Source organism: Silurus aristotelis (genome assembly GCF_946808225.1).
Source record: "Silurus aristotelis genome assembly, chromosome: 9".
In the NCBI taxonomy this organism is placed as follows: domain Eukaryota; kingdom Metazoa; phylum Chordata; class Actinopteri; order Siluriformes; family Siluridae; genus Silurus; species Silurus aristotelis.
This window is the reverse complement of record NC_139582.1, coordinates 25,084,535-25,156,623: the sequence shown is the minus strand read 5'-3', so window position 1 is coordinate 25,156,623 and position 72,089 is coordinate 25,084,535. Positions and strand designations below refer to the sequence as shown.

The 72,089-nt window shown below is 37.3% G+C and overlaps 3 protein-coding genes and 2 long non-coding RNA genes across 8 annotated transcripts in view; 2 read left to right on the top strand and 3 right to left on the bottom strand.

Moving 5' to 3' along the window:
• The window catches only part of coch (coagulation factor C homolog, cochlin (Limulus polyphemus)), a 6,037-nt gene extending 4,962 nt beyond the window's left edge, over positions 1 to 1,075 (bottom strand). Inside the window, exons 1-3 of the mRNA XM_083550700.1 lie at positions 758 to 1,075; positions 388 to 436; positions 135 to 176 (exon numbers count right to left, since the gene is read on the bottom strand). Of these exons, the coding sequence (XP_083406826.1) occupies positions 135 to 176; positions 388 to 436 (91 nt within the window). The 5' untranslated portion in view covers positions 758 to 1,075. The remainder of the gene's footprint in view (positions 1 to 134; positions 177 to 387; positions 437 to 757) is intronic.
• Positions 1,076 to 14,062: 12,987 nt separating this feature from the next.
• scfd1 (sec1 family domain containing 1) lies at positions 14,063 to 48,163 on the bottom strand. Its single transcript, XM_083550698.1, has 25 exons — positions 48,061 to 48,163; positions 46,875 to 46,945; positions 46,684 to 46,772; positions 46,484 to 46,574; positions 46,172 to 46,294; positions 41,879 to 41,966; positions 40,341 to 40,430; positions 39,062 to 39,117; positions 38,843 to 38,928; positions 38,295 to 38,394; positions 34,065 to 34,204; positions 33,638 to 33,728; positions 33,468 to 33,541; positions 33,188 to 33,269; positions 28,476 to 28,572; positions 28,012 to 28,082; positions 26,925 to 27,004; positions 26,758 to 26,820; positions 26,563 to 26,638; positions 23,340 to 23,393; positions 21,360 to 21,412; positions 21,069 to 21,102; positions 19,072 to 19,137; positions 14,689 to 14,757; positions 14,063 to 14,270 (listed from the first exon to the last, which is right to left on the bottom strand). The coding sequence occupies exons 1-25, from the start codon at positions 48,089 to 48,091 to the stop codon at positions 14,247 to 14,249; spliced, it is 1,899 nt and encodes a 632-aa protein (XP_083406824.1). The 5' UTR covers positions 48,092 to 48,163; the 3' UTR covers positions 14,063 to 14,246.
• Positions 47,004 to 57,852, top strand: LOC310731237. The gene is made up of 3 exons (XR_014535112.1): positions 47,004 to 47,762; positions 48,077 to 48,175; positions 57,717 to 57,852. It is a non-coding gene; the product is annotated as an uncharacterized lncRNA (long non-coding RNA).
• Positions 57,196 to 66,655, bottom strand: g2e3 (G2/M-phase specific E3 ubiquitin protein ligase). 4 transcript variants are annotated; one of them, XM_083550693.1, is made up of 15 exons: positions 66,387 to 66,655; positions 66,120 to 66,220; positions 65,650 to 65,747; positions 65,247 to 65,348; positions 64,986 to 65,110; positions 64,022 to 64,184; positions 63,820 to 63,926; positions 63,594 to 63,710; positions 63,267 to 63,391; positions 63,000 to 63,108; positions 62,565 to 62,863; positions 62,079 to 62,260; positions 61,818 to 61,990; positions 57,642 to 57,853; positions 57,196 to 57,451 (listed from the first exon to the last, which is right to left on the bottom strand). In XM_083550693.1, the coding sequence occupies exons 2-15, from the start codon at positions 66,172 to 66,174 to the stop codon at positions 57,204 to 57,206; spliced, it is 2,115 nt and encodes a 704-aa protein (XP_083406819.1). In that variant the 5' UTR covers positions 66,175 to 66,220; positions 66,387 to 66,655; the 3' UTR covers positions 57,196 to 57,203. The 4 variants fall into 4 exon arrangements, 3 of the variants coding, with proteins under 3 accessions (XP_083406819.1, XP_083406821.1, XP_083406820.1); XM_083550695.1 differs by having other exon boundaries at positions 63,000 to 63,072; positions 66,387 to 66,645; XM_083550694.1 differs by lacking the exon at positions 66,387 to 66,655 and having other exon boundaries at positions 66,120 to 66,368.
• A 94-nt stretch (positions 66,656 to 66,749) lies between these two features.
• LOC310731271 lies at positions 66,750 to 68,235 on the top strand. The gene is made up of 3 exons (XR_014535140.1): positions 66,750 to 66,870; positions 67,262 to 67,540; positions 67,641 to 68,235. It is a non-coding gene; the product is annotated as an uncharacterized lncRNA (long non-coding RNA).
• The last annotated feature ends 3,854 nt before the right edge of the window (positions 68,236 to 72,089 follow it).

Genomic DNA, 72,089 nt, shown 5'->3' with positions numbered 1-72,089 from the left:
ATGTAAAAACCACAATTAAAATACACGGAATTAAGTCATGATAGATGTGTTGTATTGTTTATATATATATATATATATATATATATATATTCAATTTGGATTTTAAACAATTAATGATCATACAAAGATTTCACCTAAGTCAACTCCGAAGGTGATTGGGGTCAGACACAGAATGCCTGTGACAAATAAATAAAAATGTACCACATAAAATAAAATAAAAAATCTTAAAAAGTACACACAAATAATTATATATCAGCATGCATAGAAATAACAGTATAAACACAGTTACAAAAAGACGTTACACAAGACATTACTTGAATAACACTGATACAAAGTATTTTGTATTATAAACACAATCATAATAATTATAATCAATACTTAGCCTACCTAAGACATGAAGAAATGCAAACCTAACTGACATAATTACCGAAGACATCTGCAGAGACAAAAACAGCAAGAGATTATTCACACAAGCTCTTATTACATTGCAGTGTATCAGATCAAATTAATTTAACAACATAGTCACGTTGAAAATCTTAAAGAAATATACCGCAAAGTAAATTTATAATTAAACTGTAATATTTGAAATAACATCGGGATTAGATATTACAGGAGAATCGTCATTACCAGACACATCAATTACTACCGACTTGTTCGAAATATGCTCGTAATCCCCCAGTAGACACAGAGAAGAAGAAGAGAACACATATTGTGATATAAATGATCTCTGCTGCTAAAGTGAATGGATTAGACAAACCTTAGGTTAAGACAGCTCAGGTGTGTAGGGTGCTGTTTCTTTGGGCTTCCCGTCTTAGAAGCTTCAGTAAGAAGCAAAAAAAATGTAATCCTTTTTTAGGTGATATTCCCGCAGTGTTTGAAATTTTAGGGTCGCTTAAATCCCTTAAATAATCTCACTGAAAGCCTTGGTATATTCTTGGTGATGTCACGAGAGGCGGACCATTCAGCTCCAGTGTACAGTTAATCAATATACCGAATCCCGGGCCTTTTCCACACAAGTAAATACAGCGTTAAGGCCGGTATGATCGCAGCGAACTTGAGCTGCGTCTTCGTATGAGAAGTGAGAAAACAAATAGAAACTCAATGAAGGACCATTTTAGGTATTACAGTTTTTCTCAGTTGCTTTGGAGCATTTCTCGAATCATCCTTAAGATTTGCAAATCAGTAAGTGCATTCTCAAAACAATGTGAACAAACAGCACAATACATTGGATTTCTTGCAAAAGCCTGTTTTTTGCGCAAAATTCTTAGTACTTCACTCAAACGCAAGTATTTGTGTCAATAACATATTACCATCAAAATAACAAGTCCTTTTATCATTGTTTATGAACAAGATAGTCCAAATGTTTAGTCATTTTTTCGATATGAAAATGCTTTATTTTAGTATTTCCTGATGTAAACAATGTTTTGGATTACAAGTATTGAAAATGCACAAGGCTGAATTGGCAACTATGAATGAACAAATTTACACATTACTGTATGTGGGATATTGATTGTAAGAGACTGGACAGGATTTACACTTTTTTTATTTTTTTTTTACTAGTATTTTTTAATCAGTCTCTACCCCCTGGCGAATGCAATGAACTGGTGCCTAAATGTTTTGGGGGTTAAGACCATTTAGGTGAAACTAGTATAATACATCTTGATCAACATGACATAAACAACTGATAATGTAGGAAACAACAGACACTTGTACACAATCGATTAAATGATGTACAAAAGCATTCGCAATTTGATCAAAGCAACAAGAAATGTTCGTATGATGAGCACAAATGACTAAATGATGTGACGGTTGAACAAGTAGTTTTGAGAATTTCATTTCTGATCTGAAAAATGCTCCAAAACGACTGAGAAAAACTGTAATCGGTATTTATTACAGAATAACTCTAGGATTTTTTGCCCTGTTTGTGTTTTAGTAATTGCTTTATTAATTTTTAGGAAGTAGGTTTTTTAAACTCTCAAGAATTGTGTAATGTTTCCTTGATTGAATGTTTCCTTGTTTGAACTATTCTGTTATTAAATGCAAAAGTCAATATTAGTATAATTTATAATAGAGAAAAAAAAATAGAGAAACCCTGTGTAAAAAAACTAAGTACACCCTAAATGCTTGTCAATTGGTAATAGTTCATGACAGTACAATTAGAAAAACACTGAAAAATTATAGTTTATAACTATAAACTATAAGTTTGGAAGTAAAAGCCTTTTCACTCTAATAAAAACATTGCAGCACAGACTAAGTTTGCAAGGTTGTATCTGAACAAATCACAAGACTTATGGAACAATGTCCTTTGGACATAATTTTGCCAGAATTGGCAAAAAACAAACATGGCATATTAGCAAAACACCTCATACAAACTATCATGCACAGTGTTGGAGGGGTGATGATTTGGGCTTGATTTGAAGCTGCAAGTACTTATTGAGTCGGTCATGAATTCTGTGTACCAAAGTATTCTAGATTCATATGTGAGGCCATCTGACTGACAGCTAAATGATGCAAACCAGCAAATCTACAACAATGAAAAAGAACAGAATGAAGGTGTTTCAATGGCCTAGTTATAGTCCAGACCTCAGCTCAACCGAAGAGAGCTGTTCATAAACAAATGCCCGCAAACTCAATGAACTGGCCAATATTCCTCCACAGTGATATTAGAGATTGATGAAGTCATATAACACAGTGGTGGACAAAGTACACAAACCATGTAGTTGAGTTAAAGTAGAGATAAAAAATTTATCCAATATTTCTCCAGTAACAGTGCAAGAGCTCCCTTTAAACTTTCACTAGAGTAAAAGTGCAAAAGTATTTGCTTTCAAATTTTCTTTAGAATCTAAATTACTATTACTTATTATGGCTATAATGTGAGAAAGCTACTTAAGTACAGTAACAAATTACTTTTACTTCATTCTGTCCACTACTGATATAGAACATGATTACTTAAAGTTATTGTTTCTATAGGTGGTTCTACAAGTTTTTCACACATAGCTTCTAAATTTTGCGATTATCTTTGTAAAATAAATAATAAGTATTATGTCATTAATTGTCTATCTAAGGTTGTATTTACTTGAATCTAAGACATACTAAGAACCAAATCGTTTTTATTATGTCCTGATATGTAAAACCATAAAATTCAAACAGGATGTGCATTCTTTTTTACATGACTTTATAATTGAAAGGACAGTCCAGACAATTTGATTAACTGCTCTACAAAGTTTGGGATAAAGAAAGTAGGCTGCTGTTTACCATGGCATCAACTTGCTGGCATGCACTGATTAAGTACAGAGGAAATTTGTATGGGATTGTGGTGTGTGACACAGTGCTTATTCACAGAGATAGATGAAAAACCTCTCAAAGAAAGATACTCGATCCATTAGTTGTGGTCTGAATAGAACAACTGCTTATTGTGATGACTGGGAACTCTCCCACTTTCCAAATTAATGAATATTTAGAATATTGGAAAAGAAACTCTCAGACTGAAGTGGTCCTCAACAACAAAAGTATTGTGTTGGCTGGTCTGCAGATTGCTCAGCCCTTTTAACTGTGTGGTAGACTGGGATTGCATTAAAACTCAGGTAAATTATTATTTTTAACACCTTTAACAGTTTTAATTAACATTAACCATTATTAGCCATAATGATTCAAAATATTGAACATTTATTTAGATATTCCATTTTAATTTGAATCCATTTAATATTCATTAAAAGTTTAAGAAACAGACAAATACCCATCAGGGTAGTGAATATCATAATTAAATTGCAAGTAGGGCATAATTAAAGGTAATCCATATTTAGTGTTAACATAGTATGACATAGTATGGATAAACTCCATTCAAGTTGAAGGAACTTAAAGACTTTGAGCAAATGAGAGTATAAGTTTAAGGTGATACATGACACATCTGCTTCTGAATTAGCAAAAGTCACACAATGTGTTACACAATGTGAGGTTTTGTGGCTAAGCCACTGCTTACTACTATGGAATTCATGAACAATTCATTTATTTCATATAAATGCATCAGCTGTCCAACACTTTAATGGATGTTCCTTTTAGGTAACCATCTTCACCTATGCAAATATTAGCTCTGGCTATCAAATACACTTTGGAACCCACATATGTCTGTACAAATTAAAAAATAAAAAAACTAATACCAGAGTACTGTTGAATTCTTTTAAAATTGGTTTGGACAGAACCTATTAATGACGATTTTATAATAGCATGGTTTAGACAGTAGGTCTGGCTACAGAGCAAATCATAGGGTTATATTAATGAACTTATGTTTGGGCTCTTTCTTCTGACTCTTGCCTTGTAAAGCTGCATCTTCAGCATTTTAAAAAGATGCAGGGATTGGCTTCACATGTCTCAGTAGAAGCATGTGCCTGCCAGTATAGATTAAGGAGTAGAGAGCTGGCTAGTGGGTGAGAAGTGGCATGCTCAAATTTGGGAGAAACAGCTACATGAACAAAAACTGGTCCAAGAAATACATATTAATGACCATAGTTACACACTATCCAAAACACCAACATCTAAGGTGTTAGTATTAAAAAGTACAATAGACATTTCATGTTCAATGTATAATATTTTATTTGTTGGTTTTTATTACAATTTTAATGCTAATGTTGAATTTGATCATTAATTTTGATTGTGTAACTGCTGAGTTTCAAACCTCTCAGCAGTCACATGACTATAAATAAAATCATCACACCATTGTCTGCACAAGTTGCTTCTGCCTTTATGTTAAATTACAGTTTTTCTCAAATGCTAAAACCCAAAATCCAATCCTCTAAACCAAATGACCAGTTGTCTAAACACATTTACTAAATCTAGCCATCATTTTCCAATATCATAAACACATTTCACATGAAGACACAATTCACAAAACACAATTCTCCGTTCTCATAAATCTTAACACATTTCTTTTTGCTAAAACACAAGTTGCAAAAGAACTCTGCTCATATTCTCAAATGAAAGCTCATGCGATGCAAAATGCTTGCCACAGTCAGCAATATTTGAACACAATGAACACACCTGGCGTCATTCATTACACACAACGACTCAAAATTGAAGACACTTGTTGCTAATGCTGTGACCACATGTACAAAAGCAAGTTCAGAGTGCACAGTTTGCTGAAGATTCCAAACAAACACAATGGATGAAGGCAGAGTCAGGGGAAGAGGAATTCGAGTCAGAGGAGGGAGAAGAGCTGGCCATGGAAGAAGAGGAGCAGGCCAACGAGGAAGAGGAGTTCAAATCAGTGGAGGAAGAGGAGCAGGCCAACGAGGTAGAGGAGTTCAAATCAGAGGAGGAAGAGGAGCAGGCCAACGAGGAAGAGAAGTTCACCATCATTACGGACGAGATGCGAGCAACAGTCATTGAACATGTCATTGTCTATGGCATGACAATGGCTGAAGCAGGACTACGAGTCCGTCCAAACCTGAGTAGGTTCACCGTGGCCACCATTATCAGGGCATTCAGACAACACAACAGGTATTGTACTCTATTGCATTCTTTGTCACAATACAATTTTACAAGCCTGTGAAAGTAGTCTATTGGTTTCAAATCAGTTGGTACTGTATTGTAACAGTGGAGGCCTTCCAAGGATGGATTCGCCCTTCCAGGGCGTTTTTCCCGTGGTGCCTGGCAAGAGACAATATAGCCTGCGATGTGGATGAGGTGATGTGGCCGGATGCAGCTCAGCGACATGATGCCGCACAGTGATTGTGGTGTGTGTGTGGTGTGAATAAAGTAAATAAAAAACTTCACACCCTGATCATGTTTATAAGAGTACTGTTGTGTGCAATAGATTCTGTTTTTGCATTGAGTTGTGTTACAGTAGTGTACATGCAGAATTTACTATAGATTTATACTCTTCATATGAAAGTTAAAAAAATATGCATTGGCAGTTATGAAACAAAGAACCTTCTCACAAATTGAGCATTGTGTTTTCAATTGTTTTGCTGTAGTGTGTAATGATGTGCATAGTGTTTACATTTTTGAAAGCTTTGAGCTGCTCTTTTGGTGGGAACGTTTGAGTTTTTTAATGAGAAGGTGTGGTTGTGTTTATGTAGCTTTAGAAAAGGGTGTTGTGTTTAGACATTGGGAAACATGGAGGAAACGTTTGTGAAATGTATTTTAGCATTTGAGAAAAACTGTAATATATGGTGTTTTTTTAATAGTTGGACAAATATAAAAATACGTGGATACTGATGCACAGATATATATTGTGGCCAAAAGTATGTAGACACATAACATAACCTGTGTTTGCTGAACATACCATTCCAGAGTTTACACTCTCCTTACTATGAAAACCTCCATTCTTATGGTAAGTATGGTAAGTTGCTCCCTCGGCTACAAGAGTATCTGTGAGGTCAGGATTGTATTGCTGGAAGGGGCTTTTGGTTCAATAAAAAAAAATTTAATCTGCTAAAGAAATAATTATCATATTTTATAATAATGATTGATATTTGGTAATCTTTATGTTCTGTGCAATTTGGAGCAGAATAGGCAGCATAGTCTCAACTTTAATAAGCCATCTGTTTAATATAAATGTTTTTTCTTCAGATTATAAGACAAGCCACATTTCATGGAAAAACCTGTGTAAGATAATGCAATTGTTGCACAGAACAGGAAGATTACCAAATATCAATAATTATTATAAATCACCGGATAGATTCTCTCTAAATCTCTAAATTGTCATTGCTGTGATGCAAATAGAAAAAGTGAAACATTAAGTCTCATAGTCTTTCAAATGGCTTTAATATTTGCCAACCTTGGGCTCAGCCATTGGCATTTTAATTTATTTTTCTGTACTACCTTTATAAAGTATTCCAAATGAATAAGCTGCACATTTTCAGGTTGTGCATTGGGGATAAGTGCTTTCAGCTGTACTGGGCCTCAAGCAGCAAAGCAGAGCCTAGAGATCCTTCCGGAACTTGAAGCACAAGCCAATATAAATGAAAGGATTGTGAAAACATGCTGACATAGCAAAGAATCTAACCAGTATACCACTGAGTGGGTGTGCTTGGTAGCCCTAGGCAGACCACAAGAAGATGACTGCAATTGTTCTTTGCCAATAGAAAGGTGATACCTATTGAGAGACAGCGGTGTCCCAAAAAGAGATCAAAATATGTTGAATGACATGACTTAATGATGAGAAAAAAAAAATCATTCCCTTGTTATACTGTGGTCAATCATGTTCTGGGAGTGGCAACTGAATGTCTGGATATGAGACACCTACGGAATCTATGTGGCCATTATTGGGGGAAAAAAGGTTAATAAAATGAGAATGATGTAAATCCTAAATGGCACAGACATTGGCTTGATTCCAGTCAATTTGATATTTTCTATATTTATATTTATATCTATATATACATGTTAAGCTGCAGAATTTCATTTATCTAGGACTTTTTTCAAATTATTATATTAGCTTATATTATAATACATTCAGAGTAGTTATCAGACTTTTAAAATCAGACCATACCACATAACAGTCCAGTAGAGATAGTCCAGCTCAGAACAAGGAGAAAAAACAGTCGGCAGTTATGACAAAGCCAAGCTTAAGCTAGAGAACAAAATCCTTTGTGTCAGCATTTTTCTTTGTAGTGTATGCTGATTTATTTGTCATTTGTACAGCCAAAAAAGATCTTATCTTCTAGCATAAGACCTAAAAACATATCCACCAATTTATCTAGACTTAGCACATTTCAAGTTGAGATTATTTAACAGTCGAATAATTGAAGAAAAAGGCAAAATGACATTTTTTCCTGTCTGTGATGTAAAAAAGGTAGGCTTTCCATGAAGATTAAGCTAATCTAAACAACATAGAGCTACAACACAACACAAGTTACGTAAAGTGCATCGAATGCAACCTAGTGCAAACAGTGCAGAGGAAAAACAGTTCTTTTGTATTATGCTTTTTGTATTATGTACTGTGTGTACAGACACAAAACCCAAGATAGCGCCGACCAGTAAACCTACTGTATACTTTGATTATACAGTACTGTGCGAGGAGAACTGTAAAAATTTATAAGTGGGAGTAAATATAAACAGACACAATGCAGTGCAAAAAAGAGCAGTAGCAGCAGTCAAAAGTTGCAAAAAACAGCAGGTAAACAGTGTAATGTGGTCAAGTATAAATAATAAATAAATAAATGATGGTGGAATGGATTGAGATGAGTAATGAGTGTGTGTTAAGTTCAGGTTGTACAGTTCGGTAACACACATTTAAGTGAGTGTGTGTGTGTGTGAGTTCCGTTTCAGTTCTGTGTATTAAGGAGCCTAATGGCTTGCGGAAAAAAAACTGTTGCACAGTCTGGATGTGGCGGCCCGAATGCTTCGGAACTGTTTTCCTGATGGCAGGAGTGTGAAGAGTGTGCGTGATGGGTGTGTGGGGTTGTCCACATTGCTGTTGGCTTTGCGGATGCAGCGTGTGGTGTAAATGTGCATAATAGAGGGGAGAGAGACTCAGATGATCTTCTCAGCCGTCCTAACAATCCTCTGTAAGGTCTTGCGATTCGAGAAGGTGAATGTATAAAGTTCTTGAAAAGCTGGCAAGGGAGCAACAATAATACTCTTAGCTTTTCTTACCGTTCTGTGTAGTCTACTGATGTCTGATTTTGTAGCTGTGCCAAACCAGACAGTTATTGAAGTGCACATGACAGACTCGATCATGGCTAAATAGAACTGTTTAAGCAGCTGTTTGAGCAGATAAGTTTTAGAGCTATTTTAACAATGAACATTGTCACAAAGTAGCTTTACAGAAATTCATACACAACTGGTCAAAAGAACACCTGTTTTAGAACACCTCCATTTTTTATTTATTTACACAGTTTAATGTCTCAATGTACTCTGAAAGTATGAAAGCATAATACAAATAAAGAATTGAACATTAAAACAAATGATTGATTTGTCAGTTATTGTTTGACAAAATGTAATCTGCAAAGTAACAACCTTTTGCATATATAATGGATGAACAGACTTATGGCATTGTTTCTACAATGGAAATTAAATATTGTTCGGAAAGTTCTTCCAAACACTACAGCAGAAGGGTCCCATGAAAGTGTTGCACTTGTAGGTTGCTTTGGTTTTACCTTTCAGTCCAGTTCATCTCAAATCAGCTCAATAGGTTTTAAGTATGGAGTGCTGAAGGATTTGAAGCCTACTGTTCATTTTTTCCAAGAATGATCATTATCTTTCTTTCCATATGGAAATCTGTTATATGAACATATATAAAAATGATACTAATATAAGTGAACATATATGAACATATTTATAGTTCTATTGGTTGCTTGATATATATATATAGTATATATAGTATAGTATATATAAAGTATATGGAAAAACATGGAAAAACTATCTATGTAAGATACATATGCATTAATATAAGAGATACCTGATGCTGAGTTATGGAATTAGTTACTTTGTGAAACCAATGTCACATAGTTAATGAACAAACCCGATTCCAAAAAAGTTGGGACACTGAACAAATTGTGAATAAAAACAGAATGCAATGATGTGGAAATATAAAATGTCAATATTTTATTCAGAATACAACATAGATAACGTATCAAATGTTTAAATTGAGAAAATGTATCATTTTAAAGGAAAAATAAGTTGATTTTAAATGTCATGGCATCAAAACATCTCAAAAAAGTTGGGACAAGGCCATGTTTACCACTGTGTGGCATCCCCTCTTCTTTTTATAACAGTCTACAAACATCTTGGGACTGAGGAGACAAGTTGCTCAAGTTTAGAAATAGGAATGTTGTCCCATTCTTGTCTAATAGAGGCTTCTATTTGCTTAACTTAGGTCTTCTTTGTCGCATCTTCCTATTTATGATGCACCAAATGTTTCTATGGGTTAAAGATCTGAACTGCAGGCTGGCCATTTCAGTACCCGGATCCTTCTTCTACTCAGCCATGATGTTGTAATTGATGCAGTATGTGGTCTGGCATTGTCATGTTGGAAAATGCAAGGTTTTCCCTGAAAGAGACGACATCTGGATGGGAGCATATATTGTTCTAGAATTCGGATAGACCTTTTAGCATTGATGGTGCCTTTAGATGTGTAAGCTGCCCATGCCACACGCACTCATATGCAACCCCATATCATCAGAGATGCAGGCTTCTAAACTGAGCGCTGATAACAACTTGGGTTGTCCTTGTCCTCTTTAGTCCGGATGACATGGCGTCCCAGTTTTCCAAAAAGAACTTCAAATTTTGATTCGTCTGACCACAGAACAGTTTTCCACTTTGCCACAGTCCATTTTAAAATGAGCCTTTGCCCAGAGAAAATGCCGGCGCTTCTGGATCATGTTTAGATATAGCTTTTTTTTTTACCTAAAGAGTTTTAGCTGGAAAGGCACGGTGGATTGTGTTCAACAACAATGTTTTCTGGAAGTATTCCTGAGCCCATGTTGTGATTTCCATTACAGTAGCATTCCTGTATGTGATGCAGTGTCGTCTAAGGGCCCGAAGATCACGGGCATCCAGAATGGTTTTCCGGCCTTGACCCATACGCACAGAGATTGTTCCAGATTCTCTGAATCTTTGGATGATATTATGCACTATAGTTGATGATGATAACTTCAAACTCTTTGCAATTTTTTTCAGAGAAACTCCTTTCTGATATTGCTCCACTATTTTTCGCCGCAGCATTGGGGGAATTGGTGATCCTTTGCCCATTGACTTCTGAGAGACACTGCCACTCTGAAAGTTTTTTTTTTATACCCAATCATGTTGCCAATTGATCTAATAAGTTGCAAATTGGTCCTCCAGCTGTTCCTTATATGTACATTTAACTTTTCCGGCCTCTTATTGCTACCTGTCCCAACTTTTTTGGAATGTCTAGCTCTCATGAAATCCAAAATGATCCAATATTTGACATGAAATTCAAAATGTCTTACTTTCAACATTTGATATGTTAACTATATTCTATTGTGAATAAAATATAAGTTCATGAGATTTGTAAATTATTGCATTCCTTTTCACAATTTGTACAGTGTCCCAACTTTTTTGGAATCGGATTTGTAGAATTTGCTCACAGGACTATTCAACTCAACATTGATACTGTAGTGTTCTCGAGCAGTGGGTTGAAACTCTGACTAAACACCAAGTTTAACCATAGCCAATGAGGACAGAATCGTTTTTAGCGATAGGCCAGGCAGAGCGACCGAGCTGGGAAGGATGTGCTGCAAGTTAGAGCATTAAAGGATGCAGATGGAAATGTGTTGACTAGTAAGGAGACTGTGTTGAAAAGATTTTAAGTGTGTTTAGGAGTATTTTAAGCAGCTGAGGAAAACGATAGAGAGAGAGAAAGAGAGAGAGAGAGAAGGTTGGATGATGTGGAGATGGTGAAGCAGGAAGTGGATAGGATTAGTAAGGAGGAAGTAAGAGCCGTGATTAAGAGGATAAAGAGTGGAAAGTCGGTAAGACCAGATGACATACCAGTAGAAGCATGGAGATGTTTAGGAGAGATGGCAGTGGAGTTTTTAACAAAACTGTTTTTGGTTTTTATAACAAAACAGGATTTTGGAAGGTGATAGGATGCCAGAGGAATGGAGAAGGAGTGTGCTGGTACCAATTTTTTAAGAATAAGGGAGATGTGCAGACTAAATACAGGGAAATAAATTTGATCATCAGTCACACAATGAATTTATGGGAAAGAGTAGTGGAAGCCAGGCTAAGAGAAGAGGTGACCATCTGTGAGCAACAGTATCGTATCATGCAAAGGAAGAGCACTACAGATGCAAGATTTGATTTGAGAATGTTGATGGAGAAGTATAGAGAAGGTCAGAAGGAGTTGCATTGTGTGTTTGTGGATTTAGAGAAAGCGTACAACAGGGTGCCAAGAGAGGAGTTGTGGTATTGTATGAAAAAGTCAGGTGTGTCAGAGAAGTATGTGAGGGTGGTGCAGGACATGAATGAGGACAGTGTGACAGCAGTGAAGTGTGCAGTAGGAACGACAGACTGGTTCAAGGTAGAGGTTGGACTGCATCAAGAATCGGATCTGAAGCATTTCCAGGTTGCAGTGTTGAACAGGTTGATGGACGAGTTTAGACAGGAGTCTCCATGGACTATGATGTTTGCGGATGATATTGTGATTTGTGGTGAGAGTGGGGAGCAGGTTGAAAAGAGCCTGGAGAGGTGGAGGTACAGTGCAAAGTAATGCAGAGTGGAGAGTGTGTTAGAGAAGAAAAAAATATTGCAGGCAGGGTGGAGTGGGTAGAGAAGAGTGGCAGAAGTGATTTGTGAAGTGTAAGAAGTGTATCAGTGACAGGGAAGTTTAAAGACTGTGGTGAGACCTGCTCTTGACTTAAAGAAATAAGGTGGAGCTGGAGGTGGCAGAGTTGAAGATGATGAGATTTTCATTGGGAGTGGCGACGATGGACAGTATTAAAGAGTTTATTTGAGGGACCGCCCAAGTAGGACGTTCGAACATGTGATTTGAACATGTGCAGAAGAGGGACATGAGGTATATCGGTAGGAGAATGCTGAGGATGGAGTCAACAGGAACAAGAAAAATAGGAGTGGTGAGGGAAGACATGCTCGTGGTTAATTTGAAAGAGGCAGATGTAGAGGACAGGAAAATATGGCGACAGATGATCCGCTGTGGCGGACCCTAACGGGAGCAGCCGAAAGAACAAGAAGAATAAAGACAGTAGTAAGGTTGATCATTTCTGTAACACTACCTCATTACATGTTGCGGTGAAAACTTAAGTAAAATGATATGACAATATTTAGAGCCAATGTGTTGATAAACATGCCATTATAAGTGACTGTATAAGTGCTCTCCTCTCTGTAGTAGCAGCTACAACGGCTATTAGCATAGCATAGCTTGTTTAGCAAACAACCGTTTCAGCTTATCAAAAATCTTTTTTCTTTTCTTCAAAAGATCATTTTTTTTAGCACTTCTAATGTAATGTAAATGAACTTAAGGCATTGCCTTTATGATGCTTTATTGAGGAAATAATAAAAAATAGCAAGAGCAAACTCTCCTTTTCTCATACAGAACCAGCAACTAGCAGGACGTGACCAAACAGGAAATGACATTAAATGACAAATCTTAGTTTTTATAGAAGCAGTTAAGTACTTTTGAACATCAGATTTTTACCTCAGAATATTTAATGAAATTTTATATAAAATAATAAATATATATATATATATATATATATATATATATATATATATATATATATATATATTTTTTACTTCTAGATGAGTTTTGGGAGTGACATTATTTCAACATTTTTGACTCTAGTTCATTTAAATGCAGCATTTCAGATCAGGAGAAAATGCAAATTTTACTGTACTATGCAACCATGCCATCAATCAATAATACTGTACCATGCAATGTTGCTTTAAAAATTTGAAAATAATATTTAGTGTTGCAATGTTAGAGTTTTTTTACATTGTTTGATTTTTTTTTTTGGTTCCTTGTTAATCCCTGTTACTTGTTGGCACAATTGTAAACAATAAATGTTTGAAAATTAAACATGTTTTGATCATTTATTTAATAGAAAAAATATATATTTTGAATATACATATATTAGGGTAATGCATGGCACTGCAGGATGTAGTAGTTTTTGTTCAGGATGCCACTCTCTGTGGTCAAGATGGATAAGAATCCATTTTAAATATAAAATAGTGAATCCATTTTAAATATAAAATAGTGCTAAGGGCAATAAATTAAAGCGCTAAATTAGGTTCCCCACCTTGTTGTGTTTACACACTGCACATATCTCATAAATGACAATTTAAAAAGGATTAATGAGAGTATACAGGTTTCTAATGAATACTTAATTTTCCAAACCTATTAAAGATTGTGCCTGGAATGTCTCTAGTCACTGCCCAGTCTGGGATGTTTCCACTTAAAGCACATCATTGCTTACTAACTTTTCAGTCTATAGACAGTTAACCACTAAGCTGTTAGGTCACTAACAAATTCTAAACAAGCTACACAAATGCAGTTAACCCCCCTTAATCTGCTTCATCTGTTGTATGTTTATCAGCTTCATGGCATATTAAATTCACATGAAATGCATTGTCAGGCTGTCCATGTTGTGAAAGATTCAAACTTTATTGACAGTGGTATTAATCATTTAATTAAATAACCGTATGCTAAACATTACAAAGTATATTGAACATTAGCAATTTAGTTGTTAGAAGGACAATGATGTAGAAATAAAGAGGAATTGACAGTCAATTTGAAAGCAGGAAAAACTGGTTTTCCAAGGTTAGACCTACTTCTGCCCAAGTTGAGACAGCTGTGGAAATAAAGTACATAAAGACTTTACATAAAGTAAACACAAATATATAAACTGTATATAGTGTTCAAACACTACATACAGTGTACAAATAGTGTGAATTTGGAAGTGTGAAAAGTTCTAAATATATTACAGACACAGGTGAGTTATTACATCTGATATTGTCAGGTATAAAAGACCTTCTATTTCACTTCTAATCACAATCGTTTGAACTGTCTGGACCCAATAGTGCTACATAATAAGGAAAAGCTTTATATAACTGTCTCTTAGAAAAAAGTTAAACATAGCATCTTTGTCAGTGTGTCCCTCTGGAGAAACAATATATCAGAGGTGTTTTCTTCATTCAAACGTTTCCCTGTGTTGGAAATAGCATGATTAGGACAGAACCAAAATTAGCACAAACAAAATAGAATAATACCTGTTTCAGGAACTGCACTGCACTAAACAGTTCACTGCAGCCATAAATCACCTTTTTCCCCTGCTTGGTCTGCAAAGTAAATCATTATTCCATCATCATTACCTTTATTTAACCAGGTAGAAACTCACTGAGATTAAAAATCTCATTCACAGGAGTGACCTGGCCAAGATGAGCAGCAATACATTCAGTTACAGACTTACACATCACAAATACAGTTAAAACAATTACATTTCACAAAGTTTAAAAACAGTTACATTTCACAGAGTCGTCTTCCAGTTGCCAAATAGCTACTTTGAACTGGTCCATGGAGAGAAGATTTTGCAACTTCAATTTCGATCGGATAAGATTCCAGTCAAACGGTGCTGCATACGCAAAAGATTTCTTACCCAGTTCAGTTCTAGCAAAAGGAACTGACAGCGTATAGCAGTTTTGAGAGCGTAAAGAGTATTTCCTAACAGATTTCTGTTGCGTTAAACTGCAAAGGTACGAAGGTAACATCCCCAAGATAGCTTTATAAATAATTATGCACCAGTGAATTTTTCTCCTACTGAACAGAGATGGCCAGCCCACGCTTTTATACAAGGTACAATGATGCACAGAAGATTTACAATTTAGTATAAACCTTAGGGCACCATGATAAACAGCATCTAAGGTAGAGAGAATGGAGATTGGAGCAAACTGATATACTACGTCACCATAATCAAGTACAGATAAAAAAGTAGCAGAAATCAATTTCTTTCGCGCATTAAATGACAAACAAAACTTGTTCCTAAAATAAAACCCAAGCCTAATTTTCAATTAATCAGTTGAGTAATATGAGAGCCAAATGATAAAGCATCATTGACAATGATGCCAAGGTATTTGTACTCTTTGACTAATTTAATCATTGAACCTTGTAGTGTCTGAAGAGAAATCAAATCCCCTTCGAGTTTCTTTGAACCTGAGAACACCATATATTTAGTTTTATCACTATTCAAAACAAGCTTTAAATTAGAAAGCCGTGACTGAATGACATTAAAAGCTAACTGAAGTTTACACAGAGCTTGCTGCACAGAGGAAGCACTACAGTACAGGACAGTGTCGTCTGCATAAAAATGGAGATTAACATCTTGTATTGCATGATCAAGACTGTTAATATAAATAGTGAATAAAAGGGGCCCCAACACAGATCCTTGGGGAACACCTTTAGCAGTAACTAATGAACCAGATAAACATCTTTCAATTTGGACACATTGAGTTCTTCCACTTAAATAATTTTTAAACCAAGAAATTACGTAACTTGATAAACCAACACTTTTCAATATATGCAACAGTATGTCATGGTCCACCGTGTCAAAAGCCTTAGATAAATCAATAAAAAGAGAGGCACAGAAATTACCTTTATCAATTGATCCCACTATGTCATTTAAAACTTTCAAAACAGCTATAGTGGTACTATGATTTTTGCGGAATCCAGATTTATAGACAACACTTTGTTTGTATTCAAACAACAAGTAAGCTGTTCACTAAAAAAACGTTCTAAAATCTTAGTTAAAACACAAAGCTTTGAAATTGGTCTGTAGTTATCTAACTCCACAGGATCTCCCCCTTTTAACAGAGGTAATACAAAAGCTGATTTCCATATTTCCGGAACAACACCAGTATTTAGTGTGAGATTAAAAATGTAAATTAATGGGGAAGTAATAATATCTGCAGCTAATTTCAGATATAAGGGATCCACATGATCAGGGCCTGGTGACTTATTTGTGTCCAGTGATCTGAGTGCTTTATAAACATCTGAGTTCTTGATTTGTTTAAACCTGAACTCCTCCTTTTTTAAATGACTTTCTGCATTCATAAAGTCTGAGTTACAATCCAGACATGTATTATTTTGAGTGTCAAACAAAGTGCCAGATGCAACAAAATGATTGTTAAAACAATTGAGCATCTGCTCTTTATCTGAAATACTAGAGGAATCCATATTTATACATGAAGGAAAACTAGAGCTAATCTTACTTCCTCTTAGCTGAAAAATTTCTTCGGATTATTTGAGTTAGCAGTATTTGCAATTAAATAATCAGCCTTAGCTTTTCTAATAGCAGCTGTACATCGATTTCGAAGCTGCCTGAAACAGATCCAATCTGAGCATGAGTTGGATTGTCTAGCTATTGCCCACGCAACATCATGCTCACGAATAAGAGCAGATAGAGTTTCAGAAAACCAAGGGTTATTTCTACTGTTAACTCTAAATTTTTTAAACGGGGCGTGCTTATTGATAGACGATATTAAACCTTCATAAAAAAAAATTCCAAGCAGACTCAACATCGGGAATAAGGAAAATCCTGTCCCAGTCATAGTGCTATATCAAAGAGAAAACCTTGCTCAGTAAAATGCCGCAAACATCGCCTTGTAATAATACGAGGCTTATACTTCGGTAACTTAGTATCCCTAACTGTAGCAATGACGCAATGGTCACTAACATCATTAGCAAATACTGAGGCTGAAGAGTACTTCATCAGCACTAAATGAGTCATGTTTCTCTGGAACGCCACACAAAGCTAAAATAACATACTTTTGGATTAAGCATAGTGTAAATAAGTGTTTGCAGGATGGGCTCCCAAACTCTTAATTGTTTTACTATTTGTCATTAATATACATTACTTTGAATTATTTATTTGGTGTTCTGAATACTGTGGAACATAGATGAATTGGTTATGGTGTCTAAAATACAACTACGAAATAGAGGCAGCCTCTGGAAACGTGATATCCTTGCACAGACAAATCTACACCTGCTCTACCTGATGACCTCAAAAGGCCGAAACTCCTTTTGCCTAAAAACATAGAACGTCATGACCCTAAAACAAATTGGGGTTTAATTAAACCACAAGGGTAAAGATAATGTTAAAGTCGAGCCCTTCAATAATTATTTTTGATCTGATGAGACAACAATTGTCACTTTAACTACTAAGTCAGAGAGCCATTATTTATTTTATATCTACTTTGCCTTCCATGCAGGAGAATTTACAGTGGGGGAAATTATTTGATGCCCTTCTGATTTTGAGTTTCCCCCCTTACAAAATAATGAACAGTCTAGAATTTTTATGATAGGTTTATTTTAACTTAGAGAGACAGAATATGAAAGAAACGTTAAAAAAAGGTTATAAATTAATTTGTATTTGATCAAGTGAAATAAGTATTTGATCCTGTATCAAATTAGCAAGAATTCTGACTCCTACAAATGAGTCCTGTACCTTTAAGAAAGAACTCCTATTATCAGCTTGAGACGTTTGTAAAAGACAGAATCAACCTCTTCCATTCAAACCTTTTCACAATCATGGGAAAGACCAAAGAGCAGTCAAAGGGCATCAGGGACAAGATTGAGACCTAAACAAGGCTGGAATGGGCGACAAGACCGTCAGATTGTTGTCTTAGTTGTATGTTTTGGGTTATTGTATGTATTGGGTTATTGAGGCCAGGAGGTTCTCATCCAAAATTCTACAGTGCATGGCTCTGTTTATGTGGTGAAGTCTTCCTGTACACTTCGCAGAGAAACAGCCCCAAAGCAGAATGTTTCTGCTTTGACGTCCTTTGATCCTTTTAGTCTTGCCTATGGTGGTGGAGAGGTCTGAATGGAAGAGGTTGATTCTGTGACTGGTGTCTTTTATACACATAATGAGTTGATATTAGGAGCACTTTCTTAAAGGCACAGGAGTAATTTGGGTGTGTTGTGGTGAGGATTCTTGCTGGTTGGTAGGGGATCAAATACTTTTTCATTCAATCAAATACAAATTAATTTATATATAATATTAATTAATTTATTTCTATGGATATTTTTATTATATTTTTCTCTCTGTTAAACCTACCATTACAATTCTAGACTGTTAATTTTTTGTAGGGGGGGGGGGGGTAAACTCAAATAATTATTCAATTCAATTGAATGAACATTGTCTCAAAGCAGCTTTGCACAGATAATGTGGTGATAAAAATTTATATGTTCTTTATAAGCGTAAGTTTGTCCCTGATGAGCAAGCCAGTGGCGACTGATAATTATCTCCCCCACTGTAGTTGAACTGGAACTCCACTAACCCTCTGTCAGCAACAGCCTAGCTGAAATTATTATTACCATTTTTTATTTAAAAAAATAAAAAAAAATAAAAAAAAAATAAAATTCAGATTCACACTCAAGGGCCAGCAAAACATTTTTGCTTAAAATGGAAAACAATTTTGTTATATTTTTTATAAACTGATTTTATAAAAGCGCACTGTGACATTACACTCTTAGTGGGTTATTGGGAGAGGGGAGTGTTTATTATAAAAAAATTTGCAAAGCAAGGTATCTGCAATGTTTCATGTTCTGCAGTATATTAATCTATTTAAAAAAACAAAACAAAAAAACAAACATACCTTTGTGTAGTCAACAAGATTTTGATATTCAATGTAGTTACCCCCACCAACAACAAACACAATTGCCTGTAAAGCAAAGGCAATATTTAGATATTAGATCAATTTAGAAATTAATAATAAAACAATTGTTCACATCAAACATTTGAATAGGGAATAAAAATGGAAAAAAGCAGGACAAATTACGCATTTCATTCAAGACATAGGAGCATTTAATATTAAACGCAACAAGGAAAACTGTGCCTGGAAGTTATGCAAAGCAAGCTTGTGTGGCATGGAAGTACCACAGTGATGCACAAGCACGTGAAAATAAAACACTGGTGTCACAGATGAAGGCAAACCATCAGCACTGTTAGCAGAAACTGTATAATCCTCATCATGTGAAAATGGTACAGTTTAATAAAGTGCTATTGGGTAAACTGTTTGTAACTTCGGGACAGTCGCACTGGATCTGTTCTGTCGTGACTCAGGTTGCGCAATCAGCTTGCTCACAACATAGTGAGAGATTTAAATTAAATGGTGCGAGCGAACAAACACTAAATCTAAAAGCAGAAAATAACAGCAGCAGTAAACTATTATACTTTTAGTCACTGTTGTGGGTTTCAGCAAATACTTATGCATTTGTACATCAATGCATATACCGTATTTTCCGGACTATAAGCCGCTACTTTTTTCCCACTCTCTGAATCCCACGGCTTAAACAATGATGCGGCTAATTTATGGATTTTTCCGGGGTTTTTCCCGGTTTCACAAGCTTTAAGCCAAAAAACTGAGCCCCATATCATTAGACCAATGAAATCGCCGAATGGGTTCAGGTGAACCAATGAAATTCTTTATATTAAATGAGATGCGCTCCCATTGAATCGGGCCGCACCACATCATAAATATGGATGAGGTTCCTCTGACCCTCACTCGGACTGTCAACAGGAAATGCGAATCATTCGTCACGCTGAAAACAACCGGGCATGTGTTCTGAGCTGCACGGCATCGGGAGAGCAGATTCACCGATGGTGATTTTTTAAACACACGACGATGCCAAAAGATAAACTTTTGAGAGAAATTGTTGTGAAAGAAAGGAGAAAGACAGTGAACAATGACTTGGTAGGCTACTGTTTAGATACAAGCAGTGTAACAGACACTGTCTTTCGTTAAAGCCTGTGTAAAGTTCATTAGTTTCAATGTAGACTGCGGCTTATAGACAGGTGCGGCTTATTTATGTTCAAAATAAAAATCTTTGTAAAATTCAGTGGGTGCAGCTTATATTTCGGTGCGCTTAATAGTCCGGAAATTACGGTATATATTTTATCAAGCCTGTTAGCTTGGTGCGTTTCTCCATTTCATTCTCTTTTTATAGCATTTGTCTTCAACAACAGTAATTTATCTAAACAGATGTCTGTGTATTTGATTTTTTTAAACAAAAATTGTCAAAATAATAATGTATTATATTTTATATAGATTTTTTTAAGCATGGTTGTCAACTTGCCATTTGCAAAATACAATACAAATATTGATTTACACAAATTGCTTCACCTTGCACACTCAAATGCTGTTAATTTTATGTTTTATTTATTTATTCATTTTACAGAAAGAAACAACTCATCATGGGGGAATTTGTTCAAGGAGAAATCCCCATGTACTCCTCAACAAGCAGCCACTATTAGCTTTAAAATGTCAATTAAAAGGTAGTTAAACTCGATATGTTTCTTTTGCATTTTTTAAGTACACTTTTATACATAAATACCCTTAATTAGTGTTTTATATTGTTATTATAAGCAAAACATCTCATTTTAAAATATATAATTTTTTACCGATTAAAAGTAAATAAAAATAAAAATAAATTAATCATCAGACTAATCAATTATCAAAATAATAATTAATTGCAGCCCTATTCTTGATACTAACTGTTCACTGAAAATGGCCAAGCATACATTTAAAAATGTAAATATTATAATAGTAATTCTGCATAGATTGTAAAACACCAACAAAAAAATCAAACCTACCTCTTGAAAAGGATTTTTATTCCTTGGGATGGAACTAGAAGGATTAAATAGTAGGTGAGTTCATTATTTAATAGGACACCAGTTTGATAAAGATTTGATAAAGAAAGAAAAAAATCTCTAATGTTTTGATGATGTAAGTTAAAGTACTAACAATACATGTGGGTCACTTGTTTTTTTTTTTTTTTAAACTTGATTTAATTAGTTTCTTATAAGTGAGCAACAAAAGCAAATTGTTTTCATGATTGAAAGGTTTTATGAATGAAGCACTCATTATAATATGAACATATTTACCTTTCACTGCCACGAAGCATTTTTGGGTCAAAATATCTGTAGTCATCCGTTTCCTACGAGATCACAGAAAATTAAGGCACAACACATTATTTAAAATCATTCAGGCCTGCGAATCTAAATATCTGTCTGCTTTGTTTCCTAACAGCCATATATTAATGGGTGATTTTAGTAAAACTCTGATGTCATTGTCCTGTTTTGTATGTGAATTATGAGTTAATTGTCTCAGAATATGGAATGATGACTTTGATCCCCTTCACTCATCCTCCCTGCTGGCTGAGGCTAAGCCTGTCTCCTCTCCCACATGACCTTAATCAGCATGGCCTGGCAGATCCCCCACAAAAAGAAATACTCTGCCATCAGCTCACTGAAAGAGGAGCACCATGGTTGCTTCCAAATGGAAAAATGCTCCAGATATTTGTGCTATCAGTTTACTCCTTTGCCCGTTGATGGCTAACAGTAATACCAAGTGGTGAACACTATTCAGACAGCATAGTGTTATTGTTTTTATGGATGGTCTAAGTTTTAGGCATGTGACACTGACACTGATCTGAAGAGTGGGCAGAAGCATTAGGACTTGGACAGTTCTCTACCTGTTTCCCCTAACAAGAGATACATTGTATTGTGCTCTGTTTTCAGAGCTTCAGTTTGATAGAAGTATGTGCTCAGGTTCTGAGATTAGTATAGCATAAGAATTAGCCTTTTAAAAAAGGACCAGCAAATGAAAGCTGAGTGTAATTTTGACCAAATATATTTTTTGGGTTCAACCAAGAGAACTAGATAGAGCAAGGTAGCGCTAAAATTTTTTTTATACATAACAAGACAGACAAGAAAGAAGACAGACACAAGGTTATTTAGTCCTAGTATCAAAATTAAAACATTACAAAGTTTTTTTAATCAAAATTTTCTGACAATGTCATTCTGGGAGGCAATAATATAAGGCATGACTAATGACTAATATGACAAATAATTTGAAGAGAGCTCCTAGAAGTCTTATTACTGGAAGGGTTTTGAACATTTGCCACATCATATCCTCAGTACACAATTCCACATTTATAAACGATTATCATTAATCACACCCTTGGCAGTTAGAGAGACAACCTCAGCAGTTAGGGACATTTTTAAAGGCAGACCTTACCTTAAATTCAATCCAACAATAACTTAAAAAAAGCAATGTGCTGAGTGGAAATTTTTCTCTACCAACACATTGGATTTAAGGAATCATAATGACATAAAAAGAAAAGCTTTCTCACTCTACCATTTTTGTTTTGAATGATGTGGGTTTGGGATTGTTAAGTAGTTAGCTCTTTGTATCCAATGATATTTACTAAAGTATAAAAATAAATAAATATGGTACTTCTGTGTGGTGGCCTGGGAGAACCATTATACATTTCTACATTTTCTGGTGCAAAAAAAAAAAATGTCTTTATTTCTACTTGTGATTGATAGTATAAAACTGTGATATCAATCACAGTATGAACTTACAGGATTATAAAGTTTTAATTACTCTTCCCTCTTTCTGCAGGTGATCCCTGGTTGAGATAATAGATTAACAGGCCTGACTACTTACAATAAGGTATTTTTCTACCCTACCTCTCTATAAAAAAAAAAATCTTTATTGTTGTAAAATAGCCTAAATTGTCCAAACAATTCCTATTTTCTTATAAGAGAACCACCCTACACAAAGAGCATTATTAGACAACAGAGCTTTCTAATACTCCACATATCCCAGACACGTTACAAAACTGGGCTCTGAGTTGCAAGAAGAAGAAAAGTTTTATCAATGTCTGCCAAGACAAAAAGTAAAAAATATCTCAGTCTGCATGTGAAAAGTTTAAAAGACACCTAACCCAACTGTAAAACACAAGATGGTCTATACTTATTTCATTTAACTTAAATTGAACAATGTTTTATTTCCATTATTGTTTTAACCTTTGTTTTTTAATAAAATATTTTTTTACCAGATTAAGAGTAATAACTCACCGGATTTGATTTCATGTCCATCAGGTTGTCCAAGATCCGAGTGACTGGCAAATTCTATATAAAAATACAGTTAATAAAAATAGATAAATAAATAAAAATAAATGTTAAATTAAAAGAGTGCCATTATACCTATATAGTATGATCAGGGCATCAGAAATAATCATATACTCTTACATTGGTATTCACTCTTCCATATTTTGTGAAATAACAATGCAGCCTTTTACTGTATCCATGTTTCATTTGTTGCTTAAATAAATGGGGGAAAAAAAGTAGTATTACAAGTACTAAGGCATTCTCCTTGTGTTCCAGTAGGTTTAGTTTCAGTTTATCTAGTTTCCCTAGATGAACTGGTTAAGCTTAACTGTCTTAGTGTGTAATGTGTGCATACATGCAGAACTGCATTGAACTGGCAATTTATTTTTCAGAGTGTATTACTGCCTCAATCACACTGTTCCATGAATAGGCTATAAATCCACCTTGATGCTAAACATGCTAAATCTATTATTGACAGTGAATTAATAAGTGAAATGAACTAGGGTTTTAAGATAATTGTAGCAGTGGTTTTTGAACACTAATGGTGCAAGTTGGGAAGGGTGATCTTCAAAATGAACAAGAAGCACTAAAGAAAAAATGTGTGCGCTATCCCCAAATGAAGATGCCACTGAAAGAATGGAAGTACTAAGAAATATTAGTAAGGGTAAGAAGCCATCATCCACTCCCCAGCATTTGTCTAGCAAATACAAAGCCCCCAAGGCAATACAACTGTGACCTATGAGTGAAGATTCCCTTCCAAAAAGAAACAAGAGATTGCAATTCAATCTTCCTAAAAGAAACTTGGGTAATGGAGGACATACCAGAAAGAGTAATCAAGTTGGAAGGGTTTTTTCATACAGACTTAAAGAATGTTCTGTTAAGCGCAAACAAAGGGTTGTGTGTGTTATGATCAACAAGGTATGGTACAGTCATTAGAATTTAATAATACAATTTTCCTGAATTAAAATCGAAATCTTGTTTATTGCCAAATATCATGGAATGCATGTACCAGGGATTTGACTGGGAAACTAGGACCATAATATAATAATGTAATAAAAAATTATGGAGACATTACACTACACAATTTGTACAAGTATGTAAAAGTGAGGCAGTGAAAATGATAACATTTCCCAAAAAGGTCAAAGGTGCAGGGTTGCAATATGGTAGTTTTTGTTGATTGTGTTAATGCAACACATGACAGTCATTGCCATTATGCAAATTAGTGGGGGAAAAAAAAGATTTGGTATTACAAGTACTAAGGCATTCTCCTTGTGTTCCAGTAGGTTCAGTTTCAGCTTCAGTTTATCTAGTTTCCCTAGATGAACTGGTTAAGCTTAACTGTCTTAGTGTGTAATGTGTGCATACATGCAGAACTGCATTCAACTGGCATTCTATTCTTCAGAGTGTATTACTGCCTCAATCCCACTGTTCCATGAATAGGCTATAAATCCACCATGACCCTAAACATGCTAAATCTATTATTGACAGTGAATTGTGTCCAAGGTGAGAGGGGATAGCTGCCTTCTTCAGAGTCCTGGAAGTGTACACCAATGAGGTTGGTGTCATTCGCAACCTTGAGTAGCTTTACAGGCTGGTGACTAGAGGGACAGCTGTTGGTATACAGGGAGAAGGGTAAAGGGAAAGAATATGTTCTTCTCTATCTGGAACATATGCTGATGTGTGGGGCACTCTGGCTACAGACAGTGTTTGAAACAGTTATTATACTCACTGTTTGCATTTCACCATAAACAGATACCAGTGTGGCACTTAGCCCCAAATACTACGAACACATTGCAACACAACAGGAGACTGGATGCTAGATCATTGCTATCCCCCTTCTGAAATGCATAAAACTCCCTCCTCTGATCCACCCTTTTGGCAAAATGTAATCATCAATTTATTCTGCTCCTTTCTGCATATAGGTAGAAATCAGTCACAAGGAGTATACTAATCTGGTCAGACAAATCTGATTCCACACTTAAGATTGTTTTAATCACATGGACTGGGAAATGCTTTAGGTTTCATAAGCACACATAGTCCATCACAGAATTCCCATGGACTGGTGCCGGTCCGCAGCCTGGGGGTTGGGACCACTGGCCTATGGTATGCCCTGGCTATGAGTAAAAATTCATTTTGGAGCTAATGAGAAAAAGGTTTTCCTTTTCATTGGAAGAATGGTTGATAGATAGAAACTTACTGTTTAACAAAAGGGAATGGTGAGATCCTTTTAGCCTTTTTTTAATTAAAAGAATGATGAGAGATATCCCACACAAAGCTCAAATAGAGTTGTTGTCAAAACCTGCAACTTGACCCATTCAAAACAGCTTTTTTTTTTTAACTGCAGGTTTCCACTGCAGTACTCAAGGTTGGGCTAAGATGCAGTACTCAACTGATTATTCAGTCTAAGGAGCAAAACCCACAGTCACAAATATCCTGGGATGGGTTGAGAGAGACAACTAGGGTTTTTCCAAGACTATCAAGAGCACCAGCAGAACACATTGCTGACTATATCAAGGCCATAAATAGGACCCTGCTGACTAGATAAATACTCTGCAATATAAGTAGAATCAGCTGCAGGAAATCTTTCAAATTAAATCCTGTTTCAGATGTGCAATGTCCTTAGCACAGGCAAAGAATTTCATCAAAGCCACCCGGTGGATCTTGACAAAAGGTTTGCTACACTATTGTACAGCCCTAGCAGATCACTTAGTCTCAGATATAAAAATTATTTTTAATGCATCTGGGGTTTAAAAAGGGTTGGAAAAACCTAAGATTACTGATTAAGTGTCATTGTTGACATCAAAACAGATTATATTGGACTTGGACGGTAACACAACAGCACCACCAGTCATAAAACACCAAATAATATGATGTGACACATTGAGCAACTGTAAAAAACCCACCGCTTTAGATTCACGCAGCCTATCCTACCCTAGATTTAATCTCCATTTTCACATCGACACATCCCTAAAATGTGACTGATTTTTTTTATTACATAAGCCTGGACTCATGTACTGAAAAAGATTAGGAGCCCTTACTTTAGTATAAAAGAAGCTTTAGTATAGTTTATGTATAAACAGTGCCAGTTCACACACATATAATGTAGTCTAGGAATTGAAAGTTTTGAGGAGCCTCATAATTGAGGAATTGTCCCCAACCGCAACAATCATAACAAAGGGCTTATACTCACATGTTGTTTCAAGACCAGATTCTTCACACCTTCCATTACAAATTGTGAGCCGGTGTTCATGACTCTGGAGAAAAGGCTTAAAAATAACAGTTTATTTTACTCTTGTATAATAATAATTAAAAAAAAAAAAAAAAAAAAAAAAAAAACAACCCTTTTTTTTTTTTTATCAATTTGTTGTTTAATATAATTTCATACCCCATTGGTTTCACGCCACTGTTACCATAATTGGCTGGTGCAGCAGCCATCTTTGTAAAAGCTCTGAAAAATTGGATGATACAAGTTGCATTATTTCTGTTCTTCTATTATTTTTATTGCATTTACTGCAGTTATTGTGAAATTGTGATGTGTTAGGAAGAACTCACTTCCACTGCTTTATGTAGTTCAAGGGGGAGAGATCACAGCCAGCATCAATCAAAGCCTTTTTATAATGCTCAAGATCACCCTGCAAAGAAACAGGCTGAAATGTAATTTTGTAAACATTAGGGAAACATTTGAAAAAGGCTTTTGACAGGCTAGCAGCAGGGAATTTATGGATAAGACCAAGAATACTTGTCAATAGGGTTCCTTTAGCATCTTTCTATATGACAGACAAAGGCAAACATACCCTCTTAGAAACACTTTCATTTGCACCACATCAAAAAGGATGCCATTTTGATTTCAACATTATCATTACTAACAAAGGCAAACAAAAAGTGGAGTCTGAGCAAGAGGTTAGCCAAACATAATGAGCTTCAGAGAGACCCAGATGAAAGGAAATAACTAGAAGATGTGGGACAAGATTTCCTGTTCAACTTTGACTGTTTGTCTAATAAACACAACGTCCCCTTTTGAAAGGGACATTCCAATGTAGCTTGCATTGATCAACATGATATTCAGAAACAGCAGGGGGCTCTGCCCAAAGCCCTGGTCAGAATATTTCAGAAGCTACCAGGGTAATCTTTGCTTACTATTATGGAGGCAGACACTGGACACTGTCCTATCTCAGGCCATCCGTATCCAAGCTCTTGGCACTCTTCTCTACCTCTGAAGACTGAAAGGAACTCGTACTAATAAAGTTCTGTGCGATTAAGTGACATTCAGCAGAAGAGATCCTGCCATGAGTAGCACAATCCTGTATTATTGGCTACAAGATTGATAAAGCTTGGCTACAGCATCAAAGGGTGTCAGTGTGTTCCTAAATTCTGCACCAAAGAACAACAAGGCTTTTGAGCGGGATCTGAAAATAGACTAAGTACACAAGAAAATGTATCGCATGGAGCACACATACTGTGTTTGGCTTGGTTCTCTGTTGCACATAGGCGTCCATGCATCTACCGCTAATTACAATAAATCTTTTCCCGAAAGTGCACACCAGGAGAGCCGACCACAAGCCATCTGTACAAAATACTAAGTTGCTATGGGCCTCACACAATCTAAAAAGACTGGAGAAAAAGAAGCATGTAATTTTACCTCAGATGGAGGCTGTTGGGAGGTGATATAGTAGATCAGGAAAAGTCTCATCTTATCCTCTGGAGTTCCAGCTACCAACAAAAATTAAAAATCAATCATTAAAGGTTTCCTGTTCAGTAATAATTTAAAAACCGAATGAATAAGAACTGAATAAAGACAGGTTTGTGCCCAAAATAGCCAATAAAAACTTTCAGTACTAAACACTGCTAAGTTTAAAAGAAATTGCAAGTTTCAGTATGTAAATAATTAATTTGGGTTATGTTCATGCAGAGGCTTGTGTACATTTCAGAAATATATGAATTTACAGTCTCTCTATTTAGGACTTGACTAAGTTTTTTATTATAAATGTGAAAAATTCATGTTATTTGAAGAAAAAAAAATCTAGAAATCTAGCAGTTCAATTTTGTAAGCTAAACATACTAGAAACAAGAAGATTAACATTGCTTAATGTCAGGAACTCTCACCATCAGGGTCACTGATAATGTCCAGCAGGGATTTATCCAGAGTAGACTTGCTCATCAGCTTCTCCTCATACTCAAAGTATACATCCAGCTTACGGGACTACAGACAGAACAAAAAGGTAATGTGTGTGTGTGTGTGTGTGTGTGTGTGTGTGTGTGTGTATATATATAATGCACATTGATGCACATGGTGAGCAAAGGCTAGCCAGTATGATTTAATCAAGACAGAAAAGCTACTGCAGCTCAAATCGAAGGAAAAAAAAACAAACAAACAAAAAAAAAAAAAAACAGGAAATCTATTTATATTATTATATTATATTCATACTGAAAATAAGAGCATGTCCAAACAAATAATGTAAAAAGAATTCTAGGAACTTAGACTAAATAGCTGTCTTAAGAAAGCCACTTATCAGTGAGGCTAATCTGAAAAAGGCTTTCATTTATTAGAAGCAGAATGTTTAAACTCTGGAGAAATGGCAAGGAAAAGCTCGCTGACATGGCATGAGGACAAAACCTTGAGTGAAACCATATTCATTCATTACCATTTCAATATTGTTGAGGGGGTGTGTTCAGAGATGGGCACTTAAATGCAAAACTGTTAATGCAGCCTGTGGTCCTGAGTCATTGTAGTAGACTGCTGATATAAATTACAGGTAAAATCCATCCTCAAATTCTTGAGTTGCTCACTAACTTAATTGATCTTTAGGCTGTTGATGAGGAACCATCCAAGCTGCAGTGTGGTCTCCAATTGAAGAGAACTCCATCCAGAGGTAGGGCATCGAGATAAATTAGGCAGATCCAAAGATTAAAAAAAAGGATGGAAACTAGTGATCGACCGAAATACTGCCGTGGCTGACATAATCAGCATTGGCCGCTTAATCTTTTCATTTGACTGATATATTTCTAACTGGATTATGACACCATATCTTGCATTAGTGCTTCTTCCTCTTCAAGATAAGCCACTTACACGTGAAGCCAGCATCGGACAGACAGTAGAATTACCAATCACTATTCACTTTTTAACATGCAGCAAAGTTAACCTGCAGTAAGAAGCATTAATTATTTATATGACTGAAAAACCTAATTAAACCTAGCAGTGAAATGCATTTTTTTTTTACCATTCTGACAGATGGCTGGGCAGAAAACAAATCCCCTGTGGGAATTTTTTTACAGTTCCAACACCAGGGATTGCAAAGTACAATGTTTGCAGTGACATGGTGAGAATGGGAGCTGGAACATTGTAAACATGTTTGTTAAAGTGTTATCTCACTTGTTCAAATTTTGTTTTAGATTTTATGAATAATTATTTATGTCGTTGTTTTTAGTAGACACAATGAAAAGTTGCACTAAAACTAAGTCATTAAAGTATGACATGGTGAAAATTATATGATATATATAAAATCCAAAATAACGCAGTAATAATTCGTTTTAACAGCATACATTTTATTAATGAGCAATGAATGCACAGTGCATTTCTGTTTGAGTAAAAAAAAAACTTGAAAAGTATTAATTTAAGGTATATTTAGAACAGATAAAGATATATATATATATATATATATATATATATATATATATATATATATATATATATATATATATACACACAGTATATATATATATATATATATATATATATATATATATATATATATATATATATATATATATATATATATATACACACAGTATATATATATATATATATATATATATATATATATATATATATATATATATATATATATATATATATACACACAGTATATATATATATACACACACACACACACACACACACACACACACACACACACACACACACATATATATATATATATATATATATATATATAAATATAAAATATATATATATATATATATATATATATATATATATATATATATATATATATATATATATATATATATATATATATATATTTATTATATAGGACATCTACAGAGACAGCAGAAGATGGAGAAGTGGAGGAGAGTGGAGGTGGAGAAGTGGAGGAGAGTGGAGGTTCAGGTTGGTACTTTAAATGTTGGTACTATGACGGGTAAAGGGAAAGAGGTAGCTGATATGATGGAGAGGAGAAAGGTAGATATACTGTGTGTTCAAGAGACCAAGTGGAAGCGAGTAAGACCAGGAACATTGGAGGTGGATTTAAACTGTTATTTCATGGTGTGAATGGAAAGAGAAATGGTGTAGGTGTGATCCTGAAGAAAGAGTACAGTAAGAGTGTAGTGGAGGTGAAGAGAGTTTCTGATAGGGTGATGAACCTGAAGCTGGAAGTTGAAGGGGTGATGATAAATGTCATCAGTGCTTATGGTCCAAAAGTGGGTTGTGAGATGGAGGAGAAAGAAAAATTCTGGAGTGAGTTAGATGAAGTGGTAGATGGTGTACCTAGGAATGAACGATTGGTGATTGGGGCAGACTTTAATGGTCATGTTGGTGAAGGGAACAGAGGTGATGAGGAGCTGATGGGTAGGTATGGCCTTAAGGAGTGAAATGTGGAAGGGCAGATGGTGAAAGATTTTGCTAAAAGGATGTAAATGGCAGTGGTGAACACTTATTTTAAGAAGAAGGAGGCTCATAGGGTGACGTATAAGAGTGGAGGAAGGTGCACACAGGTGGACTATGTTCTATACAGGAGATGCAACCTGTAGGAGATTGGAGACTGTAAGGTGTTGGCAGGGGACAGTGTATCTAGACAGCATCGGATGGTGGTCTGTAGAATGTTTTGGGGGATGAAGAGGAGGAGAGTGAGGACTGAAAGAAGAATAAGATAGTGGAAACTAAAGGAGGAAGACTGTAGTGTGAGATTCAGAGAAGAGGTCAGACAGGGTCTCAGTGAAGACATGCAGGTGGTTGGTGTGAAAGAGGCAGATGTAGAGGACAGGGGGGTATGAAGAAGGATGATCCACTGTGGCAACCCGTAATGGAAGAAGCCGAAAGAAGAAGATACATGTATATATACGTGTGTGTGTGTGTGTGTGTGTGTGTGTGTGTGTGTGTGTGTGTGTGTGTGTGTATATATATATATATATATATATATATATATATATATACACACACACACACAGTACAGACCAAAAGTTTGGACACACCTTCTCATTCAAAGAGTTTTCTTTATTTTCATGACTATGAAAATTGTAGATTCACACTGAAGGCATCAAAACTATGAATTAACACATGTGGAATTATATACATAACAAAAAAATGTGAAACAGCTGAAAAATGTCATATTGTAGGTTCTTCAAAGTAGCCACCTTTTGCTTTGATTAGGAAAAGTGATTTGATTAGGAACTCCTTGAAGGAGTTCCCAGAGATGCTTAGCACTTGTTGGCCCTTTTGCCTTCACTCTGCGGTCCAGCTCACCCCTAAACCATCTCGATTGGGTTCAGGTCCGGTAACTGTGGAGGCCAGGTCATCTGGCGCAGCACCCCATCACTCTCCTTCTTGGTCAAATAGCCCTTACACAGCCTGGAGGTGTGTTTGGGGTCATTGTCCTGTTGAAAAATAAATGATGGTCCAACTAAACGCAAACCGGATGGAATAGCATGCCGCTGCAAGATGCTGTGGTAGCCATGCTGGTTCAGTATGCCTTCAATTTTGAATAAATCCCCAACAGTGTCACCAGCAAAGCACCCCCACACCATCACACCTCCTCCTCAATGCTTCATGGTGGGAACCAGGCATGTAGAGTCCATCCGTTCACCTTTTCTGCGTCGCACAAAGACACGGTGGTTGGACCCAAAGATCTCAAATTTGGACTCATCAGACCAAAGCACAGATTTCCACTGGTCTAATGTCCATTCCTTGTGTTCTTTACCCCAAACATGTCTCTTCTGCTTGTTGCCTTTCTTTAGCAGTGGTTTCCTAGCAGATATTCTACCATGAAGGCCTGATTCACACAGTCTCCTCTTAACAGTTGTTGTAGAGATGTGTCTGCTGCTAGAACTCTGTGTGCCATTGACCTGGTCTCTAATCTGAGCTGCTGTTAACCTGCGATTTCTGAGGCTGGTGACTCGGATGAACTTATCCTCTGCAGCAGAGGTGACTCTTGGTCTTCCTTTCCTGGGCGGGCCGCATGTGAGCCAGTTTCTTTGTAGCGCTTGATTGTTTTTGTGACTGCACTTGGGGACACTTTCAAAGTTTTCCCAATTTTTCGGACTGACTGACCTTCATTTCTTAAAGTAATGATGGCCACTCGTTTTTCTGTACTTAGCTGCTTTTTTCTTGCCATAATACAAATTCTAACAGTCTATTCAGTAGGACTATCAGCTGTGCATCCACCTGACTTCTGCACAACACAACTGATGGTCCCAACCCCATTTATAAGGAAAGAAATCACACTTATTAAACCACACCTGTGACGTGAAAACCATTTCAGGTGACTACCTCTTGAAGCTCATCAAGAGAATGCTAAGAGTGTGCAAAGCAGTAATCAAAGCAAAAGGTGGCTACTTTGAAGAACCTACAATGTGACATATTTTCAGTTGTTTCACACTTTTTTGTTATGTTTATAATTCCACGTGTTAATTCATAGTTTTAATGCCTTCAGTGTGACTCTACAATTTTCATAGTCAATGAGAAGGTGTGTCCAAACTTTTGGTCTGTACTGTATATATATACACATGCACATACATATACATATACATACACACACATACACACATGCACACTTTACAGAACTTTATTTATTGCTTACCTTAATGTGGTCCAAAACAGCTGTAGCAACATTGGTGTGGAGGTCAATTAGTCTCTTTTTCTCTAAAAGCTCTGGAAGAGAACTGTTCGGGGAAAGGAATTTTTGGTGCTCAAATAGATGAACATTTGAGGTCACATAGTACGGATGTCTTTGTCACATGCATTTTTATATTTATTTTGCCCAACTGAATGTGTTAAGATGTACATATTAGGTATGCATTTATACCTTCAGCAAGTAGAGTAAAAGGTCTTTTTGAGTGTCACATTTAATATTGTCTCACCTGACAGCTGAGGTAAGTTTGGCAGTATTATCTGACAACATGCTAATGGCTCCCTCATCTTCCCCTTCTAAGCCCTAAAAAAAAAAATATCAGCACTTAAGCAGTCTATGTAGAAACACTCTATGCAGAAACTGGAGTGCCCAGCTAAGAAATGACTTCTTTGTACCTACCATAATGCTCTTGAGATGCTTAACCTCATCCTCCTGGGCTCTATACGTATCCAACTCTTCCTGCACTGATTCGGCAACCTCAGGGAATGGGCTGAAACAATACACATGGCAGAAAATATTCAGTTTAACACATAAAGCCAGGTTTAGCTTAGAATATTTTTTCAAACTTAAATAAAGATTTTACTTCAAATTTATTTATTTATTTATTTAAGTTGTCATACTAAACCAAATTAACTAAAATTACAATTTGGGACCTATCGCTTTAAATTTAACCTAACTTAATAAAGCTCATCCAGCAGTAATTATGTATAGATCACTGCCTTCCATGTCTCCAGAAGCTTTTGCTCTATTCCTTTTAACTACATGTAAATCAACCATTACTGCATATGATGTCAAGGTCAAACATCTGAGAACATTAGCTACTCACCTTCCTTTGTGCTTCTGCCAAAACTTGTCTGCAGCAGTGAGATCATAGCTCTTTTTATTCCTTTTTTTTGGCCGTGCTCCTGCTGGGCTAACTTCTGATCCCACAGAATCCTCTAGACTCACCCTGTTTAGATGAAAGTCCTGAAACACATAGACACACACTGTTTTATTCATTCATATTTATTTTTTATTTCTTATTTTTCTTCATACTGCTGTAACAAAGAAATTTCCCCATGGTGGGACGAATAAAGGTTTATCTTATCTTATCTTATCTTATATATATATATATATATATATATATATATATATATATATATATATATATATATATATATATACAGTGGGTACGGAAAGTATTCAGACCCCCTTACATTTTTCACTCTTTGTTATATTGCAGCCATTTGCTAAAATCATTTAAGTTCATTCTTCTTCCTCATGAATGTACACATAGCACCCCATACTGACAGAAAAACACAGAATTGTTGACATTGTTGCAGATTTATTAAAAAAGAAAAACTGAAATATCACATGGTCCTAAGTATTCAGACCCTTTGCTGTGACACTCATATATTTAACTCATGTGCTTTCCATTTCTTCTGATCATCCTTGAGATGGTTCTACACCTTCATTTGAGTCCAGCTGTGTTTGATTATACTGATTGGACTTGATTAGGAAAGCCACACACCTGTCTATATAAGACCTTCCAGATCACAATGCATGTCAGAGCAAATGAGAATCATGAGGTCAAAGGAACTGCCTGAAGAGCTCAGAGACAGAATTGTGGCAAGGCACAGATCTGGCCAAGGTTACAAAAAGATTTCTGCTGCACTTAAGGTTCCTAAGAGCACAGTGGCCTCCATAATCCTCAAATGGAAGACGTTTGGGACGACCAGAACCCTTCCTAGAGCTGGCTGTCCGGCCAAACTGAGCTATCGGGGGGGAAGAGCCTTGGTGAGAGAGGTAAAGAAGAACCCAAAGATCACTGTGGCTGAGCTCCAGAGATGCAGTCAGGAGATGGGAGAAAGTTGTAGAAAGTCAACCATCACTGCAGCCCTCCACCAGTCGGGGCTTTATGGCAGAGTGGCCCGACGGAAGCCTCTTCTCAGTGTAAGACACATGAAAGCCCGCATGGAGTTTGCTAAAAAAACACCTGAAGGACTCCAAGATGGTGAGAAATAAGATTCTCTGGTCTGATGAGACCAAAATAGAACTTTTTGGCCTTAATTCTAAGCAGTATGTGTGGAGAAAACCAGGCACGGCTCATCACCTGTCCAATACAGTCCCAACAGTGAAGCATGGTGGTGGCAGCATCATGCTGTGGGGGTGTTTTTCAGCTGCAGGGACAGGACGACTGGTTGCAATCGAGGGAAAGATGAATGCGGCCAAGTACAGGGATATCCTGGACAAAAACCTACTCCAGAGTGCTCTGGACCTCAGACTGGGCCGAAGGTTTACCTTCCAACAAGACAATGACCCTAAGCACACAGCTAAAATAACGAAGGAGTGGCTTCACAACAACTCCGTGACTGTTCTTGAATGGCCCAGCCAGAGCCCTGACTTAAACTTTTCAATTCAATTCATTTTTATTTGTATAGCGCTTTTAACAATGAACATTGTCTCAAAGCAGCTTTACACAGATAATGCGGTGATTAAAAATGAATATGTTCTTTATGAGTAAGTTTGTCCCTGATGAGCAAGCCGGTGGCGACTGGCGACTGTGGCAAGGAAAAACTCCCCGAGATGGCATAAGGAAGAAACCTTGAGAGGAACCAGACTCAAGAGGGAACCCATCCTCATCTGGGTTACACCGAATGTCCATTTGTGGCGGGTATACAATGTTGCGGGGTGCAGTGATGATGATCAAAAGCGAAGTGTATTTCTGAGTCAGTGTAGGAGACTGTTGACATCAGTGTAGGAGACTGTTGACATCCAATCCAGGCAGGCCTGGATGAAGTGGGAAGATCCACGGGGGGGGGAGAGGGGCAGGAACAGTGGTCACTGGAGCCTCAGGAGCATGTTTAACTCGACCGAGAGAGAGAGAGAAGAGGGTGACAGGAAGAGAAGGATATGGATTATTAAGTGTACCTATTGTTGCATGAGAGTTAAAGTCACTGTGCAGTTTGGACTCCGGCAAAGACTCGCTATAGCAGCATAACTAAAAGGGAGAACCAGAAGGCAACACAGACATGAGGGATCTCTGGGATAAGAGACGGCCCACCACACCACCATCAACAAACCTGAGTGAACACGTGAATGTGAGGGGACGACAGCGTACAAATATCCCAGTTCACCAAACACTCTATATCAATGTTCCCTCCAGATCTGAGCCTTTACCTGAGAAAAAATCTACTGATTAAAGGCTTGACTGAATAAATATGTTTTCAACCTCGACTTGAACACTGAGACTGTGTCTGAGTCCCGAACACTGATAGGAAGGCTGTTCCATAACTGCGGGGCTTTATAAGAGAAAGATCTGCCCCCTGCTGTAATCTTCATTATTGGAGGAACCAACAGATAGCCTGCACCTTTTGATCTAAGCAGGCGTGGAGGATCATACTGGTACAGAAGTTCACTCAGATACGGTGGTGCGAGACCATTAAGTGCTTTATATGTCAGTAGTAAAATTTTATAATCAATGCAAGATTTGATTGGGAGCCAGTGTAGACTGATTAATACAGGGGTGATGTGGTCATATTTCCTAGATCTAGTGAGGACTCTTGCTGCTGCATTCTGAACTAACTGAAGCTTATTTATGCACCTACTCGCACACCCAGACAGTAAAGCGTTACAGTAGTCTAATCTAGAAGTAACAAAAGCATGAACTAGTTTTTCTGCATCCTGTAACGACATCATATTTCTAATTTTAGCAATATTTCTAAGGTGAAAGAAGGCGATCCTGGTAATATTATTCACGTGAGCCTCAAAGGAAAGACTCGAGTCAATAATCACACCAAGGTCTTTGACAGCCGTACACGCTGAAACAGAAACACCATCCAGAGATGTTAGGTAATCGGAAAGTTTGCTTCTAGCTGCATGTGGTCCTAGTAAAAGTACTTCCGTCTTATCTGAGTTTAGCAGAAGAAAGTTATCGAGCATCCACTGTCTAATGTCCTTTACACATTTTTTAACATTGTTAAGCTGATCTCTCTCATCTGGCTTTGCTGAAATATACAGCTGTGTATCATCAGCATAGCAATGGAATCTAATACCATGTTTATGAATAATTTCTCCAAGAGGCAGCATATATAAAGAGAAAAGCAGAGGGCCTAAGACAGATCCTTGAGGAACACCAAACTTTACCTCAGAGAGTGTGGAGAACTCACCATTAACATCAACAAACTGATAGCGATCAGTCAAATAAGACCTGAGCCAAGAGAGAGCCGTTCCCTTTAAACCCAATTGAGCATCTCTGGAGAGACCAAAAAATGGCTGTCCACCAACGTTTACCATCCAACCTGACAGAACTGGAGAGGACCTGCAAGGAGGAATGGCAGAGGATCCCCAAATCCAGGTGTGAAAGACTTGTTGCATCTTTCCCAAAAAGACTCCTGGCTGTATTAGATCAAAAGGGGGCTTCTACTAAATACTGAGCAACGGGTCTAAATACTCAGGACCATGTGATATTTCAGTTTTTCTTTTTTAATAAATCTGCAACAATGTCAACAATTCTGTGTTTTTCTGTCAGTATGGGGTGCTATGTGTACATTCATGAGGAAGAAGAATGAACCTAAATGATTTTAGCAAATGGCTGCAATATAACAAAGAGTGAAAAATTTAAGGGGGTCTGAATACTTTCCGTACCCACTGTATGTGTTAATTTGATATATGACTATGTATTGTGGTCATGTATTACAAACAATAAACATCATCTGTGGGCATATACTAAAAGTTTTTTTTCATGAAAATGTATTTATTATATTATACAGTACATCACGACAAAAGACAAAAAAAAGCATGCAACGGTTATTATAATTTTAACAGCTCTGTCCAGACCCAAAGACATACCCCATTAAGACAGAAGTGTTTTTAGAGGGATTCTGAAAAAATGTTCCACACTTGATGAAATCTTTTTCTCATACAAATGATAGCTGCAAGTTATTCATATGACTTGGAAGTAATTGTATTTTCCATTTTGGTGGAAAAAAGTAGATGGAGAAACTGGCAGCCTTAAAGAAAACCAATTATATTAGTCTAATCATGGATACTATGAATTTATTTGACATCTGCTTACCAAGACATCATGAATGAGAGCTTGGTAGGTCCATGTATGATGAAGAGGGGTGGCAAGATCCATGTTGCGGTCAGCAAGAACAAATAATGGCCTCTGGAAACTACAAGAAGTGTGGTGCAGACAGAAAAGAAAAGAAATAAAAAAGATAATGGAAAAAAGTAAAATGATTAATCTCTTCTTCTCTGGGATTCTGTTTTCTGTTCCAGCAGTGAAAGTAATCTCTTCTGGCTCTTTCCCTGAGCTATTTAGGGATGGGAGCTGGGTACTCAGGAACGATGGACTTCACTTTTATTTCTCTGTAATTTCATGGTATACTAAAACTCCAATGAGTCAATGAATGTGGGCAAAAAAAAAAAAGATAGATGGATTAACAGAGCTTCTTTTGGATTTTCCCATATATAAAATTTGGCGCTATTATCCGACAACATGCAAATGGAACATGCAAGATGCTTTAATTAAAAGCTTCAATGTCATATGCTTTTTATGCAGGTAAGTGTGTGTGTGTGTGTGTGTGTGTGTGTGTGTGTGTGTGTGTGTTTGTGTCTAACCTAAACTGGCCCGTGCCCAATGTATCACCAGTAAACAGGCTGTTACGAGCATCTCGCAAATTCTCTCTTAGTTTCTTGTCAAGTTTCTGCAGAAACAATAAAGAGAGTGGTGGTGAAAATAGATGACTGATCTGCAGTCATTTCATACAGGCACAGAAGTACAACACACAAATCCTCAGACCAGATTTATAACTTGACAGGTAAGACAAGCAGCTTTACCATAGCTACCATTTCAGCTGCGTTTCCTCTTGGACATCTGATTATTGGAACAGCACCTAGGGAAACAGGAAATTAAAATCACTTGCCAAAAAGTGGGCACACAGACTTTGTGCACATTTTCCAAGGTACACAAGAATGTTCCAGGGGCTTTTCAAATTTAAAATATAGAAATCATAATTAAATCATTTTAAAAGCAAACTAAACTTCTGTTTTATCTTTTTTAACAATGACACTATTTTAACAATTAGGGTTGTCATACAATAAAGTTGACTTCATTATAATACCGTATTTTCTGGACTATAAAACGCTACTTTTTTCCCCACACTTTGAACCCCGCCGATTGAACAATGAAGCGGCTAATTTATGGATTTTTCCTGGGTTTTTCCCGGTTTCACAAGCTTCAATCCAAAAAAACTAAAACTAATAACATTAGACCAATTAAATTGCCGAACCGGTTAAGGTGAACCAATGAAATTCTTTATATCAAATCGGGTGCGCTCCCACTGAATCGGCCCACCTCACATCATAAATATGGATGATGTTCCTCTGACGTTTGACCCTCTCACTCAGACTGTCAACAGGAAAGGCAAATCATTCGTCACACTGAAAACAACCGGGCATGAAAAAACACACTTCACCTGTGTTCTGAGCTGCACGGCATCGGGAGAAAAACTTCACCGATGGCGATTTTTAAACGCACGACGATGCAAAAGGATAAACTCTTGAAACTCTCTAAAAATCTTTGTAAAATTCAGTAGTTGCGCCTTATATTTAGGTGCACTTAATAGTCCGGAAACAATAGTTACGGTAACAATTTAGCTATAAGTATAAAAAATGTTAATCAAAGAAGTAACGTTTTTAAGACCACCAAGCACACTTTTTCGGCTAAAACCCAAACTACATAAAGGTATAAAACCTTCAACACATTGTGCAATACATAGAATTCAGGTATAAACTCTAATTGCTATAGTATCTATCTATGCTACAGTATCTATAGTATAGTAGCATTATAGAACAGATTCTATGTAGTTTAATAATACAAATATTGGTGCAATAGTGCAATTCTATATTGTATGCAATGATACAAATGTAAAAAAAAATTAATAAATAAACAAGACATTTATTTCATTTCATAGATTTGGTTTGCAACAATATGGTGATTTTTAAAACAAGATATGGTTAACTTAGGCACGACATTAATTCAAATGTATAAAAGTAGAATGAGTGCAGTTATCATCACATCACAGTTATCATTGCAATAGATAAAAAAACTACTTACCAAGTGTCACAAAAAAGCAGAAGAGACTGTCAACAATGGTGTCCATTATAGCTTCCATATCGGTGTCCATAATATCTGGTTTATTGATTGCTAGAAAAAAGGCATTTATTTTAATTGTTTTATTTATTGCAGTATTCAGTCAGTTTTTTTTCCATTGTCAGAGATTTATTTGTGAGAAGTGTAGCGGTAAGTTATTTAGAATATTTAATATAAACCTTCTAAATATTTATTTAGAAAAGTGTAGCCAGAATCGAGGGGGGTTAGTGAGAGTGAAAGCAGTACAGTTTCTGCAGAGGGAAAGTCTGGAGCAGGAGAATGGTGAAATTAATTAGGCTTTTAGGGGCACCAGCAGCAGAGGCTAGGTCTATACTGGGAGCCAAGGCACCAGATGTAGCATGTAATCTTAGATTTACTTACTTATTTTCCACATAAGAACTAATAATATACACCTTTGACAGTCAGAGTTTACTTACAGTAACATTGTAAAGGTGTGTAAATTAGCAAAGACAATGTCTCATTTATTGCAGTATAGCTAATAATCTCAGATCAGAACTAGTTATTTGGTGACAATCCAGAGCCAAAGCCAGGAAGCAGTCAGGCAGGCTAAACTGACTGTCTGTCTGTTAGCTGCACTGAGTTGTCACTCAGGGCCCTCTACATTGAGACTCAATGTATATTTGTTAGTAGATAGTTTGTTTCAGTTACTTGATAAGCAATAAATAAGAAAAGACTTAATGCACAGCCAGCAAATTTGATTTGGATTTAAGATTGTTGAAATATTAGAAGCATGGATTAAACCAAAGAATATTAAGCATTAAGTAAAACTACTGCTCCATGGTCTAGTTATAAACACCAGCTCTTTCTGAATGTCAGAGAAGGCAGTGTCGCAGTTATTTATACTAATCTAAGTTTTCAACATAACAATTGTACCTAGCAAATTCAATTCCAATAATTATTATTTATAAACCCCACAAGGCCCTATTCTGATTTTCTTGCAGAATGTTTCATTTTCATTTCAAACATAGCTACCCCTTTAAACAAAGCATTAATTGTCACTGATTTTAATATGATCAGAAAGACCCTCTCAGCACAGAAGTTGCGCCCATTGTAAATTCAGTAGGAATTAATCAGAATGTGATAGTTTACACTTGTGTATAGTGTAGACACACTATTGCAACAAATGTTATTAATAATCTACAGAGTTATCTTTAATGATTGGATCACAAAACTCCTTTGGCTGTTGAACACCTAGAAACAACATTTTGCCACACTCTAGTTGATGTAAAATTAAAGTAGTATTAGTAGAATTTCTCTCCACTTAAATGAAAAATAAATTGGTGTGGAAAAAGCACCGTGGTATACCGTTCAGGCCACTCGGAAATTCTCTTACTGCACATCATAGAGAAAAGTATATTCACCATGGACACTGTAAAACTGAACACTTACCTTGAAGTCACGGCATGAATAGGGACTTGCATTGAACAATTTTTTTATAGATACAGACCGATGTGTAGATATACTTGGAGCATATAGCTCACCATGATAGGAGATCTGTTCTTTATTTTGATTGCAGAGAACAAACATGTCATCTTCTAGTGTTATGAAGTTCAGATACTGATCAAACACCTATAGAAACACACAAAATAAACCAACAGAACTGGTCAGAAAGTGCTGAATAATTTTCTATAACAGCATGGTACATCTAGCACTAGTGCCAGGCATTTTTGTACTTAGTGTAATAGGCTATTGCTTCATATCCTAAAGGATAATTTGATGGAAATTAAACGACTTCACTAAATGCAAGCATAACAAAAACTGTTAAAAAAAAAAAAGTGTTAATACATCGAGCTGCACAGTAAAACTTTTAAAACATTTAACATCGGACAGTCATTTGTCTTTAAAACAGTGGTAAAAGTATTTTTTTGCACTCCTTTGTTGTCTGTTTTCTGTGCATTTTGCACTGCGTATCCACTACGCATTTATGCACCATCCATAATTGACGTTTATACCATATATAATTACCTACTGCATCTTCTGTACAATATTTACCCTCACCCCTGTACATATGACCTCATACCCTATTTATCTTACTGCTATTTATCAAAAACAGGCCACATATGCACTTCTGGTTGGATGCTAACTGAATATTATTTATTTTATTAGTTCTGTACATGTACCTTGCACAATTAAAATCAAGTTGAATCTAATCTAAAAGTATTTCATTTCCACCAATGAAAAGGCTTCAGGACAGGCAATATTTGTCATTATAATATAACGTAAAAATATATAAAGCTTCATGAGAGGCGGAAAAAGAGGGTAGTGAGGAAATTACTGTTTATAGTTGCTATAACAAGCAGTCATAGCGGAAAACTAGTTTATTTTGCAATATATAATACAATTTGGTTTTTAAAAATAAATTCAGGGGTATAAGTAGCCACTTCTGTGCTTGAATTTTATTATACAGAAACTCCTAATACTGCTCTGATTGTTATTGTAATTTAGAGGTCTTAATCTTACCCAAAAAGGGGCAGTGCACCTGCAGGCTTTTATTCCAACCAGACAGGAATCACACCTAATCCCCCTAGTTTAATTAGCGCAACTTCGTCTTTATTCAACTATTAAGGGTGCCTCCAATTTGGCTGAAAAAAATGCAAAATAGGATCTTTGCAAATAGGATCACAGACTCCTGTTATAAATTGTCTTAAATAAGATTATTTTTTTGAAAATATTTTAGATGGATGTGAAAATAAAAAGTACACCCTCTTTGAATAATATGGTTTTATATACCAGGGCATAATAAAAATCATCTGGTTATAAGCCTGCCTTAAATTTACATCAATACATCCTGAACAACATAACATATTACACATTAATAGGGCTGCAACGATAATTTTGATAATAGATTAATCGGACAATTGTCTTTTTGAGTCATTGGATTAAAAATAAATAAATAAATAAATAAATAAGCTGTTTTGCTTATCATAACTATATAGAACCCTAATTCAGGGTATTTATGTATAAAACTACTTAAAAAAAATGCAAAAGCCACATATTAAGATTAACTATCTTTAATTTAGACATTTTAAAGCTTATAGTGGCTGCTTGTTAAGGAAAGCATGGGGAATTTCTCCTTTGAACAAATTCACTTGTTATTTCTTTCTGTAAAAGAAAAAAACTAAAAATTTGAGTATGAAAAGCGTAAATTGTGTAACTCGACATTTGCATTGTTTTTAGTGATAACTGCAGATGGCAAGTTGACAACCATGTTTTGGAACGTAGTAAAGCCGCAGTAAATCATGCTTTAAAATAGATAAGTTACTGTTGTAGTAGACAAATGCTATAAAAAGAGAATGCAACAGCGAAATGCAAAAAAAAATAAATACAAAATAATAATAATAATAATAATAATAATAATAATAACAAAATTAATAAAAAAGGAAATTTTATATATATATTAATTATGGTGTACAAATGCATAATCATTAGCTGAAAATCACAACAGTGAGTAAAATATAATCGTTTACTGCTGCTGTTATTTGCTGCTTTTAGATTTAGTGTTTGTTTATTTGAATCTCACTATCTTGTGAGTGAGCTGATTGTGCAACCTGATGCTCGCGAGTCACGACAGAACAGATCCAGTGTGACTGTCCTGAAGTTACAAACAGTTTACACAATAACACTTCAGTGTTCCTACATGCCTTAAAACGACAACCATTGTCCCCGTGCCAAAGAAGTCTATAGTCTCCCGAGTCAATGACTATCGTCCCGTCGCAATCACACCTATCGTGATGAAGTGCTTCGAGAGGCTCGTCATGAGACACATCAAGACCTAGCTTCCAACCACATTGGACCCCATACTGGGCCTGAACACCTCCCTCTGTAACTGGATCCTGGACTTCCTGACTGGGAGACCTCAGTCAGTCCAGATCAGGAACAGCATCTCGAGCACCACCACACTGAGCACTGGGGCCCCTGGAATCACATCATTATGTTCGCCGATGACACAAACGTGGTGGATCTCATCAGCAAAAACAATGAGTCAGCATACAGAGAGGAGGTGCACCAGTTAACAGCCTGGTGTAGAGCAAACAACTTGTCTCTTAACATTGACAAAACTAAAGAGATGGTCGTTGACTTCAGGAGAACACAGAGAGCGACCATTTTCCACTGATCATCGATGGATCCTCCGTGAAGATCGTCAAGAGCACCAAATTCTTTAGTGTTCATCTGGCAGAGAACTTCACTTGGTCGCTTAACACCAGCTCCATCACCAAGAAAGCCCAGCAGTGAGCAGCTCTTTCTGAGAAGGCTAAGGAAAGCCCACCTTCCACCCCCCATCCTGACCACGTTCTATAGAGGGACCATTGAGAGCATCCTGAGCAGCTGCATTACTGCCTGGTTTGGGAACTGCACTATCTCAGATTGCAAGACCCTACAGACGATAGTTAGGACGGCTGAGAAGAACATCTGAGTCTCTCTTCCCTCCATCACAGACATTTACACCACACACTGCACCCGCAAAGCCAAAAGCATTGTGGACGACCCAACACACCCCTCACACACACTCTTCACCCTCCGGCCATTAGGAAAGCGGTTCCAAAGCATGCGGGCCGTCACATCCAGACTGTGTAACAGTTTCTTCCCTCGAGGCTTCTCAACACAAACCTTCTTGTTTACATTTTGTAATTACAAGGTACTCTCTTGTACTCAGTTCTCTCTTACACACTGCACTGTGTAATATACAGTAGGTTTACTGGCGGAGCTATTTTGTGTTTTGTGTATTTGTCCTACACTGTCATGTGTTGTCTTGCACTGTTTGCCCCAGGTTGCACACGATGCACTTTATGTGGCGAGGACAATTACTAGTCCTTAGCTCTGTGTGTTATGTAGCTTTATGTTGTTAAATGTAGCACCATGTGTACTGCATCAGCTACATATGGTTGAAATGACAATAAAAGCTTTTTGACTTCACATAAACGGTACCATTTTCACATGATGAGAATTAAACAGTTTCTGTGACCACCACTATAAAAGCCAAATAATAAGCAGTGTGCTAGTCAGGAGCATTCAGGTTTGTGTTAGAAAGTGATAAACAGAACATGATTACTTCAAGTTATTGCTGCTTAAGGTGGTTCTTCAAGCTACAAGTGTACTTAGTTTTTCACAGTTGGTTTCTCCAATTCAGCTATTTTGTAAAAATAAATAATTACACTGTGCAGTATGTCATGTGCAAGTCTAAGACCTGCTAAGGACCATATGATTTTTATTATGTCCTGATACATAAAACCATAGAATTCAAAGAAGTGTACTTTTTACTTTAAACATAACAGTCACCAAATTGGAACAACAACGGTGATGAAAACGGGACATAAACTGTGTGCCAGTGGCATGAGTGACAATTACAATATAAAAATAAGATATTTGGTGGTGTCTAATGTATAATTGGTACAGTTTTAGAAAGAAAGGGTCAGGTACTTTTTTTTTAGTATCTTTTATTAACTTTCATTATGATTTGTTTTGAAAAGTGATATGTAATGTAACTTTTTGTTTAAAAAAGGGTGTAATTTGGAAATTCTAAATGTTTTTACTCAATAATGAAGAAGTCATAAAATACACATCTATAGAGAGGTGGCTCAGTGGTTAAGATGTTGGGCTTCTGATCAGAAGGTTGTTATATCAACATGAATAAGTCAATCTGAATGAGGGCATCTGCTAAATGCTGTAAATCTAAACAGATTTTTATAATTACAATACAATATAGTTTTTATAATGCAGTATAGCCACTGGTGAGTTAGTTCTATCTTATTATTCTACCAAACTATTCTACTTACTTTGGTCACCTGAGTCACAGCATTTGCGGCAAGAGCTGCACTTGCTATGTCTTCCAGTTTACTTCTGGAGATTGCAGAAATAAAGTTCAGGTAGTATGCCTCATAGAGTTGGTTCCGCAGGTCCTGTAAGTTTTAATGTAATTAAAATGAAATCAGTAAATATGTATGCTTTATAAAGACTCAAACATTACAAGTGCAGAAAATGTGAACAGGCCTTGGTTTGTGCTAAAGATTCTAGTTCTGATGTTGGCATCAACAATGGACTTACTGAAACTTTATTTAACCTTTAATTATTATAATATTGACATTTACTTGACATATCCTGTCTATGTTCTCCTCTGTCGGCATCACAAAGTAAATGGCAGGAACATCGGGTATAGGATCTCTGTCTGAGTGTAATAAGCTGGAAAACAAAATAAAAAAAGCCAGTCAGAACAGTGCAGGAGAGGGATAAAGACAGTAGATTCTACAAAAATGTCAGTAGAGATTTTGCACATATTTCAGCTTCTTACAGGTGAAGAGTGATTCCCATGTCTCTTAACTCTTTCACAGAGAGAAGTGGAGAGATGATATCTTGACCAAAGCGATCATAAATAAGTACCTAAGCACAAGCAACAGTTAAACATTAAGCAGTTTACTTGTGAAACGTTCTATAATTAGCTAGATTATATAGCATCTAATGTGGGTAAATAAGCTCAATTACCTTCCATACTGGTTCAACTGCTGTGTTTTTTAGAGGTGGTGCATTAAAGTTTAGCATGCGCTTCAAGGCAGCTAAAGAAAGATTAATAACAAGTAGTTATCAAACAAAATACAATCATGATACAACTATCAAATCAGAAAATAAACAAATCTATATTGAATGACCGATAGTTTTCAATATTACTAAAGGAATTTCCTGATAAATCTAAGATTTAAGGTCAGGAGCAGTTCGGCTTTTTTAACCACTGATTATTATTCTTTGGGTTTATTCTGGGAACACTGGGCTTGAGGTAGGAGAATTTACATGAGAAGAGACACTAGTCCATTGTAGCACCTCACATAAACTGCAGCCAAAACACTTTGTATGGATTTTGAACAGTGGTAGGTAAATTGGGGAACCCAGAAGAAACTCACACAGACAGACACAGAGAGAACATTTGAAACACCACATACAAGTGGTTGTTTTAGATTACAGTGTGAAACTTTAATCTAGATCTGTAGTGATTACTAATTCTGAGTTAAGTATCAAGGGTTATAAAAAAATATTTTGTGGGCCAACTTTTACATCACTGCAGACAGAGCAAACATGTTTCATTCTGAAAGGATTTTTTCCACACCTTCCGAACACAGTTTCTCCGAAATGCGTCGTTTTATGAAACGTCACATTTCCTGCTCATTATACAGTTCAGAAAAAATGAAACTACAGTCCAGCCGTAACGCAGCCTGCTTCTCGTCTTTTTCTTCTTCTTTCTCCTCTTCATAGCTAATAGTCACGTTAATCTTTAATGGAGAAGATATTGATCTATGAGCAAAACAACGAGTTACGGATGTTTTGCTTAGGTAGCCAGCCAAACCTATTACAATAAAATGAATTCGTTCTTGCTTCTAGGTAAACACTACGATTTTTTTTTAAGAACTTCCTATAAATAAGCAGGACACTGACATCCTCGGTGAAAGCTAAATATTTTAAGGATATTTTCAGAAGTCGGTAGCTTAAAATGAAAGTCAATGATACACTTAGCAACCTGAGCATTATGTTAGCAAGCTGGGCAGCTGAAACTACAACACGTTACATTAATTAACTGTTACATAAGGCTACAGAATTCCATTTCAAATGTAACCACATTCGAACGAATATTATAAAAGCTATCCACTTTCTAGAACAAATAACTAAGAAAATAACAGACCTGCCTGCTTTTCCAGGATGGAGGCCGCCATCTTTACTGTTTAGACGCTGACGGGTTGACGGGTGACGTGGCAACTAGGAACGCGAGCGCAGCGCCATCTAACGGCCGAGCAAAGGTAAGGAAGTCTTCTTCTTCTTCTTTCGGCTACTCCCATTAGGGGTCGCCACAGCGGATCATCCGTCTTCATACCACCCTGTCCTCTACATCTGCCTATTTCACACCAACTACCTGCATGTCTTCCCTCACCACATCCATGAACCTCCTCCTTGGCCTTCCTCTTCCACCTACCTGGTGGCTCCATCCTCAGCATTCTTCTACCAATATAATTCATCTCCCTCCTCTGCACATGTCCAAACCATCTCAATCTCGCCTCCCTCACCTTGTCACCAAAACATCCTACATGCGCTGTCCCTCTAATAAACTAATTTCTAATCTTGTCCATCCTCGTCACTCCCAACGAAAACCTTAACATCTTCATCTCTGCTACCTCCAGCTCCATCTCCTGTCTTTTACTCAATGCCACTGTCTCTAATCCATACAACATCGCAGGTCTCACCACAGTCCTATAAACTTTCCCTTTCATTCTTGCAGATACCCTACTATCACAAATCACTCCTGTCACTCTTCTCCACCCACTCCACCCTGCCTGCACTCTTTTCTTTACTTCTCTAACACACTCTCCATTACTTTGCACTGTTGACCCCAGGTACCTGAACTCCGTCACCTTTTCCAGCTCTTCTCCCTGCAATCGCACCCCTCCACTGCCCTCCCTCTCATTCACACACATGTACTCTGTCTTCCTCCTACTGACTTTCATTCCCCTTCTCTCCAGCGTGTACCTCCACCTCTCCAGGCTCGTCTCAACCTGCTCCCTACTCTCACCACAAATCACAATATCATCCGCAAACATCATAGTCCAGGGAGACTCCTGTCTGACCTCGTCCGTCAACCTGTCCATCACCACTGCAAACAGGAAAGGGCTCAGTGCCGATCCTTGATACAGTCCAACCTTCACCCTGAACCAGTCTGTCGTACCTACTGCACACTTCACTGCCGTCACACTGTCCTCATACATGTCCTGCACCACCCTCACATACTTCTCTGACACACCTGACTTCCTCATACAATACCATAACTCCTCTCTTGGCACTCTGTCGTACGCTTTCTCTAAATCCACAAATACACAATGCAATTCCTTCTGTCCTTCTCTATACTTCTCCATCAACATCCTCAAAACAAATAAGGCTTTTGTGGTGCTCTTCCTCAGCATGAAACCATACTGTTGCTCACAGATGGTCACCTCTTCTCTCAGCCTGGCTTCCACTACTCTTTACCATAACTTCATGGTGTGACTGATCAACTTAATTCCCCTGTAGTTACTGCAAGACTGCACATCTCCTTTATGCTTAAAGATCGGTACCAGCACACTTCTTCTCCATTCCTCAGGCATCTTCTCACCTTCCAAAATCCTGTTAAACAACCTGGTCAAAAACTCCACTGCCATCTCTCCTAAACATCTCCACGCTTCTACCGGTATGTCATCTGGTCCAACCGACTTTCCACTCTTCATCCTCTTAATCGCTGCTCTCACTTCCTCCTTACTAATCCTATCTACATCCTGCTTCACCACCTTCACATCGTCCAACCTTCTCTCTCTCTGATTTTCCTCATTTATCAGCTGCTCAAAATACTCCCTCCACCTTCTCAACACACTCTCCTCACTAGTCAACACATTTCTCTTTCCATCCTTTATTACTCTAACTTGCAGCACATCCTTCCCAGCTCGGTCCCTCTGCCTGGCCAATCGGTATAAATCCTTTTTTTTTCCTTCCTTAGTGTCCAACCTCTCATACAGCTTCTCATATGCCTTATCCTTGGCTTTCGCCACATCCCTCTTTACCTGCTGCTGCATCTCCTTGTACTCCTGCCTACTTTTCTCATCACTCAGTCTATCCCACTTCTGTTTTGCCAACCTCTTTCTCCTTATGCTCTCCTGCACTTCCTCATTCCACCACCACATCTCCTTGTCTTGCTTTCTATTTCCAGATGTCACACCAAGTACTTTTCTAGCTGCCTCTCTCATCACTCCTGCAGTAGTTGCCCAATCATCCAGCACCTCTTCAACACCGCCGAGCCTCTGTCTGACCTCTTCCCTGAACCTTACACTACACTCTTCCTCCTTAAGTTTCCACCATCTTATTCTTCTTTCAGTCCTCACTCTCCTCCTCTTCTTCTTCGCCTCCAAAACCATCCTACAGACCACCATCCGATGCTGTCTAGCTACACTGTCCCCTGCCAACACCTTACAGTCTCCAATCTCCTTCAGGTTGCATCTCCTGCATAGCACATAGTCCACCTGTGTGCACCTTCCTCCACTCTTATACGTCACCCTATGATCCTCCTTCTTCTTAAAATAAGTGTTCACCACTGCCATTTCCATCCTTTTAGCAAAATCTACCACCATTTGCCCTTCCACATTCCTCTCCTTAATACCATACCTACCCATCACCTCCTCATCACCTCTGTTCCCTTCACCTACATGCCCATTAAAGTCTGCCCCAATCACCAATCGTTCTTTCCTAGGTACACCATCTACCACTTCATCTAATTCACTCCAGAATTTTTCCTTCTCCTCCATCTCACAGCCAACTTGTGGAGCATAGGCACTGATGACATTTATCATCATCCCTTCAACTTCCACCTTCACGATCATCACCCTATCAGAAACTCTCTTCACCTCCACTACACTCTTACTGTACTCTTCCTTCAGAATCACCCCTACACCATTTCTCTTTCCATCCACACCATGATGAAACAGTTTAAATCCACCTCCAATGTTCCTGGCCTTACTCCCTTTCCACTTGGTCTCCTGAACACACAGCATATCTACCTTTCTCCTCTCCATTATATCAGCTACCACTCTCCCTTTACCCGTCATAGTACCAACATTTAAAGTACCAACCCGAACCTCCACTCTCCTGCACTGCTCCTTTCCCTGCCGTCTCTGTAGACGTCTTCCTCCTCTCCTTCTCCTCCTTCGGCCAACAGTAGCCCAATTTCCACCGGTACCCTGTCGGCTAACGATACCTGTGGCGGTCGTTGTTAACCCGGGCCTCGACCGATCCGGTATGAAATTCTCATTTGTGATCCGCATATTTGATTTGGCACATGTTTTCACGCTGGATGAAGAGTGCACTGGCTTGTGCATCCATAATGGCTGGGTTGAGCAAAGGTAAGGAAGTAACTCTGAATATTCTTCACAGAAACAACAGGGCCGAAATCAATTCATTCGTCTTTAATCCTCGCCATTGTCTCGGTAAACAGTGAACAGATCCTGAAATCCGCCTGCCATGCTGTTACCAACAGGCTGACCGTATTGTTGAACGATATGATTTTACATGTCAAAACCACAATGCAGTTTGATTTGTTTTTTCTGTTAGGTGTCCGAAACTAACGAGTCAAGTCAAAAAGCTTTTATTGTCATTTAAACCATTTACAGGTGCATTTCAATAAATTAGAATATCATTAAAAGTTAATTTATTTAGTAATAGCCAGTGCACTCTTAGTGCCTGTCTAAAGCCTGTATAAATGGAGAGGTTTGCGTTAGGAAGGGCATTGAACATAAAACGTGCCAAATAAATATGTGGATGACAAATCAGAATTTCATACCGGATCGGTCGAGGCCTGGGTTACCAATGACAGCCACAGATATTGTTAGCCAAAAGGGTACCGGTGGAAACTGGGCTACTGTTGGCTGAAGGAGGAGAAGAGAGGAGAAAGACGTCTACAGAGACAGCAGGAAAAGGAGAAGTGTAGGAGAGTGCAGGTTAAGGTGTATACTTTAAAGGTTGGTGAAACAGAATTGGCAGAGAGATGAGAAAAGTAGACAGGAGTACAAGGAGATGCGGCAGCAGGTAAAGAGGGGTGTGGCGAGAGGGATGTGGCGATTTCAATTTGTGTCATCTGCAAACTTGATGTGATTTGAACATTGCTAGACAGTCGTAATTCAGCAGAGTGAACAGCAGTGGGCTGAGTGCTCAGTGTGGTGGTGCTGGAGATGTTGTTTCCGATCCAGACTTACTGAAATCTCCCTCTCATATATACAGTGGGTACGGAAAGTATTCAGACCCCCTTAAATTTTTCACTTTTTGTTATATTACAGCCATTTGCTAAAATCATTTAAGTTCATTTATTTTCCTCATGAATGTACACATAGCACCCCATACTGACAGAAAAACACAGAATTGTTGACCTTTTTGCAGATTTATTAAAAAAGAAAAACTGAAATATCACATGGTCCTAAGTATTCAGACCCTTTGCTGTGACACTCATATATTTAACTCAGGTGCTCTCCATTTCTTCTGATCATCCTTGAGATGGTTCTACACCTTCATTTGAGTCCAGAAATTTTTGATTATACTGATTGGACTTGATTAGGAAAGCCACACACCTGTTTATATAAGACCTTACAGATCACAATGCATGTCAGAGCAAATGAGAATCATTAAGGTCAAAGGAACTGCCTGAAGAGCTCAGAGACAGAATTGTGGCAAGGCACAGATCTGGCCAAGGTTCCAAAATTTTTTTTGCTGCACTTAAGGTTCCTAAGAGCACAGTGGCCTCCATAATCCTCAAATGGAAGACGTTTGGGACGACCAGAACCATTCCTAGAGCTGGCCGACCGGCCAAACTGAGCTATCGGGGGAGAAGAGCCTTGGTGAGAGAGGTAAAGAAGAACCCAAAGATCACTGTGGCTGAGCTCCAGAGATGCAGTCAGGAGATGGGAGAAAGTTGTAGAAAGTCAACCATTACTGCAGCCCTTCACCAGTGGGGCTTTATAGCAGAGTGGCCCGACGTGATCTAATACATGGCTGTATTAGATCAAAAGGGTGCTTCTACTAAATACTGAGCAAAGGGTCTGAATACTTAGGACCATGTGATATTTTAGTTTTTCTTTTTTAATAAATCTGCAACAGTGTCAACAATTCTGTGTTTTTCTGTCAATATAGGGTGCTATGTGTACATTAATGAGGAAAATAAATGAACTTAAATGATTTTAGCAAATGGCTGCAAAATAAAAAAGAGTGAAAAATGTAAGGGGGTCTGAATACTTTCCGTACCCACTGTATATATATATATATATATATATATATATATATATATATATATATATATATATATATATATATATATATATATATATATATACACAGTGAGGAAAATAAGTATTTGAACACCCTGCTATTTTGCAAGTTCTCCCACTTAGAAATCATGGAGGGGTCTGAAATTGTCATCGTAGGTGCATGTCCACTGTGAGGGACATAATCTAAAAAAAAAAAAAATCCAGAAATCACAATGTATGATTTTTTTAACTATTTATTTGTATGATACAGCTGCAAATAAGTATTTGAACACCTGAGAAAGTCAATGTTAATATTTGGTACAGTAGCCTTTGTTTGCAATTACAGAGGTCAAACGTTCCCTGTAGTTTTTCACCAGGTTTGCACACACTGCAGGAGGGATTTTGGCCCACTCCTCCACACAGATCTTCTCTAGATCAGTCAGGTTTCTGGCCTGTCGCTGTGAAACACGTTGTTTGAGCTCCCTCCAAAGATTCTCTATTGGGTTTAGGTCTGGAGACTGGCTAAGCCAGGCCAGAACCTTGATATGCTTCTTACAGAGCCACTCCTTGGTTATCCTGGCTGTGTGCTTCGGGTCATTGTCATGTTGGAAGACCCAGCCTCGCAATACATGGCCCCGGTCATCCTCTGCTTAATAGAGTGCAGTCGCCCTGTCCCATGTGCAGAAAAACACCCCCAAAGCATGATGCTACCACCCCCATGCTTCACAGTAGGGATGGTGTTCTTGGGATAGTACTCATCATTCTTCCTCCTCCAAACACGTTTAGTGGAATTATGACCCAAAAGTTCTATTTTGGCCTCATCTGACCACATGACTTTCTCCAATGACTCCTCTGGATCATCCAAATGGTCATTGGCAAACTTAAGACGTGCCTGGACATGTGCTGGTTTAAGCAGGGGAACCTTCCGTGCCATGCATGATTTCAAACCATGACATCTTAGTGTATTACCAACAGTAACCTTGGAAACGGTGGTCCCAGCTCTTTTCAAGTCATTGACCAGCTCCTCCCGTGTAGTTCTGGGCTGATTTCTCACCTTCCTTAGGATCATTGAGACCCCACAAGGTGAGATCTTGCATGGAGCCCCAGTCCTAGGGAGATTGACAGTCATGTTTAGCTTCTTCCATTTTCTAATGATTGCTCCAACAGTGGACCTTTTTTCACCAAGCTGCTTGGCAATTTCCCGGTAGCCCTTTCCAGCCTTGTGGAGGTGTACAATTCTGTCACTAGTGTCTTTGGACAGCTCTTTGGTCTTGGCTATGTTAGTAGTTGAATACTTACTGATTGTATGGGGTGGACAGGTGTCTTTATGCAGCTAACGACCTCAAACAGGTGCATCTAATTTAGGATAATAAATGTAGTGGAGGTGGACATTTTAAAGGCAGACTAACAGGTCTTTGAGGGTCAGAATTCTAGCTGATATACAGGTGTTTAAATACTTATTTGCAGCTGTTTTTTTTTTAAATTATGTCTCTCACAGTGGACATGCACCTACGATGACAATTTCAGACCCCTGCATGATTTCTAAGTGGGAGAACTTGCAAAATAGCAGGGTGTTCAAATATTTATTCTCCTCACTGTGTGTATGTGTGTGTATATATATATATATATATATATATATATATATATATATATATATATATATATATATATATATAAGAAAAATGTGAAGTGGAGTAATGTTTTCACACTTTTCAGTCCAAGTGGTCTTGGATCCATGACTCAGCATCTATTATGCATCTGCGAACACAAATGATGACTTCAAACCCTCAAGCAAACCAAACTCAGCCAATTCAGAGCCTTTTATTTGGTCCATAATAAGAATATTTGTATTATTATATATAAATTATATAACAGTACTAAATTTCCACTTGGGAGTATATGGCAAAAGATTTGTATCTATACAGCACAATATATTGCAATGAAATTTTTACCAATTCTTTGTTTATTTTTACCATATCTTTTACTATATAAAAAAACCTGAAATGATCGTGTGACAAAATTGTTTTTGATAGCAAGGTTATTGATAAAATGTTTTTTGATAGCAATTATTGACTGATTTTTTAAAAGGATGCCACAGTTAAAAAAACTAGTAAAACTACTAATACCTTTTGTCCACTCAACATAAAACCATGATTTTATATTCCCTTGAAGTTACAGTGTTCTTTTTGTACCATTTTTGTGGTTTCCCAAACAGTAACGTGGCAATTTAGAAATGTTCCAATAACCATGAACTGTGTGACAACAGCACTGGTATTCTATCATATCCGATATATTAAGCAGCAAGTGTTAAATCTAACAAACAATGTTTGATTTGGTCTGACTGTCCCAATGGCTTCTGCTCTTTTTGCTAAGGGGTTGTTAGCAAAAAGCAAACTAACCATATTTTGCATGTGGCCTGGTTAAAAGGTGTAAATTGTTACAAATGCACATTTTGGCTCTGCTGCAAAACCCTAATATAAATTGCTTTGCTGCAACAGGGTCTTTTTAAATAAAGGGCCCTGTGTAAAAATGACTTGCCTAAATTAATTAAAATTAACTGTGAATAATTTAATTAAGTCATTATCCAACTGTTAATTATAGTGCTTTTATTAAGACACTGAAGCCTTTTAATAACTGGCATTAATTTCACATCAAAATCACTGCATTATCATAAATATAATTAATATCAGTTAAAACAATAACATAAGCTAAACTAGAAGATACCAATTAAAACTGTGCCTATTTATACATATTTAAAGGTTTCGAGTTCATTCATTATCGTATCATTTATGCTACCCATCAGTTAGTTGGATCCACTAAAATGAATGCATAAACCTTATAGCTAATCTATTCAAGATAGGCCCCAGGTACCCATTTGTGGTTACTAAAATCAAGTTTTGGAGAGCTCACAGGCTCAAAGAAGAGGATATAAGCATTTCAGGATATTTGCATTTCAGTAGTGCACATTTCACCAAAACACACACACACTTTGTGCGGTTAGCTTGCCCCTCTTATTCCTCTGCATTGCTTACAAGGGCAAAACCATTAATGAAAACTAGGTGCATGATCCTTACAGGTGGATTCCTTAGACTCCATCATCCAATGACAAACCAGTGCTTGTCCAAAGCCCCCACTTCCACACTTATTTTACTTGTTGACTCTTGTAAAACAGAATGCTGACTAGCTATAAACCTCATAGAGTTAAACCAAGTTGTGCTTTTAAATATTATGTAGAATATAAAAGCCAAGACAAATCGTAAGAAGGTGCAGGCTTCCTTATCATGTGCCATTTCCGTGCAGAGTCTTAAAAATACATCAAGCAAACATATTTAATACATATTGCATTGAGAATTGCAATATGCAAGGTCTTAATGGTCAGTTTCAAAAGCATTAAAGACTGACAAGCTGAACTCAGATACTGTTTAGAGAAAAAGTACTGAAGAAATTGTCTACCATTCAATTAAAAGTTTTATTTTAACAATGAAAATTGTCTCAAAGCAGCTTTACACAGATAATGCAGTGACCATTCAACAGAAAGTATAGCTAAAAATTGAAGAGATGATTAAAACAACATTTTCATTTTGTAAAAGTTCTTTCCTTTCAAAATATCTGGGGTTGTTGTGATTTATTGCTCAGTTCCAATTATCAGCAATGAATGAGCAATAATGCTACCTGTGTAAATAATGACATTAGGGATATGAAAATGATTTGAGATGGAGAATATCAAACATCAACAGAACTTTCTAGGAATATATATATATATATATATATATATATATATATACATACATACATACATATACACACATACATATACACATACACATACACATACACATACACACACACACACAAGGATAGATTATAAGCCAACGTATGCCCCTCACTCATATGTGGTTCTTTTTGAAACTGCCACAACAAAGTAAGAAGCACACAGTTGTGAAGGATGTCCTTATGCTGTAGCATGTATTTTTTTTTCCTTCACTGGATTTCTGAAGCCTCTACACATTTAGAGGGAAGTTCACATGTCCTGCATCACAGAGATCTGACACACAGCATATTCCAAGTGCTTCTTAAAGAGTTCATAGGATGAAAGCAGAGGCAGAATGAGCTGGTTTCTTTCAGTTTGACTTTGAGGAAAGGCAAAGGAGGGTTCCAGCGGCACAAAGAAAGATACTGAGGGAGGAGGGTCAAAGCCCATTGCAGGGACCACATCAAAACCAGTGGCAAATATGAGAATATCCTCTAGTGATGCAGCACATCTTCCATCTGAAATAAACAGGGATGGCAACCAATGTGATTTGCTATAATTGAAAAACTAACAATTTATTGTAATGTTGATTTTTTTTTTTTTTCATAATAATTAAATTCTTTGAGAATAAGAAATTAATTAGCTGGTGATAAGCCTATTTATGCACTAAATAATAAAGGCAAAAACAACAACAACAAAAAAACAAACCTTCACACTCATGTATGTATTGCTTCCAGAAAGACAGTGTCATGTTTTCTTTTCCTTTCCGTTTTTCTTCCTCAGAAAAACAAGCAGTGAACAGTAAAAACATGGTGTCAGCAGTCATCCTTTCTTCTGGGCCACAGAAAATTGTGCAGAAGGCCTCTGGACATGCCTGGACTCGATCAAACACACCTAAGGCTTTAAGGCCCTCACGAAACCTACAAAACACCAACCAAAAATTATATAATAATATATTATATATATATACACACAAACATATATACTCACACACATATATACTCTCACACATATATACTCTCACACACACACACAAGCCCCCCTTATTAGGTTCACCTGTCCAACTGCTCGTTAACGCAAATTTCTAATCAGCCAATCACATGGCAGCAACTCAATGCATTTAGGCATGTAGACATGGTCAAGACGATCTGCTGCAGTTCAAACCGAGCGCAAATGCCTTGTTGATGCCAGAGGTCAGAGGAGAATGGCCAGACTGGTTTGAGCTGATAGAAAGGCAACAGTAACTCAAATAACCACTCGTTACAACTGAGGTATGCAGAACATCTCTGAACGCACAACACGTCGATCCTTGAGGCGGATGGGCTACAGCAGCAGAAGACCACACCGGGTGCCACTCCTGACAGCTAAGAACAGGAAACTGAGGCTACAATTCGCACAGGCTCACCAAAATTGGACAATAGAAGATTGGAAAACCCAGGAAAAATCCATAAATAAAATTAGCCGCTTCGTTGTTTAAGCCGCGGGGTTTAAAGTGTAGGAAAAACGTAGCGGCTTATAGTCCGGAAAATACGGTGTGTGTGTGCTTGTGTATATATATATATATAAAAAAATAATTACACACTCACCGGCCACTTTATTAGGTACACCTTACTAGTACTGATGTGGACCCCCTTTTGCCTTCAGAACTGCCTTAATACTTCATGGCATAGATTCAACAAGGCACTGGAAACATTCCTCAGAGATTTCGGTCCATATTGACATGATGGCATCACGCAGTTGCTGCAGATTTGTCGGCCGCACATCCATGATGCGAATCTCCCGTTCCACCACATCCCAAAGGTGCTCCATTGGATTAAGATCTGGTGAATGTGGAGGCCATTTGAGTACAGTAAACTCATTGTCATGTTCAAGAAACCAGTCTGAGATGATTCGCACTTTAACATGGCACGTTATCCTGCTGGAAGTAGCCATCAGAAGATGGGTACACTGTGGTCATAAAGGGATGGACATGGTCAGCAACAATACTCAGGTAGGCTGTGGCGTTGACACGATGCTTAATTGGTTCTAATGGGCCCAAAGTGTGCCAAGAAAATATCCCCCACACCATTACACCACCACCACCAGCCTAAACCGTTGATACAAGGCAGGATGGATCCATGCTTTTATGTTGTTGACGCCAAATTCTGACCCTACCATCCGAATGTCGCAGCAGAAATCGAGACTCATCAGACCAGGCAACGTTTTTCCAATCTTCTATTGTCTAATTTTGGTGAGCCTGTGCAAATTGTAGCCTCAGTTTCCTGTTCTTAGCTGTCAGGAGTGGCACCCGGTGTGGTCTTCTGCTGCTGTAGCCCATCCGCCTCAAGGATCGACGTGTTGTGCGTTCAGAGATGTTCTGCATACCTCGGTTGTAACAAGTGGTTATTTGGGTTACTGTTGCCTTTCTATCAGCTCAAACCAGTCTGGTCATTTTCCTCTGACCTCTGGCATCAACAAGGCATTTGCGCCCACAGAACTGCCGCTCACTGGATATTTTCTCTTTTTCTGACCATTCTCTGTAAACCCTAGAGATGGTTGAGCGCGAAAATCCCAGTAGATCAGCAGTTTCTGAAATACTCAGACCAGCCCGTCTGACACCAACAACCATGCCACGTTCAAAGTCACTTAAATCACCTTTCTTCCCCATTTTATATATATATATATATATATATATATATATATATATATATATATTATATATATATACACACACACACACACACACACACACACACACACACACACACACACACACACACACACACACACACGTATTTCTTTGTATTCAATTGAAAGTTAACGGCCTGGCAGCAGTTGATTATTAAATACCTGTAAGTATATAGTAGCTTCCATTATTACTGGCACATTTCAATGCCAAAATCATCATCCTACTTTTATGATTAAACAAATAAAACCAACTCATGTCAATCTTAGAAAACTTAGTGAATTTAAAACACAGTTTATATTTGGTCTCAGTGCCAAGGAGGTGAAATATATTATATATATTAGGGATGCACCGAAATGAAAATTCTTTGGCGAAACCAAAAACGAGGAAAGCAAGGCCGGAAAACCGAAACACCGAAAGAAATTATGCCAATTATTACCATTGCATTTATGGCTATGACTGTGTACTAAACTTACTAAAATCAAGGCATTTCAATTGCATAAATTAATCTTAAAGTTTCAAAGAATAAATCAATTACAAATTATGAAAATATTTATTTATAGCACATTGCAACAATGCACAGGATAAAATAAAATTCAAACAACGTCTGTCGTGAACCTAATTGCTGAAATATCTGCAGTTATATGCTTATGAACGTGAGTTGCAACAACATTAAACAGCTCAGGTAAGCTCAGGTCGTCTGCTCGGCGTGGCATAACGGGGCTCAATGTGCTCGATCAGCCTACGAAACACCACATCTTCTACGACAGAGAATGGCCGATCATCTAAGGCAATGGATTCCATAATCTTTTGTGTAATGACCTTTGCCGTGACACCATCACTGGGAAAGTTCCTTGCCTTTTCAAAAACGTCCGCCACAGACGGAGTGCGCGTGCTCGGAGGGGTTTTGCTTTTCTGTGCGTTTGCGTTCTTCTCATATTCAGTATAGCGGTCGGGATGTTTGGATTTCAGGTGATAAATTAAACCCGACCTGGAGAAAGTCTTTGCAGACGCACCCCCTCTTGAAATTTCGGCATTACATGTTTTGCAAATCGCTAATCGTGGGTCTTTCTCCAAGATATACTGAAATACGTCCACACCGCAGACAAGCACGTGCAGGGCGCGGTTTCTGTTTGCGTCATCACAACAAACTGTTTTTTTCGGTGATCAAAGTCTTTCGGCCGAAAACCGAAAATGCATTTTTGGGCCATTTTCGGCCGAAAATTTTCAGTGCATCCCTTATATATATATATATATATATATATGCGCATTTTGTCATCCATTGTTATGGGAATCAGGAGTTAATTTAGAGAGAAGGAAAAAAAATTAGAACAACATTAAGAAGAATTATGGTCATAAGTGACCAGATGCCAGAAACAGCTGAAAATTTACCACGAACTTGAGCACATTTACCCCACACACAGATAGTAGTTTTGTGTTAACTGTTTCTTATAATAAGTTTCAGCTAATATTTCACCATATGATGATCAACAAACTACAACACCATACCCATGGTAAAGCATTTGTGGTGGTCACAGCATCATGCAATGAAGCGTCTTCGATTTAGATGGGAGTAGGTCTATTGTCAAGACATGGAACAATGAATAACAAATACCATTACTATGTTTGCGCAAAACCTGCAAGCCTCTGTTAGACAGCTGAAAATAAAGTTCACATTCTGCCACAATTCTGGGGAGTGGTAGCGCAGTGGTTAAGGAGCTGGATTACTGATCGGAAGGTCGGGGGTTCAAGCCCCGGTTTCGCCAAGCTGCCACTCTTGGGCCCTTGAGCAAGACCCCAAACCCTCTGTGCTCCAGGGGCGCTGTATCATGGCTGACCCTGCGCTCTAACCCCAGCTTCTGAGCAAGCTGGGATATGCGAAGAATGAATTTCACTGTGCTGTAATGTATATGTGACAAATAAAGGCTATTCTAATTCTTCATTCAATAAAGACATGAATCACAAATCAAAGTCAGTCACAGGTGAGCTGTGGACAGGAGAGAGCTGGAGGATTTTTGCAAGCAGGAGATTAATAAAATAAATGATCAATGAGAGTGCGCTAACTGGAAGCAAAAGCATTTGTTATTAAATATTAGTTAAAGGGTGTGAGCACGCATTATTCTTTGTATTCTTACTCAGCCACCTATTTTTTTCCCCAATCAAACATTGTTGGTTGCTAAAAATGTTCCATTATAAGTTTTGCTGTTAGAGGAACCAACCTTTGAAGAGGTAACTGCATTCTTAAGAGGAAGTAAAAGTTTAGAATGTCCTCCAGCAGCAGGTTTTTGTCAGACAGTTTAGTGATCTCTCGCCAGCAGCCTGCTACTTGCAAAAATTCCATCATGGGATGCACCACTCTCTTCAGTTCTTTCAAAGAGCTTGATTGTGCTATCTGAAACATATTAGTTCAGTTTTATGTTTGCATGACAAAAAAATGTGTATTGCCTCCAAGGTGCATTGCACTAGACTGTAAGACTCACCTTGTTAACCGAGTACACTAATGTGACATCTCCCAAGTCTTCAGGAGTGAACATGTAGTCAGTGGGGTAATGAAATAAACTGTAGTATAGCGCTCGAGAGAAAAAGGCCACAGGAGGGCCTCCATGGACCAGTGAAAGAGCCAGCAGACTTCCCACCTCAAAATACAGATCATCTCTCAAAGCTGTACACAGGAATGCCAACATAAAATTCTTTATGGCAAGTTAATCTGTTATATCTCTTAATATCCTCTTGCTTATAAATATTACTGAAATAATAATTTTCCATCTTGCAGGTAATATACAGCTATAGCAACTTGTATGCACATTTTCTTTTCTTTTAGTGAGCATGATAACGGATCATACAACAGATTACAGTTAACTTTTCGCAACTCATTCTTTTCTAAAAAGCCATAACAACATCAGTAAATGACTAATATTAGAACTTAAAAGCCATTTATATTCAGTGTGGTCATTAAATTATTATACCTTGTGAGCTGAGAGCCAGGTTTTTAGCATGGTCAGGTCCTTCAAAAACACACGAGTTCTTTAATTTCAGCAGGAGGAGTCTGAGGAAACGACGCTGTGTGGCCACCGTTTGGCTCTGTTTGTCTTTAGTGAACCTCACAGACAGCATGTGACAGGGATTAAAGTCACTCTGCCGCACAGCCTGAAGGGCAGCTTCGACCACATCATCCTTTTTCACAATCACTGCTGTGATATGCTGTGTTGATCTCTGAGTGGCCAGATCCTTTAAGATCTCTGAGGGACTTGCATCCATACAGAACCTGATATGAACCAACATATCACTCTGAAGCATGCAGTCCATTTAGTTTATGTCTAAATATAGGCTATATTGAGATAATAAGCAAACAACGCTGAACCGAGTAAGCCAGATCAAATACAACAGAAATTAACTGCTACCTTTTAGGGATGAACGATGGGTGAAAACTGGAGAGACATCTTTTAAGCAGTCTTTTCTTCTCTTGCCTCTGTGCTAAAGGTGATTTAACATGGTTTGGCAATGTGGAAACTGTTGATAATTGTTAAACAAGTTAATATATATGTATTTTTTAAACAGAACTAAGGCATGCCATCTAATGCTAGATTTATATTATAAAATATTAAACATATATAATGTTTATTTATTTAAACCCAGTGAGGCTAAATGATGTTTGTGGTTCAGTTCACCTGCTCCCTCAACAGCAGCTTTGCAATCATCACAACTCCAGTTGGTCTCATAAAGCTTGAGAGAAGAGCATTTACGATGGGTTCCACTGGAACCACAAAACTTACAACGAACAATTTCAAAAAACCTATTAAACAAAAAGAACATTTAAAAACCACACACAAACATATATAAATATATTTATGTACGCATGTGTGCTTGGTTTACCTAGTACCAAGGTATATATTACACACACACACACACACACACACACACACACACACACACACACACACACACACACACACACACACACACAACAATTAACCTTTCTCAGCTCATATGCTTACCCTGACTGTGCACTGTAACTGCGACCTTTTTCACATGAACATTTAACGGCATCACAATGCTGGTAAACTTGCAACAGTTCCCCATAAGCATTCTCCTCCAACTCCCATGATGCATCTCTACAAATCTCTACAAGTCAGAAATTAATTTAATAAAAGTGAAAGACCAATCATGGTCTAATGTTTATAAATATGTATACCTTATATGGTGACTAAAGAAACTGTATACCTTTCTGGTATGTGTATTCCCATCCTGAGCATTTCTTGCTGAAACTGATCGGAGTTGTTGCATAAGGTACATCTGAAGAAATACAAGGCAGCACTGTGTGCCTGATTCTGTAGAAAAAAAATAATCTTTGGAACTAAAAACTTTACGTTCCAATCAGTGAAAGAACGATCATAAAATGTGTGAAAAATTGTGATAGGTTTACCTGAACACAATCCCTATGAAACCAGCTTCCATGACAAGCAGGGCACTTAAGCACAGAGTAGGAGAGAACCGGCTCAATGGACTCCAAGCAGATAGAGCAGGACAGAGGCAGGGTGGGCATGGAAGAGCAGGTCTGAATGGGGCAATGCTTTCTACAAAAAGATCTGATGAGAAATAACATGACCATATGGACAAATACATACATGCATTTGCTGTACAAATGTTTAAATCCTTTTACATTATTTACACAATATTTTTCATAAAACTCACCACACAATTGTACAACATTAATTTTAAATATCAATAAAGTTAGATATATTTAATAAAGTTAATATTGAAAATATATTAATTATTAAAAACAAACATTTTCAAATAGAATTCATATTTTGACAGTTTCGCAGTCAAGGGTGTCTGTGAGCTCATGCAATAATGAGGTGAATATGTAATTATAATTTGGATCTAATTTTTCCTGTAATGAATTACAGTCTGTTCTGCTTCACAGCTTTCAGATAAATGCCAAAAATAAACATATTTAAGAGGTGTTTTTGATGAGCAAGATTTAGAATACAGACAGCATACTCATAGACAACATAGATAACACATGGCTGTGTAGATTCTAGCTAATATTACTCCAGGGTAAAAACATTGGCTAGTAGAATTCTTGGAACCAATTCAATCTTTACAAGTATGTCGGAGCCAAATTAGATACGTCAGCAGGCTGCATTTGTTTGGCACTTATAGTACTATTGAGTACTTATGTGAGGATAATTGTTTAGATGCTGAAATGTTATGTAATTTGTGTAATAACTTTTTCCTTTGATTACTATTATAACATTATCTATGCACTTTAATCAAGACGATTGCCTTCCAGGACTGATCTGGGTTTGGTCTAACAATACAAATTTTATTAAATGTATATACTTTCTCTGGAAATATAAAAAGTACCCCAGTATAAAGCTACTTACGGAAACAAGCCAGTGAATTGGAAAATAAACTCCTGTTCTATTCCACAGGGCAGGTGGACCATCTGTCTACAGCTTTTGATGGAGCATCCCACTGAAGCACCTATCTTTTTACAGCCCATGCACCGCTGCATGAAACAGTTGCAGACAAGCATAATTTACAAACAAGCATCATCTAATATTCAAGCACATCACAAACTGGCAATTAGTCATTTGCCACATCATGCTTAAAATGGCAGCTGAAGTAAATACTTGTTAATTTACCAGCCTTGCAGATCTACGGGCCTCTTTTATAATGTCATCAACCAAAAACCCATGTATGCCTTCGTGTTCCTGTCCTCTCTGGAATATTCCACTGGACATCAACTGCAACATGATTAGTGGTTTATATTTACTCATATGGAAGATGCCTTTGTTTAATTCAAACAATATATCAAAGTATTGCTTAGAAATCACAAAGAACATATAATAAAAACTTGAAGTCAGATATACATTATTGTTCAAAGAAACTGGCATCAGAGCCCAGAACCACCAAGGATATTCAACACCTTCAGATAATCGATAAGTGCCCAGCAGTGGCAGCTTGGCGGTGATGAGGCTTTAACCACTGAGCCACCACTGCCCAAACACTGGATACAAAGACACACACACACACACACACCCTTACCAAGCAAAAGTAGTGCACAGTGAGTTTGGGTTCATCAAGTGTGACCTTCTCTCCGTATTTTTCAGGGTAATCATCACAACGCCCGCAAAGCTTACAAACTATAAAAACACAAAATATCCAAACTTTAGTCATCAAAACTTCTGAACATCAGCTCTAAATCTTCAATGCTTCACAGTCAAATTTTAAATGCTACTGATATTGTACAAGGTTAAGCATGGTGTTTCCACTAGCTAGAAAAACAGGACATTTTTATGAAAAGACTTCATCAGATGTGAATTCTGAGTGCTTCTGAAGGTGAAGGAGGTGAAACCAGGTAAAATACTGCTGATGAAGCTCAATTGTCCAAAACGCCCTGTTTCACTTGATGCCTTGCATAATTATTGCAACTGTAGGAAGAACTATGCAATAATATACTGTATATACACACACACACACACACACACACACACACACATACACACAAAACATACTTTTGTTGATGGAGTCGTCTTGTTTAACAGCACGTTTTTTCGTCTTTGGCCTCATTTTTAGATTATTTCCGTTAGTTAGTAATGATATATATATACAGAGCCTGCAGGATCAAACACAAGCCACAGAGAAGATTGCGTTAACTCCACGTTTCTCTGTAATCAATAGTATTCCACAATTATTTGGCTCGTTTTCTTTCTAACAAAGACAAACGAGTAACTACTGGACTCGTCGGAACGTAATGTATACAGACAGACTGGTTTACATACCCGACAAGCAAGTCTGTGTTTTGGTCAGTAACAACCACAGAAGCGGTTGTGGAGCTGCTGAACCTCGAGGACGCGATCGCAGAATTAAAACGTAAAAAAACTGCACATTCAGCCTTAAAACCCGAATATAAACTGGTTTAAATGTTTAATACAAACAATGTTTTCTTGAGGGAAGACCGAATATTGCTACATTTTTTTTTTTTTTTTGAAAATCCCTCTACTTACAAAAAAAAAAACTCCGCCCACAACCTTTCCTGGTTGGTTAAATTCAAACAGAAACATTTTATAAACGACTTCAGGCGCAACTTCCGCTTCCCGGTCAAAGAGTAATATATTCATTACACCCCCCCCCCAAAAAAAAAGCTAACTGGCTAACTATGTTGAGTGCTCCACAAATGAGTAAAATGTTTGTTTATTGAAAAAGTGAATGTGTGGTAATTAAAGTAAAGAAAGTGTGTGAATATACTTCATGACACATTTAAAGGTATTATATGGTGATCGTCTGATGATATAAACAGCCATGTTGATTTGACTTATTTCGCAGTCGAAAGTTAAAATCATATATGTGACTAAATTAACGTACGATATTTTATTTCAACTAAATTAATCTGTGAATTAAAATGTTATTATTTATTTATTTAATATTAATAAAACATTATTATTGGTAAATTGTAATAGAAACTAGTTTTTTCCGACTTGTTTTATTAGACCCACTTAAGAACTGCAACGCACCGTGCAATTGTCCTAAAAAAAAAAAAAAAAAAATTTTTTGCAATTTTACTAATGTGTAGTCGTGCTGTTACTGTCTTGCTTACTCTCAGCTAGTTCTGCGTTGTCTCGTGTAATTCTGTGACGTTCAAATGTACCTTCACTAGGAGACTCAAAGCTGGAACATGGGTTGGAATGGAAGATCTTGAGAGACCTACTAAAGCGCTCTGACCTCAAGCCTACTGAACAACATTGGGATGAATTGGAACACTTGTAGGGTGAGACCACACTCCTCACCCTACATCAGTTCCTGACTTTACCACACCTTTTTGGCTAAATGAGCAGAAACCTCCACAATTTTACTTCAAGATATAGAGGAACATATGGGGACTAGTATAACAGCACATGGAAAATGAAATGTTCAAAAAGAACATATGAATCTTATGGTCAATATATTTCATTAATGAACCAAATAGTTAAAACATTTTATGTGGGCAAAAATAAAATGTTTACTGATAAAATACAATAAAAATGCATTTTTACCAGTAAAGGGTCCCTTGTTACCAGAAGTTTAAGAAAACCCCAACTGCTGTCCAAGAAAACTACAGCCATCAGTACATCTCGATCAAGCCAGGCCAAGCCAAGTGAATTAATTGTAATTCGAACCATATGCTGTTGGTACAGTACACGGTGAATCAAAACAGGTCCAAGGTGCTACACACGCCAAACACTGATTTACACAAGACATTAGCAGACCTACGCACATGACTACTTAAAATGCAGATGTGCAAGCGACACAACACAATACAAATAAGAAGCATGTAGCACGGTTTGAACGTATCCACAGAAAATGTACAATCGTTAAATACATTTAAATATGGGAAAGATACATTCATCCAGGCTGCAGCACTTGCACTAGTCCAGTAGATGGCGATAAAACACAACAATTCAAGTTATTCTCGAGCTTCTGCTTATCACAAAGTCTACAAGATTGTCGGTCCGTCTTGTTCGGGAAAATTAATCTGCTTAAGAAATACTTAGAGCAAATTCGATGAAGCTTATAATGCACAGGCTAAAACATGATGTAGAATGCCAGTGGACCTGAGCTATAACAGTGTATAATAAATTCTGCTGAAACTTATTTACTGGTTTCCGAACTGTCAACTGTCAACTGTCCGAATTTTTGTCAACTAAAGTGGACCAAGAAAACTACAGAAATGGTTATGGAATTTGGCAAGCTTATTCTTATGAGAAAGTAACACCCTCAGAGGTAGAGTTGCATTGGTCCAAAGGAAAAAAAAAACGTTTGGCAACTGTTGCTTGCCAGATGTCATATAGCCAAAAAACGAGAGAATATAGAAAATTGCATGAGTATTATGTGAACAAGGCTGACTTTGTTAACCAAAACAGAACATTGACCAGACATTTTGAAAAATACTTTCTTGTGTTTGCTAGGTTGAACATTTTCATGTCCCTTGAATATGATACAAAACACACACACACACACACACACACACACACACACACACACACACACACACACACACACACACACACACACACAGTAGACAGAGGTTCAACCTGGATAGGATGCCGGCATATCACAGAGCACCACACTCTCCATGCAGTAAAAATTTCACCCTACTACATTCTGACTGGGATGATAAGGAACAGGATTTTAGCTCATGATGAAATAGTGAGCAAAACCACTAATGGAAACCAATGGGCAAAATGGAAGCAGGAGGGTGCTGTGTAAGTACAAATTGCCTGTCGAAGAGGTGAGAAGTAATGAAGTACAAATACTTTGTTACTGTAGGTAAGTATATTTTTTTCTGGTTTCAGAACTGACAGTATTTTTCAGACAACTTTTTACTTTCACTCATTAAATTTTTACAGAAATATCTGTACTTTCTACTTCTTACATTTTTTAAACCAGACTTGTTACTTTAATTTTAATCTATTTAGTGCAGGGGTGGCCAACCAGTCAAGAGTCCAAGAGCCACATTTTTTACTGTGTTACCGCAAAGAGCCACATCATACACATGGGCACACACGAACATCACCCATCCCTTCCTCTCACACAAGATTTCAACAACGTAACTGGGGCATTTTTTAATAAAGTACCCTTCATTGTATGGCTTTTTAGCTTGTGTAATGTTCCAAACCAGTTAAAACTGTATCTGCTTCTGCCTGACTTTTTTAAAGTGACCAACTTGTGTTTGTGAAGTTCAGTCCCTTTTGAAAATTCCTGGTCGATGTTAGCATGGAGTGAGCTGAAGTGGCGCTGAAGATTTGAAACTTTGAAATGCGCTAATGACGCCTGACATAAGGCAGAATGACTTGTCATTACGTTCAACAAAAAAAATAAACTCTCCCACTCTGGTAAAAATGTCCTGTGTTCATCTTCATATTTTCGTTTTGCTGTGCATTTTTACCTGCCATTTTGAGAGCGAACTTGACAGAAATTGTTTACTTAAAATTTAAGTAAACAATTTGCATATCGCAATTTGTGTTTGCGTTTTTTTTAATGTGCGTGTTCACGTTGCTTGAGTTCATTACGGTATTTTCGTCAAATGCGCATGTGCGTGAGATGAAAATACTGCAAAGTTTCCCAGTAGGGGCAAGATCATTTAAGTCTTAAAAATACCGTATTGAACTCAAGCGAAATGAACACGCACATTTAAAAAAAAAACACAAACACAAACTTCGATATAAACCTAAGAGCCAGGCAAAGAGCCGCATGCGGCTCGAGAGCCACAGGTTGGCCACCCCTGTTTTAGTGACATGATTAATCGTTTGTCTTCTCATTCCACACCATTTTCAGCCCATCAACCTATTTCTTGTCATTGTCTGGCTTTTTCAACCTACCACTGTATTTCCTGGCTATCACACACCACAGATGTAGGCTAGCCTACAAAGCTAACAACGAGCAAGGCAGAAGACAACAAGAAATACAGTGTGGCTAATGTGGATGAGACAAGAGGGAGTCAACGATGTAAACATGACTGAGAACAAAGACATTTATTATCACCTGATCATCATCATCTTTTCTCTGCTTGTGTTAGAACACAAGCAATATGGTAGTTGTTCAGCCTGGATGTATTTATTAGGTAACAAAGTTTGAAATACTTTTGTATTAATATATTAAGATGTGAGGTCCATTTACCAGCATGACACTAAAACAGGTAGTAGTAATGGCTACTTTTTACTTCAAAACATATCAGAGCCCAAACTTATTTACTTTAACTTGATTTTAAAAGTGTAGTCAATACTTCAACCTTTACCAGAGTCTTTAAAAACACAAGTATCTGTACTTCTTCTTGAGTAATGGATGTGTGCACTTTTGCCATCTCTGTCCTGCAGGCCCCTTTTTTATTTTACTGGAATTAATTTGGCTAATGTGTTATCTAAAATACCTTACTTTTTTAATAATAATAATGTGATAGTGTTTATCTAAAATAACTTACTTGTCAGATAGCTGAGCTTTTAATAGTTTAAGAGCCATGTTGCAATTTGCAATTACAACCTTCTGATTTGCTCAGGGCCTTTTATTAGGTGTAGTGGTTATCCACCACTACACTACTTGTCCAAGTAAAAGATCTACAAACTTTTGTATGAAAAGTTACTTTATGACTAATGACATGGTCTAAATATTTTGTCCACAAAGCACAATGTTTACCTTTTGCAGAAAATATTCCTACAATTATTTTCGAATGAGAAAAATGTGGTCCAATATGCTGAGGGTTAGTAACATTTCAAATGCATTGTCAGATAACTTGCTGCTATTCTTGCTAGTAAAGAAATTTAATAAAAGAAAGGGCTATATGTACATCCTATTGTCTGTCGACAATACAGTAACTTACAGGAACAACATTCTGTTAGAGGGCAACCCTTCTGATGTTTGACATTAATGAGTAGAATTATTAAGCATATGTAAGGGTATCTGCAAGAAAGTTTATAGGACTGTGGTGAGACCTGCGATGTTGTATGGTTTAGAGACAGTGGCATTGAGTAAAAGACATGAGATGGAGCTGGAGGTAAGAAGACAAGGTAGGACGTTTTGGAGACACGGTAAGAGAGGCGAGATTGAGATGGTTTAGATATGTGATGTGCAGTGGAGGGTCATGGGGTATATCAGTAGGAGAATGCTGAGGATGGAGCCACAGAAAGAAGACAAAGAGGAAGGCCAAGGAGGCGGTTTATGGATGTGGTGAGGAAAGACATGCAGGTAGTTGGGTTAAAAGAGGCAGATTTAGAGAACGGGGGTATGGAGATGGATGATCGGCTGTGGCGATGCCTAATGGGAGAAGCCAAAAGAAGAAGAAGAAAAAGAAGTTGTATGTATCTCTGTCATCATTACATTATCCATAATATGTAATACATCTGTCCTCACACAAGCATCAATCATAATAAACAACTAATAGTTAAAATAACTAACAATGATTATCTTGATACAGTGGATATTACAGTGGATATTACAGTGGATGCTACTTTGACATGTACACGACTACCCACTTAAACATTGTTGCAGACCCAGAACACCCCTCGCCCATTCTTTTAGCAGGAAAACGTGCCCTGCTGCATTGCAAAAATTGAGCAGAATGGTTTGAGCCACATGACAAAGAGATCTCACTCTTAATTCACTGAATATCTATGGGATGTGCTGGATCACTTTACAACTTATTGGACTTGTGGCACTTGCTCTATTGGTGCCAGATAGAATAGCCTTTTTTTTGTCAATATACATTATTGAACAGTGGAATTATTTTCTTCGCAAATCCCAGCTTGTTGAGGACCTCGGGTTAGAGCACAGCATCAACTATGATACAGCACCCCTTGCTCAAAGGCCCAAGAGTCACAGCTTGAACCCCTGACCTTTTGATCAGTAACCCACTGGCTTAACCTCTGAGCTACCACTTCCCCAGCACATCAGCACACCTTGTGGTCTTGTGGAATCCACATTGCAACAGTTTGAAACTATTATTATGGCATGGG

Excerpts from the sequence above, each read along its gene's own strand:
- scfd1 (XM_083550698.1), bottom strand. The coding sequence starts at position 48,091 with ATGGCGGCCTCCATCCTGGAAAAGCAGGCAG. Across the intron at positions 40,431-41,878 it reads AGAACAGATCTCCTATCATG|CAATCAATAAACCAGATATT; the intron begins GTGAGCTATATG and ends CCTTTTTTCTAG. Across the intron at positions 33,542-33,637 it reads AGCATCTCAAGAGCATTATG|GGCTTAGAAGGGGAAGATGA; the intron begins GTAGGTACAAAG and ends TTTTTTTTTTAG.
- g2e3 (XM_083550693.1), bottom strand. The coding sequence starts at position 66,174 with ATGAGGCCAAAGACGAAAAAACGTGCTGTTAAACAAGACGACTCCATC. Across the intron at positions 65,748-66,119 it reads AGACGACTCCATCAACAAAA|TTTGTAAGCTTTGCGGGCGT; the intron begins GTATGTTTTGTG and ends GTGTTTTTATAG. Across the intron at positions 63,927-64,021 it reads TTCATAGGGATTGTGTTCAG|AATCAGGCACACAGTGCTGC; the intron begins GTAAACCTATCA and ends TTTTTTCTACAG.